Here is a 72,089-nt window from a genome sequence, read left to right as displayed (position 1 = left end):
TTTCACTTAATAATCCAAAAACCGTATACTTAAACTGACATCTCAATTTCTTTTTAAAAGTAAACATACCAATGGTTACCTCTATTTCCTGTTGTGTCGGTCTGGGTACGTCCAAAGCGTAACCAAAACTGGTCTACCACCCCCAGTGTGAGACTCAAGTCAGTCTGACAACACCAGTGGGCAGGTCAAATCTGATTTATCAGACCGGATTACTGAGAGGTCTGATCAGTGCTGGCTCGACCCTTGCACCTCTTCCTGGGTACTATTAAAGGACGTGTGTGAAGAATAAAAATTTAAACGTATGTGCGGAAGACATGCTTCAAAATTAGAGATTTAAGTCATTGCTGCTCAAAAACTTTTAAGGGATGCTGTATACAAAAGTGGCAAAAACTCATTACTGTTTTCCACGCTCACCAACATTGATTAGCGAGCTATCAATATTGACTGCGCAAAACGTCCAAAATTTATCGTATACCTGTTCAATATAATCTTTGCATAGTTGTTAATTATTTTTCTGGATTCAATTTATTCTCCTAGCCAAGACTCTGTTTGAGCGTAAGCACGTTTGATAATCAAAGGGCTGCGATGGGAATTCTGGGTAATACTTAAAAAAACACAAAATTCTTGAGTATAACGTATCACAACTTTTAAAGCATAAAAGTTTGCTGGAAAATCTAATTGGGCAAAATACTCAAAATATAGGCAGTTTTTTGATCCAGAAACGCAAGTTTTTCTCCATAATTTTCCACAGAAATACTAATCACCTTACAAATGCGGACAGCACATAAAAAATAAATCCGACATTCGAATAATTCTTTTGATACTGGGGTTCTATAATACCCCGTTGAAACAGTTTCTGACTCGAGACAAACAATCGATCAATATTCTTTAAGCGCCTCTTCAAAAAGTCAATATTAAATTATTTAATCCATCAAGCAAAATCCCAACAGCATTGATAAAAGAATGTCGCGGGTTGTTGCAGCAATTGATTACATGAAGCTGCGAGAAAAGCTATAAAAAACTCAAACCTTAAAGAATGTTAATATCTAGAATATAACATTTTAAAACCGGTCATTATCGGCTCGAGTCAAATTTTTTCGAAATCGAACATTTCAACGAGCAACCAAGTGAAATAGCAAAAAAATTAATGGGCTAAATAAATGGACAAAGGCGGGAATTTCTGGACATGCAAAACTTTGACATCAGACCTTTTAAAAGATGCTCTGCATTTAGATCTAAGTATAGTACAAAAATTGTCTCAAAAATTTTGAAGCAATCATCAGAGAAAAATCTTTGAACTTAGACAAACATATATCTTGTTGTGGGACAGTTGTTAAAAAAAAATCTTGAAAATTTGGACATCAATGACTATTGGTTTTTTGATATTCTCCAGAACAGACATTCGTTATACGATGGTATCGCCACACAACCCAAAACATTTTTTTAATTGTAACAGAATAGGGTTCCGATTAATCAAACTGTTCTGTTTTTTATCTCAAAAAAGTTTCCCCAAAAAACCATGCGTTTTCTACTGAATGTTGATATCCACCCAAACACTGGCCTTCGTGTTTCATACATACAAAAATCATAGTTTTTAATAAAACCAATGAACAAACACTTGAGTATTTTAATCATATGTCTCTTGAATGCTCCAAATCTGATTAACAAGTTTTGTTAAGAGTTCTTTTTTAAGTTGTAAAGAAAACACAATTGTAATATTAACTGAAAAATGGTTGAAAGAAAGCGGAGGTAATTCAAAAAATTTTGCAATCTGCAGATAATTTTTTCAGACACGCGCTCATTTAAAACAACAGTTGGTCGCGGGAGACGCGTTACTATGTGGATTGCTAATACAGTGGTGTTGAAAAAAATAGACAATAATAATTTATTGTTGACTTTTTTTTCGAGCTTTTATTGGTTGAAATAGTAAGGTCCCAGTGAAATTAGTACTCATTAAAGCACCAAATTATCCAAATCAGGAACTGAAATCTTTTGTTTGACTAATAAACCTCTGATATTCATTGCATTTTCCGTCACAGATGAAGTGCCGTTCTTCGGTGACTATAATTGAATTAATTTTGCAGGGGGTTGAAGCAATGGTTGTAGATGAGTTTTCAAGAACTTCAAGTCTGAATTTGTCTAAAAATGCGAAACGAACTCGTATTGAGAGTCAATTAATAAATTCAATTCAAGATTGTTTGTACAGTAAAAATCAAATACAAGATGTTCATGTATTTCCCCACCAATGCACATAGACCATTTGGTTTCATACTTTATAATAGTTTTTCCAATAAAATCATCTATAAGAGACAATATTTTATTTAAAAAGATTTCGATAGAACTTTAATCCATCTAGATTGTTTTGTTGACTTCTGGATTCCATTTGCTTCTGAATGTTGATATCCACCCTAACACTGGCCTTTGTTTTTCATACCAACAAAAAACATAGTTTTTATTGAAACCAATGGAAAAACTTTTGAGCAATTTAATCATATGTCTCTTGAATGCTCCAAATCTGATTAACAAGTTTTTTTACGAGTTCTTTTTTAAGTTGTAAAGAAAACACAATTGTAATATTAACTGACAAATGGTTGAAAAAAAGCGGAGGTAATTCCAAAAATTATGCGAGCTGCAGATATTATTTTTTTCGGCCACGCGCTCGTTTAAAGTAATAGTTGGTCGCGGGAGACGCGTTACTATGTGAATTCCTAAAACAGTGGTGTCGAAAAGAATAGACAATATTATTTTATTGTTGACATTTTTTGAGCTTTTATTCGTTGATTTTTTAAGGTCCCTGTGAAATCAGTGCTCAACAAAAGCATCATACTATAGAAATCAGAAACTGCAACCGTTTGTTTGACTAATAAATATCTGATATTCATTGCATTTTCCATTACAGACGAGGTGCCGTTCTTCGGTGACTATAATTGAATTAATTTTGCAGGGGGTCAAAGCAATTATTCTATATGAGTGTTCAAGAACTTCAAGTCCGAATTTGTCTAAAAATGCGAAACGAACTCGTATTGAGAGTCAATTAATAAATTCAATTCAAGATTGCTTGTACAGTAAAAATCAAATACAAGATGTTCATGTATTTCCCCACCAATGAACATGGACCATTTGGTTTCATATTTTATGTTTGTTTTTCCAATAAAATCCTTTATAAGAGACAATATTTTATTAAAAAAGATTTCGATAGAATTTTAATCCATCTAGATTGTTTTGTTGACTTCTGGATTCCATTTGCTTCTGAATGTTGATATCCACCCTAACACTGGCCTTTGTTTTTCATACCAACAAAAAACATAGTTTTTATTAAAACCAATGGAAAAACACTTGAGCAATTTAGTCATATGTCTCTTGAATGCTCCAAATCTGATTAACAAATTTTTTTACGAGTTCTTTTTTAAGTTGTAAAGAAAACACAATTGTAATATTAACTGAAAAATGGTTGAAAGAAAGCGGAGGTAATTCCAAAATTTTTGCAATCTGCAGATATTTTTTTCAGACACGCGCTCATTTAAAACAAGAGTTGGTCGCCAGAGACGCGTTATTATGTGGATTGCTAAAACAGTGGTGTCGAAAAAAATAGACAATAATAATTTATTGTTGACTTTTTTTTCGAGCTTTTATTGGTTGAATTAGTAGGGTCCCAGTGAAATTAGTACTCACTAAAGCACCAAATTATCCAATTCAGGAACTGAAATCTTTTGTTTGACTAATAAACCTCTGATATTCAATGCATTTTCCATCACAGATGAAGTGCCGTTCTTCGGTGATTATAAATGAATCAATTTGGACGGGGACAAAAAAAACTATTCTAGATGAAGGTTCAAACACTTTAAGTCTGAATTTGTCCAAAAATGCGAAACAAACTCGTATTGAGAGTCAAATAATTAATTCAATTTGTCATTGTGTATACAGTAAAAATCAAATTCAAGATGTTCTTGTATTTCCCCACCAATGAACATGAACCATTTGGATTCACTTTTTTATTAGATTTCCAATAAAATCAATTATAAGAGACAATGTTTTATTAAAATATTTCGATAGAATTTTAATCCATCTAGACTGTTTTGTTGACTTATCAGTTCAAAAAAACCGGATTCCATTTTACAAATGCACCGATAGAAAGTTATGTAAAACACTGTCAAATTCTTTAGTACCGTTTTGGAGAATTATGCATTGCATTGCCAAAAAAAACCGAATTCGAACAATGCAATAGAGTAAAAGCTTTGGTTAACAAAAAATAACTTTTTTTCAGAAAAAACATAGACTTTCCTACCTTTGGAAACAAAATCTCAAAATCATAAAACATTTATGCTACAAAGGAAATTAGATGATAATAGACTGAAAAGGGCTCAAAATGAGTTCTATAAACAATTTACCGTGATCTTCCTACAAAGAAGGAACAGTGGATTTTTGTCAAAGAAAGGAATTGGACGAGAAAACGATTATGTCGTTATCAAAGAAAATTGAGAAGTTGATCAATTAAGATACTGGAAATTGCCTAAACAAGAGTTTTCAAAAGTTAGAGATGTATAACGGGGTAGAAGTGAATAAAGTTTTCTCTACTAATTTTGTAAACGAGGAAATTAAATTCGCAAAAGGAGTTTTGCGAAGCCAATGATTTATTTGACAGTAACAAAGTTACTGTCCCCGATGTTCTCAAAGCTTGGGTTATTCAAGCTGCAAAAATTTTGATTGAAAGTCGTGTACATTTCGTTTTCAACACATGAGGATTAGAAAACTTTTTCACAGAGAGATTGATTATTGCATTTGTCAGTCCTTTATACAAATAAGGGTGAAACTATAGCAAATTTAATAGGCCTATCTAAACAACTAGAACATCTTGAAAGGAGCAAGATATTTCGAACGAATTCACAATTTGACATTTTTTCAGACACTAATCAACCATAATGTTCCTCAAGGAACTGTTTTTGGGCCTTCCGTTTTCCTGCTCTACGTCAATGGCTTGGTTTTAAAAACAATTCCAAGAAAACTTTAAAATGATTCATTTTGCGGATGGTACTTGTTTTTATATAAAAAACATTGTCGAACTAAATAAACGACCTTTAGTTGTTTTTGAAAAAGTGGATGACAACTTCAATCAAAACAATTTAGCATTAATAGGTTACAAAACCAATTTACTTTTCTTTTCGAGACAAATTGATGATTTCGGCCAATTGTGGAAGCAATTTCAACCGAGAACAGACAAAAAAAGAAACACTGCCGAAATTAATGAATTATGTTTGATTCATTTCTGAGCTTTCAAAATTAAGTGAACGAATTTTCTGTCAAAAATGATTGTGGCCATAAGATCAATTTGAATGTTACGTTATGGAATATCACTTGGTGCACAATTATTGCTGTTCAATTCCCTGGGACGCTCACATTTTCTTTTCAATGCATTTTCGTTTCAGACTCTTAGCAATTTAATAAAACAACGGATAAACCAACAAGAAAATTGAAGAATCAAAAATATGCTACATGAGAAAACAATTGATAGGTCAAGAGATCTTTTAATATAATCTGACATTTTACTAGCAGAATTGCCAATCACTCCAATGAGTGTTTCGCTGTTAAAAAGTGATTTCATATCCAGAAAAGTTTTCTGTACAAACAAGTTCATCCTTGGGGGTAAAAATCGATTAAGAAAATTTGCAGAACAAAACAATTCATCATATTAAACGCAGGTAACACTTTGCAACAAAAAAGCAGGAAAGCAATCTGATTTGGAATATAATCTCAATACAATTTTAAAAAAATTTAAAACAGCATCTGCTTCAGCAATTTAAAATGGTACCATTCGAAAGAAACGTTAACCAGTTCACAATTTTTTTTAAAAAATTTAGCAGAAACCTGAATCCTTATTGTTCCGACCCCACTTGTGGGGGGGGGAGGAACTATATACTCAAATGGTTAATTTTGGCCAACCGATATATTCATCACAGAGAAATGTGAGTGGTATCATTAAAAAGCTGGTCCAGCGTAGAAATCAAAATTAATAAGATTTTGTTGATTTTCGTTTTTTTCGAGGAGTTATCAAGGATTGAAGTTTTGTGTGAACACGGGATATTTGTTCACTTTTAGTGTGAATTGTCTTCAAATTAAGATATTTTCAATAAAAATAGTATTTTACACTTAAATTTCTTGCCAAAAAATGAATCAGTTTCGTGTTCCTTATAGAATAAAGGCGATAAAAAAGACTAGTTCTGGGCTCATGGGGAGCTGCAGTATCAAAAAAGTTCGAAATCTATTTGAGAGCTCTTTTTTATAAAATTTTTCTACTTTTTTTGTTTTTTTTAGGTCACATGGAGACAAGTCACTTTTCATATCGGGGTTCCGTTAAAGAAAAACCTCCTTTACAGTCAAATGAGGCCCAATGAACGAAAAAAATTGTTTTCAAGGAATTGCTCATGATTTTTTTATAACTTCGACTCTGAGTTTTTGTAATTTTAAATGAAATTTTGATTTTTTTTGATTTTTCACTAATTTTTTGTGGGTGGCATGGGTTTTATGGCATGGATTCATTGACTTACAGAGTAACATGTTCTATAATGAGATTTAAACGAGCATATCTAGTGCCTTTAGAGGACGGCTAATGGCTGTTAAGACTTTAAAAATAACTTTTTGAAAACTTTTTCGAACATTAACCAATCATAAACTTAATATCGTTATCGTGAACCGTAAGTCAGTCTCTGTGATGACAGCACCTTCTTATGTTTTACTGTAACCAAATTTGATCTAGCTGGTGGTTTTATCTAACTTTTATTAATATGTCTTCAATGACACAATATTTCAAAACGTTTATAAAATTTTTATTGGATATTTCCCTATTATTGCTTACTTTTGTGATCTTTTTACATTATCCTAAAACTGAAGGCTCCTATTGGCTTGAAAAAGACATTCAATGGATCAGAGATAAATTTTTCAGCAAAAAATTTATTGTTTCAAATGGCTTCGACCTCTTGTTCTTGCACTTCTCTACTGAATTTTTGTTTTTTGCCTGATTTTGTTGTTGTTATCATAGTCATAAGACCTGTTGTGACGTCTTATTGATCGCAAACATCCTCATACGCCTATTGAAGCATATTTGTGCAATTTTTTGACTTCCGTTGAAATTTATTGAATTTAATGGCTTAAAATTTTCGTGAACTGTTAGTCAACCTCAGTATTGACAGAACCCACTTGTTTCTACTGCAAACTTCGTCGGCGGTTTTATCTTCTAACTATTGACTATATGACTTCAAAAACTCAAGAACTCAAAATTTTTGAAGAAAAATTTTGGACATTTTTGTATTATTGGTTACCTATGAACTCTTATCATATTATCCAAATATTATACACATTAGCGAAATTTTACTCTAACCCTATCTGCTTGAAAAAGACATTCATTGGATCACAGATAAAGTTTTCAGAGAAAAGCTAATGTTTAAATGGCTTCAAAATTTTCTTCTCGCACTTTTCTACTGAATTTTGGTTTTCGCATGTTTTTGTTGATGTTTTTATAGTCTTAAGACTTATTGTGATCTCTTATTGATTATCTATGCATGACAAATATGTTTTTTCTACCATCTGATTTTTCTGAGCGTAGTTAATGAGCTTCGTTAAACGCTTTTGAGTTTAATACTTTGGTTAAGACTTTTTTGTGGTCAATATTAGTACCTACATGATGCCTTTTCATTTCTAATGCAATCAAAAGTAATCTGGAGAGTGGTTTTATCTTCTACCTATTAGTTTTAAAACTTCACTGTCAACAGTTTTCACACATTTTTTAAAAAAAATTTTCGTACTTTTTCTTATTTTTGGATCCTTTTGAAATCTTATCACATTATCCTTATACTGACAGTTCCCATTGGTTTAGGGAAGACGTTCAACTGATCATATATAAAGTTTTCAGAGAAGAACTTATGATTTAAATTGCTTCGACACTTTCTTCTGGCACTTTCTACTGAATTTTTGGTTGTTGCCTGTCTTTGTTGTTGTTTTCATCTTCAATAATTTGTTGTAAGGCTCTATTGACCAAATATGAATGGCCAGCAAATTTGTTGTCCCATGGAGGTATAAATTATCGTATTTAGTGGATTCCGTTGAAAGATAATGAAATTAATGGCGTTGATACTACGAGCTCTCTAAAAAATTTCGTGGTTCTAATGTATCTGTTCATATTTGATTTTTTAAAACGATATTGATAAAAAAGAGGGATCACATTGTTGTTAAGAATTAATTTAATGTGGAAAAGTTTTTCGTGAAAAATTGATTTTTTTTAATGCCTTCGATACTTTTCTTGCTCAATTTTATTCTTGAAAGTGCTGTTTTTGCCTGTTTTTGTTCTTTAGGTAGCCGTAAATTGCTGATTGATTTTATAAAATTGTAACTGAGGATTGAATGAAGGATATTTGTTAAAACAGTCCACATATGGGGATAGTGATACCGTTTATGATGTTATGCATTTTAAATATTTCAAAGGATCTTTCCATTTCTTCAGTTTTTGTTGTTCTTTTCGTCAACTTATAACTTACTCTCATCATTGAGAGGTCCCACACAATTCCTTGCATTTTAAAGTTTGAAATACTGATTTTTATGACGTAACTGATTTTTTTTTTGTTTGTTGAACAATATGCGTTTTCATAAAGAGTTATGTGAGTGGTGGTTTTTTAATTTCTTTTTCTCTTCCTGTAGCACAATCGCGTAATAACAGATCCGAATGATTTTCAAATGTGGCCCAATTGAATTACTTCTTATTTCAATTTAATTTTTGCTGAATTAGTATTGATTTTTGGTTTTGTAGTAACTTTTTAGTATTTTATCAATGAATATTCAGTTAAAAGGTAATTTTTTTTAAGACTTTTGAAATTTCTTGGTTTAAAAAATGTTGATTAATTTTGCCTCATTGATCGTTCTCTTTGTTGACTTGTAATATAGTCTCATTAAGAAAACGCTCCGTCCGCTGTATAATTAGGATAAACTAAATTTGAGTAGTTAAGGTTTTATCTGACTGCATTTTGACGTTGTTACTATGTGCTTTTAAATTTAGATATTCAGTTTTTGCCGTGAAGTTTTTGTTTTTACTAATTTTTCTGGTTGTTTTTGTTAACTCGTAGTTTCTTTAAGGTCAGATCTCATTGGCGCTTTAATAAGGCATGGCATTATGTAATTCAATTAGTAGATTAGTAGTGGTTGTGTAACGATTGTTTTAAACTCAAACATCTGTTTCTGTTATTTCTTCATTTGGTTGACAATTAAGTCAAAAATGTAGATGAGCTCGGGTCGGAACATCATGTGCGAACGCACATCAACGAGCCTCCTTGTTTTTGATTTTAAATTGTATACTGGAGAATAATATGTCTATATTGTTCATGATTTGTAAAATTTAACTGACTCTGAGCTTTAACATAGTTTTAATAGTTTGAACTGCTTTGGTAAGTGTTCGGTTTTGAATGGCGCCTTTTTTCTCTTTTCTGTCTCTCAACAGGCACCTCATTTAATGGATGAGGTGAAGTTTTCCCATTTATAGTATTCTGAGCTGTGCCAAAGTATTTTAATTGAGAAATCTAATTCAGCAAAAAGACCGGGAAACTTGTTTTTGTTTTTACTACATAGCTGTCGAGTAAAAGTAACATTTTCTATTATTAACAGAAGAAGAAAAATTTAAAGTCTTTTTAGTTCAAATTTTTAAAAAATCACAGGACAAAACACGCTATCTGCAACAGAACCTTTCGCCTCAAAAATTTTTCAGATTTTTAGGATACGCAAAAGCTTTATCGATAACCAGGTTTGAGGCAATTTGTTCTTGTTAAATCATGGTAGCAGAAACACAGCCACGAACGAATCAAATCGAATATGCTTATTCGGTTGAAAAAGAACAAGAAAGTCCTTCTGTAAGAAACTCAATATAGGAGCTAAAATATAATCAATGTAATCAGCGCAATTTGGGTATATTTTTTGAAATAGAGTAATGAATTTTCTAAATTTTATTGTTTGCTCAATGCCAAGTGGTTGAAGCTTTTAAGATACAAGACAGGCAAACCATTTTGACTCCCATTGAAACTGAAAATTTTATAATCCTTTTCTAACTTCAGTTCCAACACAGTTTTCGTAGTGTTCCAAAAAATCGCTGTGTTAAGGCAACGGGTTCCAATTTGTTGCTGGCAATTTGTTGGCAAGGATAACTCCAAAAAATCTCTTCGAGAAGAGCTGGTGCAGCAAATCACTTGAAGAGGGTAGAGAAACTGAGTCAACTTTTCAGCCACGGAAGTAAAGACAAATTTGAAAATCATTTGAGGTAACATTTTGTAAATTTCATTTTTTATCAGAGAATTTGAACACTTAACTAAGAAGTAACACAAAATTGAACAATTCTTTTTTTGAATAAATTTTTTGTCTGGTGCAAGCCTCAGTGTGCTATTATTGTCAGGTTTGTAAATGAAAAAAATAATTGAACAGAAAATTAATTGGCAAATTCATGAAAGATCTTAAAATGTTATCCGAAAACTTATCCATTAAAGTTATCTGAAAATTTTAACAATTTGACATTCTATGATGAAATTGAAGGAGTATAAAAAGCATTCGGTCGTAACCTACGGTCATTTTAAAATAAGCCACTTTTTTTAAATAAAAGGTGAACAAAAACTTTATTCTTTAAAACTTTCAAATTCCGTTGTTTTTTTTCAAAGTAACAGAAGTTTTTGGAAAATTCCAAAATAATGACAGATGATCATTTAAACAGCAGCCACAAAGATTGCAACAAAAATGCAATAGAAAAGCGATAAATCTCTTCAGATTAGATCTATCGCAATTTTTTCAAATATCATAATTGCGTTGAATTTAACTTGAAGGTGTAACTCAGTCATATAATATTCAAATACAAGACAGCTGCAATTGAGAGAGTTTTTGTTCCTCGAATTATTTTAAAAGGGGTTGTGGCTAGCAATTATGGCACTGATGCTGTTTCACAACATCCATTATTTAGAGCGGTCTATCAATCAGTTAAAATTTCCGTTAAAGTTGTGTAACTCTACTTTTCTGGTACCGTTCACATAATTATGTACTATTCACATAATTTGTATGATTGATTCATTGCATTTAATAACTTGTTTGTTAAATTTTCCTTGAAATTTTCTTGCTATATTGCTGATATTTTTCTGGTGAAATTGCCAATTTTTGCGCCGAATAACTTGACTGCGCAAAATCTTCTATGCAAACCTAACTGTGCTCTTGTTCAAAAAAATTTTTGTATGATTGTCGAAAGGTTTTTTTCTTGATTCAATTTTTTTGCAAACCAAGCTTTCCTTTGGGCGCTTGCGTTTTCGCTGTTTAAAAGACAAAGTTGTGAACCCACCGCAATGACTTAGCAACAATATTTTAGGGTATCGCAATAGTACAAACACCTCTATAAAATAACAAATGAAAAAGTTGAATAAAGTTCTCTTCAATGCCAAATCTTTTGAAACCAACTAAATGTACTACTTTTGCACAATTCTAGTTTATCTGAGATGAAAAATATTTTTTTTTGTGTTTTTTTGGCAGCCAAGTCATCGATATCCCGGTTTTTCACAATTTGTCTTCTCAATTTAGCCAATTTTAGCTTATTTAGGTTTTGTTACTTAGTTATGTTGTTTTATTTGATCTCGGGGTTAAACATAATTCAGTTTTTTTGTTTTCAGTAGTTTTTCGGTATTTAATGGTGCCTCCTGTCAAATATGGGTCTCTCAGCAGAGAACTTTTTCCATGTTTGAGGTAAAATTCTCTCATTGATAAATTGAACTGTGGCAAATTATTTTCCTTATGAAAACAAAATACGTAAATGTTTTGTTTGCAGAAACAAAAGGGCCGGCAAAACCTTTTTCGTCTAACTCATAGCTGTCTGGCATGAGTAAGTTTGATTAGGATTAACAAAAACATGTTCTTAATTCTATTTTGTTTGTAAATTCTAAAAACACAGGACAAAAAACCCTATTCCTGATAGTCATTGACAGAATCTTCAAGCGCTAATATATCCTATAATTATAAGAATACGCAGAAATTAAACCAATGAACAAGCTCGAGGCAATATGTTCTATTAAGTCTTGGTAACCGGAACATAACTACGAACATGAAAACAGAAAGAAAATCACTTTTCCAAGAGTTTCTTTACAGGAGCTATAATATATTCCATCTTATCAATACAATAGGGATACATTCTTCACAAGAAAGAAATTCATACATAAGTTATCTCAACTTCTGTAGTTTTCTCGCTGGCCATTTATTGACGTTGACAAACTAGTAGACACGGCAATCATTTTGATTATCTTTGAAAAGTAATATTTTCAAATTTTAGAGGCTAGAACTGTGTTTTTCATTATATCTGAACATTTTTTACTACCGTATTACACTGGGCGAGTCTGACGTTGAACATCCTCTAAGATGAGAGCTCCTGCTAAAAATTGCTTCACGAGGCTTTGATTGACAATTACAAACGAAAGCCCAAACTTTAATGGACAATTACAAACAGAACAGCCCAAACTTTGATTGACAATTACAAAAACAACAACCATAAACTTTGTCAACTCAAACCAAAGTAAAACAGGATGAATTTAGTTTCGTAGTTCTTGCCATGAAATGTTTTAAAATGTATTAGTTGTTTCAAAAAGAACGCGTAGTATGTGTAATTAAGTCATATTCTATTCAAATATCAAGCCAACTGCAGTTTTTGCTTCTGCAATTGTTTTCAAAGTGTTTGATCTTATATAAATATGGCACTGATGTTGCTGGAAAATGTTTCTCACTTATTATAGTCTTGTAACCAACTAAACTTGCTGTTAAAGTTATAATTATTCCATAATGAAACTTCATTTTTGATTTCTTGGCGTCAATTTTTTCCAGAAATTTCCAAAAGGAAAATGTTGACCTGTTTGGGTGAGGTGGCAAATTTTTTTGATAATAAGAAATCTGTAATTTTTAATATCCAGCTGATATTTAATCACGAGTTTTCTCAACTTCTATAGTTTTCTCACTGGCCAATTCTTGACGTTGTCAAAGTAGTATAAACGGCAATCATTTTGATTACATTTGACAAGTAATTTTTTCATTTTTTAAAATATTTTGGTTTTATAACAGTATTTGTATTTTTCCAAAAGATCTCTACATTGAGGCAACAACCGTATTTTTCATTATTCCTGCATACTTTTTTCTACCGTATAGCACGGGGTGAGTTTGACGGCAAAAACTTGTTTGACGAAGGAAGAGAACTTGAACAAAATTATAAGCCTCGAAAGTGGTGGCCAATTTAAAAATCGGTTATATCGGTCGTTGCAAAAGGCAGTTGATCTCATACATATTGTTTTCAAAGAGTATGAGACTAGGTAAATATGGCACTGATGTTGCTGGAAAAATTCTCTCTCTTGTAATAGTCTCGAAGCCAACTAAATTGGCCCTTAAAGTTCTAAATAATTCATTTTGGAACTGTTCATTTTTGATTTATTGACGTCAGTTTAATCCAGAAGTTTTCAAAGGGAAAGTGTAGAACTGTTTGGGTGGGTTGGCAAAATTTTTTTGATAATAAAAAGGGAGCTTTAATTTTTATTTGATCTGTATGATTGATTCATTGCATTCCGTAACTTGTTCAAACATTTTTGCTGGAATTTCTCTTGCTATGTTTCTTAAGATCTTTCATCGCCTATTTTTGCATCTAAATAGCTTGCTTGATCGTTTATATCAGAGCAAAAACAAAGTTAGACGTTTCAAATTTTAAAGGCGAGTTACAAATTGTTTCTATTGTCATGATTCAGTTTTATTTTCAAAAAATTTTTAGTTTTATTCGAGTAATTTTTAAACGCTTGCAGTTTTGTGAGAATAGCAATACAATCGGACATATGCAGCTGTTTCGGTTGATCATAAAAGAAATTGTTCAGCTTTTTTGCAAGACTGATTTTAGTATGCAAAAGTTTTTCGTTTTATGAAATTTATTAGCTTTTATTTGGCCACTGAAAATTTTTAAGAGAGCAATATGAGCTGGGCAGTAATGGTTTGCTCGGGTTTTTTTAGACTGCGGGAACATCAATTTTTTATTTGGTTTGCAACTTTAAACTTTGTACTTATTTGTACTTTGTACTACGAGTAGTTTTGTGAATATAAACAAAAAATGCTTGTTCAATACAATCTCAGAGTCCCAGATCACAAATCGGTTTTTCACAAAACTCTCAAACAAAGAGTTCAATTAAAAAAACTCGAAAAATTTTTTTTTCAGTTTTTTTTCCAAAAAATCATATGAAAGCCTCATGAGAACGTTTTACCTGTCTAAAAAGATGATTTACAATGTGTTTCTTCAAAATAATTTTGCCAAACATTTTTGTTTCAAGTTTATGCATAAAAACAGCAACAAAATTGCAGGTAAATTACCTGAACGGTCTGCAGGTAAGCGAATTTGAGGGGAAGAGTATGCAGGTAATTTATACCTGCACGTGGCCTTACCTGCTCACTGTTCAGTTAAATTTAGCTATGCATTATTTAATGTGTGACCTGTGCATTTTGACGAGCACAAGCACAGCCCGTGACTTATCTGAGCCCTACGTTTTAATATTTCAAAATTTTCAGATCCACATGAGTTGAATGCCTAAGTTTTGCAGCTGTTATTGGAGCATTGTTATTATAAAAATCCATATAAGGACCCCAGGTAGATACTCAGACCTCAAATATTCCAAAATTTTATATTTTCTGTATTCTTCGGTCAAAATTTCAAGCCTGAGGAAACAAATGAAAGCATCATTCTATAGAAACATCGTAGTAATAAAGATTTATCAAGTAAAAACAATTTTCGTCGTTATTAGCCTAAAATTTTCTCAAAAAAAGCTAGCTGGGAATTCAAAGTTTAGACAAATTTAATATAATAAATACAAAACTTAAAAAAATTAATTCTTTGGAGGCTCGTTCTAACAATTTTTAACTTTATGTTTAATTGTTAATTTTGTACCATGGGCGTATAAAACATAATAACAGTATAATATCCACTCTCGGCTCATAACGTGATATCATTATCGCAGACATTTATCTCTAAATAAAGTCTCTTCACAAAATGGAATACTTCCCAGGTTCAAAAATGATCAATCAAAACCAAACCAGAGTCTTTGCATTTCGAAATTCTTGGGCTAAATCGATCAATTTATTTATGTGGGCGTTCTATGTTTTTAACTCCGGGTAGCAAATTTGTGCTTTTGAGAGCGTTTAGATAAAAAGGGCGGGAAATCCATTGTTTGCTATTGAAGTGAGACGACTTTCAACGTCAGGCAGCAAACGTGTGTCGGGTTTTCTTGAAGCTGTTTCAAATGGATTCCAGAAAAGAGACATCAAATTTTAAAAAACTTTGCCACTACATTTAGTCATTTTTAAAAAGTTCTTGACTTTCTGGGTCATTCAGTTCTCAGCAATCTCTATACAATTTTCTTTAAATTTTCGTTGATTATTAATCCGAGGCAGACAACAATATCATTAGAAAGCTTGTTAAGCGTAGAATATGAAATTTGTAACAAATTTTTCTAAAAATTTGATAATTTTTGCTTAATCATACAAAAAATTTTCTTAAAAATTTTCTCATTGGTTTTACAATTAAAAATAGAATTGCTGAAGGGTATGAGCCAATACGTTTAGCTATACTTTGGGCTAAATTTTTGATAATTATGCAATTTTTTCGTGAAAAGTGGCACCAAGTATGAATTTTTAGCCCACTTTGTTGAAAATGACCGATAGTGCAGACATAAACTCTGCCAATAAAATACTAATTTACTCATTTGAGGGGAGTTATTTTACCTCCGCTTCGTGTTCTGGAACTAATAATTTGGCGGCCTTTCGCTAAATTAAATCAATATTTATCAAAAACATCTTCGATTTTTGATTATTTAAGATTTTGCTTCACTAAAAAAGTATCGGTTACGCAATTGTTTGGATCAATAACGTTTTAACAGCCACACAACGATAGAAAGGTAAGTTTTTGTCTATTCATTTATATTTGATACGAAAAACATTCGCACTGTATTTTTGCTCTGTCATTTTTGGAGCTTTTTGTGCCAATTACAGACAAGTCTGTTTTGATTTAGAGGTTCATTAATGAGAGGTGCGGGTTTTGTTTACATAGGCCCAATAATCAAAGTCCTGTTTTTTCGTAGTAAAGCTCATAGCTTTGATCAGAAAACAGGATTTTTGATTTTTTTTAAATGAATTCTCGAATTTTGCTAGCATCTGTTGTTTTTTTTGGAGCGTTATAACCAAATCTCATCAATCATTCTAAATCACTATCCAAGAAGATCTTAAAAACCATGTAATGCTCTCAATTGATACCTAATGGTTTAATGCTAATATAACTCGTTAATTTACCAAAATTCATCAATTATTTCTGATTTTCTGATATAAGGATTTCTTGTCAATTTTGCTATTCTGTAACATTTGGGTGACGACTTATTTGTTTTAATGGACCAACAGAAATAGCATGAGTTTTTTGTCTTTTTCTAGAATTTCACATTTCAGAACATTTCAGAAATTTTTCAAAAGTTTTTCAATCTCATTTGAAAGACAGTTAAGTCAAAAATTTGGTTGAGCAGGGTCGGAACCTTATGTGCGAGCGCACATTATCGAGCCTCATTGCTAGCATATGGATACAATTAATGAACAACTCGTAGTCATGCAAGCTCCGTCAACTTGTGATAATCGTTTTATTTATATAAAGTTTCCTATCTGTGTATCATTTGGTTTTAAAAAGTTGATCCAATAATGCTGATATAACCCAATATTACTAACAAACGGACATGTTTGTTAGTAATATTGGGACACGTAAATCTTCGATCGGACACGTAAATCTTCGATCTAACTGAGCCTTAATGTTGAGAGCAGAAAACCGATCAGAAATGACAAATTAGCCGAAACATGTAATATTTAAAAAACTTGCGGCTCAAGTTAAGCGCATCTGCTATTCTCTGTCAGTTTATTTTTTGGTATTATGTGACAATGTTAGAGCAATTCATAAGCCTAGCTGCTCATTTTTGACAAAGTAATAAACAAGATTATAAAAGTCAAAACTTAATCGCAAGATCATGGCTGTGCGTACGGCAGTTCAAATTTTCATTCATATTTTACGTTTCTGTACTAATCTAATTTGGCACAAATTATTATACTTACGAAGCCATCTTGTAGTATGATTATACGATTATGAAATTCGTTCGAATGTAATTTTTTTTTAAAATGTCCATTTAGAGAAAACTAGCTGGTGGTAATTCATAACTTTCTGCGGTGCTTAAATCAAAAAATGTGATACGAATATTTGGAGTTTATTAATTAAAATATTAAGCAGAATTACACCTTTGATGCCTATTTGATAATATATGCAATTAATCAAATTTGTTATTGTTTGCTTTTTGAACTAGCAGTGAGAGAGATCTGTTCATTATAATTTGTGTACGTGGTTAAACCTCGAGTCAAATCAGAGTCAAACTTGAAAACATCACTCGCTCATTCTCTATCTTGGCTCCCCGGCTTAGTTTGTTAGTTAACTGTGCTAGTTAGTAGTTTATTATTATTACCATTATAACCAATATTCCGGATGAGAGTAATGGACTTGTGAACTTTTGTCCATGTGTTCACTCAAAATAATTCAACTACCTCTCAGGTATATTAAATTAATTTCAAATTTCTCCTCAAATGCCTCTCCAATTTTTAGATATAGACCACATTTAATCTCTTCAATCAACACAAATAATTTATTAGCACTGCGCTTACTTTTCTTCATTCTAACTTTGTTTGTCAGCTTTGAATACATATAATTCGTAGATGGGTCAGAAAAACTAGCAAGTTGTACATAAACGCCTGCTGCCTCATTTCCATAATTCTCAATTAAACCAGATGAATCAAGTTGCATTCGTAATTACTAATCTGTGGTAAAAGTTAATAATTAGCCCAATAGAGCTCATACCCTGGCCTGCGTGACGAGTAACAGCGGGTCAGTATTAAGTTGCAGTGAGCAATTTTTGGCTAACGCTCATTTCGGACTTTGTTGATTTTATAGAAAACTTTAGTAAAATTACAACTGCGAAGTATTAATTAGCCCTTTTTGCAAATTTTCAATATCTCAGCTCAAATTGAACCCCGTTTCTCTCTTACACTCATTCTCATAGAAGCTCACGATCATTGAATTACGTTTATAAAGTGCCCATCGAGTTTTGGTTTTGTAAACTAAATGATCTAAGCTTATATACGTATCATATGAGTAACGAACTGTAAAGACTGATCAGAACTGAACTGAACTGCACTGAACAGGAGAGAAGAGTTGTGAACAGACTACGCTCCAAGATCGAAGGAGAGATACAAAATAATGTCGACTACAGTACAGTGAGTCATATTATGTTATAAACTGAAACAAAACCTGATGTGTATGCGGCCACTCACACTAAATAAAGTTAAGGTATTTTTACCTTAACGGAGTTAAGGTAAACCGTTGATAAGGTAAGTTAAAAGTTTACCTCATTTTTACCTTAACTCGAGTTAATCTTAAGTTAGGGTTAGTTAAGGTGAGTTAAGGAAAGGCAAATCTACCTCAACAGTTAAGGTGAGTTAGGATGTTTTTTAAGGTAAAATTACCTTAACTTTATTTAGTGTGCTCTTACTTTTCTAGAAGAGAAGGATGTTTATTTAAAGATCATTCAAAATTGTTGCGGAAACATAATTATCTACTGCAAGACGAGCGGTTATCTTGCAAGATTTTGGACGAAAACTTCAAGGTGATATATATCGACTTATTTCAGATTCGTACATGATCTTGCAAGATAACCATTCTATTTTGATTATAAGGTGGTCAAAAATGCCATCAGAGAAATTGGAACAACCCTAATCTATTACCGACGGCTATCTTGCAAGAGTCTTGTAAGATTACGCACCATATTGCAAGATCTTGCAAGATTCTTGCAAGATATTGCAAGATAGCCGTCGGATATACAAGAACCTTGCAAGCTAAGTGTTGATCTTGTAAGATTCTTGCAAGATAAGGGTCGAACTCTGCAAGATTCTTACAAGAACCATTGCAAGAATCTTTATTGCAAAAATGCCGCATGCTTATTTAAAATAAATGATTCTAGCTGGAAGTTTGTAAACTAATAAACTTATTTTTGTTGCGCATTAGCTATTTTTCACAAACTATAGTTTAGTAGAAGGTATATAACAGTTTAAAACTAAACGAGGAAACGAAGAAAGTGAATTACAATTGCGACGTTTTTTTCTTTCGGATGATTTTATGTGTTCACCGTCTATGAGCTAGTGTTAACACACACTAGCGAATACGATCGAATTTATGCATACTATATTTAACATATGAGAATTAATTTCATATGCCATGTTTTTGTTTACAAATCAAGAACATTGCCTATATTTGCAGAGTCGATTGGCTAAAAAGATTTAATTACAAGTTGCGCAGACCACGGCGCAGACCAGTTCTGTTTCAAACGATCAAAATTGAAAAAAAGGACTCTGATCTCTAAATTGCATCTGGCATACCCACCCATGAATGGTTTATCTGGCTCCATTCATGGAATGCTACGTCCATTGACTTCGTGCGATTTTGCAGGAACATTTTTCACATCCTGCACGCAATTAAATATTTTTCTCAGATACAGATTTACTCAGACGGTTGCATTTCGAACATGCTAAATTTATCCAACTGACAGCATCGTGGTGATATGCATAACGGGTAGTCTTAAAATGACCAAATAGGGAAGAAAAAGGAATCGCAAAACTACAACCCCTGGCTTTTATGCTCAATCCAAGTCGACTACGATTTGGGTGGCCCTCTGGGTCAATTACGGGACCCACTCCGGTCGCACAAATGCCCGCGTTGAAGTTTCCATGATTTCATGCAATGATCATATTTGATTTCCTTCTGTCCGTACCTGATTGCTTGATACAATCTTAGTGTGAAACAAAGAAATCATGTATGCTCGTTGTATGATTAACAAGAATTCTTATATGATTCTAGTATGATTACACAGAATCATGTACATCTTTTTTCCTCCAGTTTACGTTTTCACTTTTATCGATAAGGTACCACTTATGTGATTCCCTGTCATCAGTGTGGTCCACCAAAAGACCCTGAAAAGCAAAATTAATTACAAAGTTGGGTGCTGAATGAAAGAATAAGTCTATCTATACGAATAAATTTTTCATATTCTCTGAAGCCAAATCATACCTAAAAAAACTGATTTACTAGAAACAAAAATGAAAAATCTGTTGTTCGTCTAGCTTTTAAACCATTTTCTAAATACCTATAAATGGCGAAATTATTGTTTAAGCGCACCCAAAAAGTTTTACGATATGTTAAATTTAAATACCCCTGGACTACATTATAGGGCAACTTTTGGCATCAGTAAATGTTATATGTACATTATATGACCTTTTATGATTTGTGAGCATTTATTTTCGATTTCTACTGGAAGTAAAAATTAAAAAGTTTTTCGGCTTTCAAATTTTTTTTGTCTAATTCCTGTATGTTTCTAAGAAATCTTTTATGATCTTTGTATGACTACTAAGAAGTCATGCAAATCATATATAATCTAGTATGATTAATAAAAATCATATATGACCTAGTATTAAATCAAAGAAAGTTTTATGATCTGTGAACTGGGTGTGAATATCCCAAGTTCAGTGGCCTATCATACTAAAAGGTTTCAACATCGACTTTTCTTTTTAAAACAGGAAAATTTATCTGTATGTAGCCCATGATCAGAATTGAATAGTGTAACAGAACTTAATTGTGTGCAGCAAAAAAAAAAGTTCCATTTTGAAATTTCATATTGACATAAAAACATGTTGAGCCCTGTAAGATTTTTAAAATCAATACTTTTATATACGTGGCAAAGTTTTCACTGATCTTTCGAAATCTAGATGAAGTAACGTTTCTGGGTATCGAATAAAAAGTACGAGAAAAAGCATTGAGTATAACGCCATTTATAAGAAAGTTGATCAAATCATATCTCAGTTCGTTTTTATTGAGTTTTTGAATTTCACTTTGTTTAAATTACTTATAATCGGAGATCGGTCAGTGAAATTTATTTGTTGAAAAGCAAAATGATCTGCTTTTTTTTAAAACTCAGCTCTTTTTTTCAAATGTTATTTTTGTTTTGCAAATGGGGCATTTTCGTTGCCCAAAACATCGATCAAAATACTTTTTATCGTAGTTTTTAAATGGTGAAGCAGCGTCCATTTGCACCCCTCCCCATTCACTTCCACCCACCCCCTCCCACATGCTATAGCACATTGTTTGGATTTCATACACTTGGATATACAATTATGCACAAACGGCCTTCAAAAGATATTATATGCGTAGTTGAGTAATTATATGCTTATACATTGCCGCCCCCGTTGATGTATGGCTTCAAAATGTAAATAAAAATTACTTCAGATCATATGTCAGTTGTTTGATAGCATCAACCGCTATTCAATACTGTACAATAAGAAAAATCATATTTGGACCAAGTTTAATCCCTGCAAAGTGGGGCTTGTGAGAGTTCAACTGCCAGTGGCCAAGGCCTCTCGTGTCCCGGTGCACAGGTACATGATGCGTGCTCGTGGAAAGGACGGCAGGCGGGGTGGAGTTGGCTCCTTTCTGCAGGACCATTTCCCAGAGCTTCTGGATTCAGGCTAGCTTGCGTTGATTGGTAGCTTTCTGTGTCTTACTATTGGTCTGTTTGAGAATTTGCCATTTCCTGTTTTGATTTTGGCTGCTCTTACCAAATAGACTTTTACTGTTTATGTTTCATGCACAATTCCCAGAGCCCATGACAAGGGAGGACTGTTGTCATCTGTGATGTACACTAAATCTCCGTTTGTCAGGTTCTGCTTTTCGGCCATATTCGCTGACCTGGTCTGCGAATTCTGCTATGATTTTCTGCAAGTATTGGAAGCGCTTTTTTTGGATCTTGCTCGTCTTTTGTTTTTGGGACTGGGGGAACAACCAAAGGCAATTAACCTTTATGAAAGCCGGTTAATATCATTTTAGGGTTTAATGGATTACTGTCTTTCGCATCACCTGAGACAACTGTGATTGGTCTCGAGTTATGTATAGCTTTGGCTTGTCATAGCATTGTATATACTTCATCCAAATAGAGGTTAGCTTTAGTTCCGATTGTTTTGAACAGCAGTAGCTTCATCGATTTTGACAAATTTGAATTGGTATCTCAAGAAGGTCAGGCTGTTGTTTTGGAACAACCAGGAGACAATGTTCGAGACTTTTTCTGTTCGTTGTTTCTTGCTGATGCGTTGAAAAGTCCTCTGCATTTTGTAGTCGTAGACCTTGATTTCCATACTGCGTGATATGGCATCACAATTTTTTTTCGGGTGGCAGATTATTGTCGCTTTCAGGCACTGGTTCTAAATGTCCTGTCGCTATCACCGCTTGAAAAATTCTGTGTAGTGAATGTCGGCATCTGGGTTTCGTGAAAAGTTGTTGTCATTGCCCAAAAAAGGTGTGAAGGATTTTCGAGATGATTCTCCAATGTCGGGCAACTATTCTTGACTGTCTGGATCGAAAATGGCTTCATGTTGGTCAATTTGTAGTCGAACTTGAGGCTCTCCATTTTGACCATATGTTATTGTTGTGTCATAGTGATTAATGCATGTCAATTCGTTTGGAGTGCACATGGCTGGAGGAGCTGCTGGAACATCTTCAATTTCACAAAATTTGGCAGAGGTCTTGATTTTGTTGACAAGAAGGCATATTGCATTCGAACTTGCATTACATTTGTCTGCTTATTCTGGGCTAGCTAGTCTTGAAGCTGTCCAACCTAGCGTAATTTCTGTGAGGCATAAAGAATCTTGTCTCATTTTCCGTCCTTTTCATTACCTGTGTGTATGCAGAAATACCGAATAGTATGTCTACACTTGGCCTGGTTGCCAAAATTGACCATCAGCCAAATGGTAATGGACCAAGTCTGCGGATTCAGTTTCTGAAATTCTCTGATTAAGATTTTCGCTGGCTGTAATTCTCTTCAGCACTATGCAGTTGAGATTAAAATTTTCCCCTGTTTTGGGAATAATTTTAAATTTGAGTGAACCGTTGACTGGCATTGAAGCTTTCTGGTTGACCCCTATGATTCTCTCATTCCCAGTGTTGATTCTATTCCCAGTGTTTTGCAGGCTTTTGCTGTAATTGCATTGATACCGGCTCCTGTGTCTAACAAAGCTCTTAGGTTGTGGATTTGTTCGTTTCTATTAATTATTTGAACGCGAGCAGTTGGTAAGACAGTCATTTGGGAAGGTGTTTGAGTCAAATTACAAGCATGTGTGCCTGGTGTAGCATTGAAATCCTCATGTAGAAATGTATGATGCTTACCCTGACAAGTTTTGCATCTAGACTGTGACGAGTATTGATCGCTTTCGTGATTGAATCTCAAACAATTTTGGCATGTCTTTCTGGCGCCTATGGCAGACTGTTTAGCTTTCGCTGAAAGGTCCTTGATTTTCCAGCAAGCTCATGGAGCATTGCGTTCCAAGCACTGGGTCATAACACGGATGTTTGAAGCCTTGCTTCGATCGGTCATCCCGTCCTTTAACGTGCAGTTGTTTAGGCGGAATGGAATCGTTTAGCATTTCCATCGATCTTAATGTGTTGTGTGGAAAAGTCATCAGGTCATCAAATTTAAGAATTTCAGTGCCTTCATTTTTGAGTTCCCATGCCTTCTGGGATTCGACATCCAATTTTATGAAAAGAAGGTAGTGCCACATGTCGTTATCTATTTGTCGGCCAAGTGAGTGAATGGACTGAGTTACTTCATTGAACGTACTGTGTAGCAGAAGAAATTGGCGCTTTTTCTCCTCTCACAGGCTTTAAGTCAACTGCCCTAGCTTGCAAAATGCGTAGAATTATGCAATTGTTTTTGTATCGCTGCTCCTGTAGATTTCTTGCCGTCTCGTAGTTGATGTCAGTTGATGATAGGTTTTTATTAGTTTTTCAGGGGGACCTGATAAGCATTTTTTAAATAGAAAAGTTGTTGGCTCCTTGACAATTTTGTTCTGAGGTGCACGGCTGTATCGAGTTGATCGATAACGGCTATCCATTCAGTGAATTTGCCGTCGAATTTTGATAGCTGTATCTGTGGTAGCTTTGCAACTCTCAGCTGGTTCTGTGTTGCATCTCCGGAAGACGTAATCATAGTCACGTTTCCGGCTCAACTTTGTCTGTGGTATTTCCCAATAGAGATAGTTTTTTGCGGACCACTGTGTGCTTGTTTTTAATAAGATCGATTTCTGTATCGTACTGCTCCTCCTGAACTGTTTGAAGCATTCAGTAGCTTCGGAGTGTGCCAATCTGAGCACGTCTTCGTTAAATGGCTCGCTAATTCTATCCCTTTCATCAAAGATCTTGTTAAGCTGTCGTGAATCGGCACGCCTCCTTCTGGAACTTGTCTCTGTAAACGCTTCTTGGCTCATTTTGCCCGCGGACCAGAATAATGTACGTTCGCGACAGCTGTTTAATATGCAAGTAAAGAATTGAATTAAATATTCAATTGAATGACTTTTGAATCAAGAGGAATTAACAGCTAAAAACAAAGAAACTGAATTTTATGCGAGAAATTATGCGTGTTATTAGACATTTGAACAAAGTTCAGCCTTAGTGAATAAATCAGTCATTACATGCGTTGTTGAGTAATTATATGTTTATACACTGGTTATATTGCACTGGGGGGCAACAACAGAAAAGATGCTCTGTTCTGGTAATCAAAGTAACGTGAAGAAAGTTTCTTGCCTTCTTATGGAAAGAATAGTTTGAAATTATTCTATAACAGTACATGAAATAGTTATGTAACAAATTCCGTGGTTCACTTTTGCTTAGTGACTCGTAGGACTGGTATTGCAGAATTACTAACGAAATTATGGATATCTAGTTCGTTAATCTCTTTTATCAGCTTTGCTAATCAAACTAGACTGAAGTTAAGCTCTATTTTTTCCGTTTGCTTCTAACCCATTTTCCAACCATTAGTTTGATTTTCTAAAATCCGTTTGTTAAAAAGCAACCAAATTTTTAAATTTAAATTATGGGTATATTCTGTTTTGCCCCCCCCCCCAGCTTAGTGAGCATGTATCTTTACGCCCCCCCCCCCCCCCCGACGCACGTGCTCTCTTCTTACATAGTAATGTGCTATATAACAACATATAATTTGTAACTGGGGGGCGTAAAAACACGGGGGGCAGAAACAGAATAGATCCTAAATTAAACATCCTGTGAACGTTTTATAAATTTCTCCATTGTTGCAACTGTCATGTGTCGTACGAAGATGTCTTTGCTATTGAATAAAGCTCAATCTTATTAAAGAGTATCGCGACATTTCCCTTCTCTGAATTTGAACTGATTGTCAAAAAGCCACCAAGGTTAAATATGGCTTTAAACTTTTATACAACCATATACCGTGCAAACATGGCCCGAAGTTCCTAAATTGCTCATCATACAGCCATTCCCATTATTTCATTAAATGGAGAGGTCGGTATGGGGAGGGGGAGGGGGATGCTAGGAGTCAGTCTGAAAAAATAAATTTTTGTCAGGGATTATCAGTCCATAGCTGCACCTATCTACAGAAGTTCGTTACCGAACTTCTAGTAGTAAACGAGCAGTTCCTGGGATCACCACTGGCATTCTGCCGGGTTCGGAATCTCAAAAGATCATATCGTGTAACCTAGTGTTCAAAATCGCCACCTCGGGGTACAAACAAACTTAGAAACTGTTAGTAGGGAAATAGTTGCATACCAAAAACTTAGCTCCCTGGCATTGTTGGTTGCGTCATTGGCATTTTTTTTGGGGTCATGAGTGCCCAAAGGTTTATTATCGGAGTCCATCAAAACCGACTGAAGTGGTTTGCAAGGTTCCTAAATGTCTTTGGTTATCATATAATAATCATTTCAGACTCGTAGAGCTTCTCAAAAGTTTAAGTTTCTGGTTGTCGTTACTTGGGTTGTTAAACGACAACTTCCGTTTGGGATTGGAAGTTTAATAATTCATCAATCAAAATCCATTAAAATTCGGATCCCCTATCACTCTAAGAATCATAAGGCTACTGCTTGGTCGCTTTTCCTCAAAAGCGCCAAAATGCATATTTGATTACTTGCGCTCAAAAGAAATAACGTTCATTGTTCAATTCTCTTCTAATTATAATGGAAAGAATAGTTTGAAATTATTCTATAACAGTACATTAAATAGTTATGTAACAAATTCCGTGGTTCACTTTTGCTTAGTGACTCGTAGGACTGGTCTTGCAGAATTAATAACGAAATTATGGATATCTAGTTCGACAATCTCTTTTATCAGCTTTGCTAATCAAACTAGACTGAAGCTAAGCTCTACTTTTTTCCGTTTGCTTCTAACCCACTTTCCAACCATTAGTTTGATTTCCTAAAATCCGTTTGTTAAAAAGCAACCAAATTTTTAAATTTAAATTAAGGGTATATTCTGTTTTGCCCCCACCCCCAGCTTAGTGGGCATATATTTTTTCGCCCCCCCCCCGACGCACGTGCTGTTTTCTTACATAGTAACGTGCTATATAACAACATATAATTTGTAACTGTGGGGCGTAAAAACACGGGGGGAAGAAACAGAATAGATCCTAAATTAAACATCCTGTGATCGTTTTATAAATTTCGCCATTGTTGCAACTGTCATGTGTCGTGCGAAGATGTCTTTGCTATTGAATAAAGCTCAATCTTATTAAAGAGTATCGCGACATTTCCATTCTCTGAATTTGAATTGATTTTCAAAAAGCCACCAAGGTTAAAGATGGCTTTAAACGTTTATACAACCATATACCGTGTAAACATGGCCCGAAGTTCCTAAATTGCTCATCATGCAGCCATTCCCATTATTTCATTAAATGGAGAGCTCGGTATGGGGAGGGGGAGGGGGTGCTAGGAGTCAGTCTGAAAAAAACACTTTGTCAGGGATTATCAGTCCATAGCTGCACTTATCTACAGAAGTTCGTTACCGAACTTCTAGTAGTAAACGAGCCGGGTTCGGAATCTCAAAAAATATCATATCGTGTAACCTAGTGTTCAAAATCGCCACCTCGGGTACAAACTGTTAGTAGGGAAATAGTTGCATACCAAAAACTTAGCTCCCTGGCATTATTGGTTGCCAGTCATTTGCGTTTTAAATTTTTCTGGAGTCATGAGTGCCCAAAGGTTAATTATCGGAGTCCATCAAAACCGGCTGAAGTAGTTTGTAAGGTCCCTAAATGTCTTTGGTAATCATATAATAACCATTTTAGACTCATAGAGCTTCTCAAAATTTTAAGTTTCTTGTTGTCGTTACTCGGGTTGTTAAACGCCAACTTCCGTTTGGGATTGGAAGTTTAATAATTCATCAATCGAAATCCATTAAAATTCGAATCCCCTATCCCTCTGAGAATCATAAGGCTACTGCTTGGTCGTTTTTCCTCAAAAGCGCCAAAATGCATTTTTGATTACTTGCGCACAAAAGAAATAACGTTCATTGTTCAATTCTCTTCTAATTATAATGGAAAGAATAGTTTGAAATTATTCTATAACAGTACATTAAATAGTTATGTAACAAATTCCGTGGTTCACTTTTGCTTAGTGACTCGTAGGACTGGTCTTGCAGAATTAATAACGAAATTATGGATATCTAGTTCGACAATCTCTTTTATCAGCTTTGCTAATCAAACTAGACTGAAGCTAAGCTCTACTTTTTTCCGTTTGCTTCTAACCCACTTTCCAACCATTAGTTTGATTTCCTAAAATCCGTTTGTTAAAAAGCAACCAAATTTTTAAATTTAAATTAAGGGTATATTCTGTTTTGCCCCCGCCCCCAGCTTAGTGGGCATATATTTTTTCGCCCCCCCCCCCCCCGACGCACGTGCTGTTTTCTTACATAGTAACGTGCTATATAACAACATATAATTTGTAACTGGGGGGCGTAAAAACACGGGGGGCAGAAACAGAATAGATCCTAAATTAAACATCCTGTGATCGTTTTATAAATTTCGCCATTGTTGCAACTGTCATGTGTCGTACGAAGATGTCTTTGCTATTGAATAAAGCTCAATCTTATTAAAGAGTATCGCGACATTTCCATTCTCTGAATTTGAATTGATTTTCAAAAAGCCACCAAGGTTAAAGATGGCTTTAAACTTTTATACAACCATATACCGTGTAAACATGGCCCGAAGTTCCTAAATTGCTCATCATGCAGCCATTCCCATTATTTCATTAAATGGAGAGCTCGGTATGGGGAGGGGGAGGGGGTGCTAGGAGTCAGTCTGAAAAAAAACACTTTGTCAGGGATTATCAGTCCATAGCTGCACTTATCTACAGAAGTTCGTTACCGAACTTCTAGTAGTAAACGAGCCGGGTTCGGAATCTCAAAAAATATCATATCGTGTAACCTGGTGTTCAAAATCGCCACCTCGGGTACAAACTGTTAGTAGGGAAATAGTTGCATACCAAAAACTTAGCTCCCTGGCATTATTGGTTGCCAGTCATTTGCGTTTTAAATTTTTCTGGAGTCATGAGTGCCCAAAGGTTAATTATCGGAGTCCATCAAAACCGGCTGAAGTAGTTTGTAAGGTCCCTAAATGTCTTTGGTAATCATATAATAACCATTTTAGACTCATAGAGCTTCTCAAAATTTTAAGTTTCTTGTTGTCGTTACTCGGGTTGTTAAACGCCAACTTCCGTTTGGGATTGGAAGTTTAATAATTCATCAATCGAAATCCATTAAAATTCGAATCCCCTATCCCTCTAAGAATCATAAGGCTACTGCTTGGTCGTTTTTCCTCAAAAGCGCCAAAATGCATATTTGATTACTTGCGCTCAAAAGAAATAACGTTCATTGTTCTATTCTCTTGTTATTATAACTAGGTTTTTTTAGATTGCTTCTTTTTTAGACTCATTTTGCTGACTCGTCTGGACTCGTCCGTATGTTTCCTTTCTTTGAGAAATTTTATCAGTTTGAGATATTCGGTTCCAGCTTTTTGAAGAGATGATTTTATTTTCATTGAAATGCGTGAGGACCTGTTGGTTGTGGTGAACGAAGGCTGTGCTTTATTTTTTTAATATACTAAACTTAATTTTTGAAACAAATTTATTTTCAAATGGGAAATTTCGAAATTTTGGATTGAAATTCGTCGTGGTGAGTGGAGCATTCATTTATACATCGGCAAATTCAAACAGTAATCATTGTCTGAAAATATGTTTTTGGATTTTTGACCAGTTGATTTAATATGAAAAAGGAAGTGAAAAGATAGTGAATTTGAAGCTGTAATCTGTACGCTTTATTCGTTGTCATCCGGTATTTTTGGTTGATTGCTTTTGCTTAGGAATTCAGCTGAATGGATTTTTAGAAAAAATTTTGGGGCATCATTTTTTTTACTCGTCGTTGGTGCAAGTTAAGTTTACGTGACTCTGCTTGACGTCATTGATAACTTCTGGCGTTGCGGTTTGAGATATTAAGTCAAAATTTTGAAGTTGCATGTGCCAAAATATTTTGTGGGGGGGGGGGGCTATAATGTGAAAGGCCCAAATTACCTCAGCTTTTGCTCATTTGTTGATCTGATGGGAAGTTGTACCTAACCATTTCAGAGATGTTTAATTTGTTGTTTCAGTACTTAAGCTTTCCCTGCTTTTTTATTGCTGCATTACTTTTTTCTTCAACAAAAATCAGAGTTATATAAGCGGAGCGAGTTTTAGTACGTCTTACGCGCCCAATTTTTCTCTCCCAAAAAATGTTTCAATAGTTTGCGGCCTTAAAAGTGAAAAACTGTTCCCTAAAATGGCTAAACTACTCCAGGGATTCTCTATATACATATGAAGCCTTTTAATAGGAAATAAAGTCACCAAAATAGACCCCCATTACTTATACGCTACGTGTGCTTTTAAAAAACTAATGGGGTCCGTGGAAATATTCGTCCTTGAGTTTTTTCATATCTCAAATTAAGTGATTTTTTTTGTGGGGGTTTATTGAAACAGCTGTATATCGGCCAATTGTTTGATACCATAAACTTTACAGAGTCGGCTTTGCCGATCATACTATCAAAAACAGACGAACTATTTTTCGAAGATCAAACGAGTCAAACTTGATAATGTATGGTGCCAAAAGCTAAAGATCTGAGCTACAAACGACGCCTTTAGCGTCAGAAATTAAATATATTTAATTAGTATTAATTGTATTTATCGGTGTTATCGGCTGTAGAATACATAGAGGCGCCTTGCTCTCGAACTAATGCGTGTGCAAAGTTGTTCAAAACCGCCAAGCAAATCCGCTATTATGTTTTTATTGCTAACAAAAATTTTATTTGAGTAAGAGACATTTCTAATGAACATACGACTCATTAGCTGTATAAGCGACCCATAAGATCTCTTTTGGTCCAGATTCAGATTATGCTCTGTAAGCTGTGTTAGTTTGTTGAGTGCATGGCCGGATTTTACGTTGACCAGATCCGTATATGCCATATATGGATAATACTTGGCTATCGGTTTTTTAAGAAATTGCAATTCAGCTAACAAAGCCAATTTCTAAAATTTTATACAGAGTTCGAGCAAAATCTAGCAACATAAGAAAACAATTGATTTTATGCAGAAAATATTAGTTGCTTTTCTCTGCAGAGATTGACAAGAAGTATTAGTGAGTCATTTTCGAAATCCTCTGTTTCGACGCCGTTGATCCTAATTGAGAGGCAGATAATTTACTACTTCTAAAATTGTTTGCCTTTTCATTGTTTATAGAAAGCCCAGACTGGACCCACAGACAAATGGCACTGAATCGTGGATTTTCAATTCTGCATTTTTACTCTGCCTAGTATCATGATCACGTCCGTGCCTCATCAGATTGTGTACGCGCCTCATCAGATTTTTGCACAGCAGCTTGTCTGCAATATTCAAAAATTGTTTTTTTAGCAAATTGTAATTTTTGCGGGTTTATAAATGTCTTCACTGATATTTTGCACGTTTCTTTCTTGTAACGTGACAATAAAGTGTATTCCTCAAGGATATGCAATATTATGATTTCATATTATGAAATTACGTTTTTGTTTTTTAAGAAATGTTTAAGGGCTCCTTTTGAAATGATTTTTGATTTGCCGTTTTATTCACGCAGTGGAGCAACCAACAAAATAATTGATTTACCAGAACAATAATGTTGCAAATTTCATTATTAGTTCGAATGAATGTGCGAAATTCGCTGTGTTTTTGGAGTAAAATTTAGCGTGCACAATGTGATGTTGAACTGGAAAGAAGTAGTTAGTTACAGCCATCACTATCTAATATACTGCATAATTGTATATATTACTGCAGTAAGCCGACAAGCAAAATTTTAGCTCTGGCTGCTCAAGAAGTATTGCTATGTATTTAGCCTGCGAGTTCAGCTGAGATTTTTGTTATTTGCGGCTTTCGCTCTGATGCTGGGCTTGAATTGCCAGCCAGTGGATTCTATCCTCGCAGAGATGGAAAAAGTGCTTCTTTTACAAATGCACTGCTTGTTATAGTGCTAATTTATAGGGCTTGCTACCTGGAATAGCTTGATTAGTTGATTCACTATGTCGAGACATATACTAAGGAAAAAGTACGGTAGGATTGCATCAGATAGCACTAAAAATTTTGGCTTTGGTATATATAGCACTAGTACATATCACCCCAGTTTTGAGAAAGTTCAGTTTTTTTCTGTGATTAGAATTTCTTCTATGGTTGATACAGATGTCTTTCTCTTCTTGTATCGCTGTGTTACATCCGTGTTTTGTGTTTTGTGACACAGCTGCCAAGGCAATAATTAAACAATTTTTAGGTACCAATTCGCGGCAAATATATGCCTTACCAAAAGGCCATTTTAGACAAACAAATAAAAGCAACAATCGTTTTGGCATTTCTAATAATAAACAAATATCTGAGTTATAAATGGAAGATCGTAGTCCGAAGTCTGAAAGATAACTATTGATAAGAACGGAAGCAACAAAACATTCATCCCTCCGGAGAAAAAGAGGAAAAGAAAATAGTGGTAACAGCTAACGAAAGGCTGAAAGTCTGAGTTTTAAGGTGTATTTTTTTGCTGATGGGCGCACCAGATTTTAGAGTAAAAATGAGACGTTGACTTGCAGTTTAATATGTTACAGCTATCATTATCTAATATAGCGCATAATTTTATGTGTGACTGCAGTAAGCAAACAAGCAAAATATTACCTCTGTCTGCTCAAGCATTATAGCTATGTATTTAGCCTCAGAGCTCAGATGAGTTTGTTATTTGTGGCTATTGCTCTGCTGCTGGACTTAAATTGCCAGCCAGTAGATTATACCCTCGCAGAGATGAAAAAAGTGCTTCTTTTACAAATTCACTGCTTCTTGTGCTGATTTATACGGTTTGCCAGCTGGCATTGATTGATTAGTTGATTCACTATTTTGACATTTACTAAAGCAAAAGTACGGTAGGATTGCATCAGATAGCACTAAAAAATTTGAATTTGTTATTGTATATAGTGGCACTACTACATTTCACTGCGGTTTTGAGATATTTTAAAGTTTTTTTTCTATGTGTGATTATGATTTCTTCTTTGGTTGATACAGATCTTCTCTTCTTGTATTGGCATGTTTCATCCGGTTTTTTTGTTTTGTTGATACAGCTGCCAAGGCGAAAATGCAATAATCTTCCTTCATCAATCGTTGGCAAAAATCTGGCTCACCAATAGGCCGTTTTAGACGAACAGGTAAAATCAACGATCGCGTTGGCCTTTTCAATAATGAACAAATATCTGCGTTATAAATGGAAGATCGGAGTCCGAAATCAGAAAAATAACTATTGATAAGACCGAATGCATTGAAAAACTCATCCCTCTGGAGAGAAAGAAGAAAAGAAAATAGTGGTAACAGTTCAACGAAAGAAAGAATCGCAGTTTTATGGTGTGAGTTTTTTTCTGCTCGGATTGAAAATTAGCCTGCGTAATGAGATGTTGAATTGGAATTAAATAGTTGATGACAGTCATCACTATCTAATATAACGCATAACTGTATGAGGGAGTGCAGTAAGCGAACAAGCAAAATATTAGCTCTGGCTGCTCAAGCAATGTAGCTATGTTTTTAGCCTCTGAGCTCAGATGAGTTTGTTATTTGTGGCTATTGCTCTGCTGCTGGACTTAATTTGCCAGCCAGTAGATTATACCCTCGCAGAGATGAAAAAAGTGCTTATTTTACAATTTCACTGCTTCTTGTAGTGCTGATTTATACGGTTTGCCAGCTGGCATTGATTGATTAGTTGATTCACTCTTTTGACATTTACTAAAGCAAAAGTACGGTAGGATTGCATCAGATAGCACTAAAAAAATTGAATTTGTTATTGTATTTAGTGGCACTACTACATTTCACTGCGGTTTTGAGATATTTTAAAGTTTTTTTTCTATGTGTGATTATGATTTCTTCTCTGGTTGATACAGATCTTCTCTTCTTGTATCGGCGTGTTTCATCCGGTTTTTTGTTTTGTTGATACAGCTGCCAAGGCGAAATTTCAATAATTTTCAGGTAGCATTCGGTGCAAAAATCTGGCTCGCCAACAGGCCATTTTAGACAACCAGGTAAAATCAACGATCGTTTTGGCCTTTTCAATAATAAACAAATATCTGCGTTATAAATGGAAGATCGGAGTCCGAAATCAGAAAAATAACTATTGATAAGACCGAATGCATTAAAAAACTCATCCCTCTGGAGAGAAAGAAGAAAAGAAAATAGTGGTAACAGTTAACGAAAGAAAGAATCACAGTTTTATGGTGTGAGTTTTTTGCTGCTCGGATTGAAAATTAGCCTGCGTAATGAGATGTTGAATTGGAATTAATTAGTTAATTACAGTTACCACTATCTAATATAGCGCATAAATGCATGTGTGAGTGCAGTAAGCGGACAAGCAAAATATTAACTCTGACTGCTCAAGCAAAATCATTATGTATTTAACCGCCGCGCTCAGATTAGCTTGTTGTTATTTGCGGCTATTGCTCTACTGCTGAGCTAGAGTTCTCAGCCAGTGATTTTTTTCGCAGAGATGGAAGAAGTGTTCTTTCATAATTTCACTGTTTTTTTATACTGCTAGCCAGCTGGCATAGCTTGATTGTTTGTTTCATTATGTGGAAATAGAGTAAGGCAAAAGTACAGTTGGATTGCATCAGATAGCACTAAAAATTTTGACTTTGGTTTTGCATATAATAGCGATTCTACAATTTATTTCTTTTGTCCTCTCTGAATCGTAATTTTCAAGAACTGATGAGAACCGTACTGATGGCTAGTTTTTTTCAGCAGAAATCTGTTTTATATTATTTTTGCGAAAGTTTGATGGCGCTACTTCAAATTGACAAGAAGAGCCATCAGATAGCAAGAAAGAACTTTTGAAACTGAAAAAATTAGAATTTGTCAAAACTAAAAGTTGGTCAAAATTGAAAAATTTTGGGACCTTAAATTTGTACTAACCCCGTTTTTTAAAAGGAAAACCTGAGCAAGCCGAGTTTATAGCACACGGTTAGGGTAACCTCTAAGCCATCCTTGGACCCAACGAACGTTATGGCATCATACCCACAATTGTGGCTATTAGTACTTGACATTTTTCGATTCGCGCTTATGTCGAAAAAACCAGATATGATATTGCAGAATTTTGACATTTGCTATGTAAACATTGACTTAAGTCACTTGACTTGATTAACCAATCATGAACAAGTAACAATGATGTTATAAACAATATTTACCCTATTGTTTACTTTAACCCGATTGTTTGAATCATATTGTATTGAGAATCCTTAGAAACTGTTACAAAGAGCAGTGTGCTCTCAGATTTGACTATAATTTAATTCTTTGTTAACTTTAGTCTTATAAGCTAAGCCTTGCTAGATCTAAGATCTTGCGAGTTTTACGTTGGTTGAGCTTTTACGACAAGAAGTTAGCAAAATACTAGCATTTGGCTAACGCCTTACTGATTTCAGCACGAGATTGAACATATTTTTTCACTAAGGATATTCTTAACTTCAATTTAAATTAAACTTACAGTCTATTAATACGTCTGCGCGCCTAATTGTTTCTACAAGATTATTAGGCAATCGGGTTCAGTGAAGAACCAGGCCGGCCTCAAGCTCGATAACCAGGCTGTGATAATTTGTATCCGCTGAGATTTTTGAGCAGCCACAACAATGTTGTTGTCTAATCTTTTGAGCAATCATAGAAACAGGAATTTGGATGGTGAAGAAATTGGTTTGATAATTGATTTCAGTGGTTGAGAGAAATAGAGTCGCTCTTTGAAGAGCAGACTTTGGAAGAGCGTGGAATTCTACGAGAGCATGTGGCTTTTTCTTATTTTTTCATAGTTTTGTTTTTTTTTCAGTCTCTTCTCATTTATAGCCTCGAATAAATAAATTTGATTTTTTTTTCAAATGTTTTGATTTTTTAAAACTTTTATATCGATTCTTCTTTTTAGAATATTTGCAAATGCATTTCAATGCCCATTTTTCATTTTAAAAAGGCTCCTTCAATGATAGTTCCCGGAAATATAATTCAAGATTCGTCTTTTTAATATTTCTTTCTTACTATCCAAGAAATGGATTTAGTTGCTGCTTTGTAATTTTCTTTAAGATTATTCAACTTGTTCAAAGAGTTACCGAATGAAACGAGATAAGCTGGTGAAGCCTGGAGATGGTTCATAAACTTTATGAGCATCTACCAAGTGCAGTGCTTTATAAATTTTTGTTATTTTCCAAATGAAATGCAATAAGAGTAGCATTCTGAAGTTTTCGTTTACAATGTGTTAGATTTTCTCTAGTTTTTGTCCAATCATTTTTTGACAGAACGATCATGAACTCAGTTTAATCACAGTTTTTATACGTTATCTTTATTTAAGCACTTTTTGCGTGAACTTTATGAAGCCTATGTATTGTGATTGCCAATTTTCATATGTAAATTTTTGTAAGATTTTAAAGTTTTTCTTCTTTGAGAGTTTAATTTTTATTGAGTGCTTTCCTTAAAATAGTGTTTTTTTGTTAGGCAATCGATACTGAATTTTTGCAGCATGTTTAAGTAATCTTGCTAGTGGTTTTGTTTTTTTTTGCTACTAAACAAGGTTTTTACGCTATAGGATTATTGTTTTCTGTCTTTACCTTGAAGCTCTGAAAATTTTAACAAATGGGTGCGCTCTCAACGTTTTTTCGTGTTCCATTTTGAGTTCATGTTTCTCTCTGTTTAAGTTTTTTGGGTTTCTTTAGCTGGAAAATTTGAACTTTTCTAGCTTTTTGAATAATTTTTTCATATTTTGAAGCCTTTAACAGATTGTTTGATCTGAGTTTTGTAATTTTTGTGCTTTTTTAAAGTTTTGCCTTCTTGGTCTGCTTAACTCCTAATAATCGTAGAAATAGTAGAAATCTTTATTTGGTAGATGTCGGGTGATATTCAGTAGCTTTGGCTTTGGACTTAAAGGTTTCCTGTAGACCCTAGATCCAAAAATAATCAACACAAAAATTTTTAATAAGGGCCGCGAAATGAAGTGGCGCAGAGCTCTTAATAGAGACATGATGCCTTTTTTTCTTCATGAAAGTTTTTCTCAAATTTTCTCGTTTCCAGAGATAGGAGAACCAAAACTAACAGCTATCAAAGTTCCCCATCTTTTCCCCACTGTAATGCATTTTCCTGTCTAATTGCTCACGGGTTGTCTTCGTACAAATATTTTAAAATTTACTGTCGAAGGAAAAGTTTTTCTCCTCTCTCTCTCTCTCTCTCTCTCTCTCTCTCTCTCTCTCTCTCTCTCTCTCTCTCTCTCTCTCTCTCTCTCTCTCTCTCCATAGATTAGAGATTCATTTCTACCATAATGATAATTGATAGCGCCATAGACTAGAGGTGGGAAAAGTATTTTTTCTCATTGAGAGTTTATTTGAAAAATACCCTTAGGGCAAAAAAATGGGGATCACTTGATTGGCATAGAAGATATATGCAGAAACCTAACAATTATCGGAAGCTCTTTCCCCAGTACGTGTTATCTTGCCTATAAATTAAATAAATTTTAGGACTTCATTCTCAGGACTTCCACAGCATACCAAAGCAGTTAAAAACTTGGATATAGAAAAACTTTCAAATTTTTGACGCTCACCATGATATTTAGAAAAGAAAATGTAATTCTTAAAAGACTACTATTTTAACTAATTTTAACAGATAAAAAGTTTAACGTGAATTTGGTTGGTTGTAGATTGTTTTCGTGTATTTCTGGTGATTTGTTATTATTGTTTCTTAAACTAAAACTACAACAATTTGCTTTTTCTAAACTTTCGATGGAAATCTGCGGGTTATAAGTTTTTCAAAAAATTGTTAACGTATCCATCTGATGGGTAACTGAGCTTCTGGTACCTCAGAAGTTGCCCGTGCTCTTTTCTCAGGACTAAAATGTCTTAAAATGCATAAAAAATACCGCGGAAGATCTTTCCAGCTCTCTGTTCAGGGTATATCCAGCTATGTTTTTTGTATTATTTTTCATCGTGTTTTTATTTGAAAGTTTTCTTTGTTTTTCTTTGGATATCAGAGAGGTGGCGGTCAGGCAAGCCGATAGGCAAGCAAGCGGAATTTTGAAAATGAGGTCAGGTAAGCCGAAAAATTTTGGGATAGCCGAATTTTAAGTTGGTCCTGGCGGGCCGGTGGGTGCGGCTAGCGGCCTCTCCGCGATAACCGGCCCGCGGTTTCCAGATTACATCCCACAGCGGATGAGAGGCATGGTGGTGGACAGCGGTCCGCTGAGGCCCGTACTAAAAATTGACATATTTTTGTTTCTTTGGTGCATTGGAATACATCATGCACTCTAATACTATGCGCAGTGTGGCTTGTAATGGTTAACAATGTATTATTTTTGATAGATTGCATAACTATTACATAACTTTCGGCTTGCTTTTATATCGGCTTAATTTACCTTCACCTTTCAGAGAAGATTTAAAGGTTTTGTATGTGTAAATTTTGGTAAACAGCTGTTGATAGTTGTTGCATTAAATAAATCATTTTTATTTAAGAATGGTGAATACAGTTCTTTCCGGTTTTTTTCGTCCATCCTTTTTTCGTTTTTAAGACTTTACTTTGGCGGCGTTAATCAGATATCGACCTGATGATCACCTGTGTGATTTGCAAGTTTTTGAATTGTATTTCAGGACTTTTCCTGCTTCGTTTTTTAAATTTTGAATTAAGTATTTTTTTGCATTGAGCTGGTTGAGTTATTAATCACATATACTAGTTGGTACGTCTTCGGCAGTGCTCGAGTTCATTTGGCTCTAAATGCAGTATTTTGCATATCTTGGAATCTAAATTTTACATTTAATGTTAGTGATAGCAGGCTTCAGTGATTAGATTTGGTCAAATATTATGAAAGTAGTTATGAGTAGTTAAGAGTGAATGAAAAGTTTGAAACAAGTTCGTTTTTGGGTTCAAGACTCTTTTTAGAGTTTAGTCTCTCTGAGTTTCAAGTCTCTCTTAGTTTTGTAATTTTTGTACTTTTTTAAAGTTTTGCCTTCTTGGTCTGCTTAATTCCTAATAATCGTAGAAATAGTAGAAATCTTTATTTGGTAGATGTCGGGTGATATTCAGTAGCTTTGGCTTTGGACTTAAAGGTTTCCTGTAGACCCTAGATCCAAAAATAATCAACACAAAAATTTTTAATAAGGGCCGCGAAATGAAGTGGCGCAGAGCTCTTAATAGAGACATGATGCCTTTTTTTCTTCATGAAAGTTTTTCTCAAATTTTCTCGTTTCCAGAGATAGGAGAACCAAAACTTACAGCTATCAAATTTCCCCATCTTTTCCCCACCGTAATGCATTTTCCTGTCAAATTGCTCACGGGTTGTCTTCGTACAAATATTTTAAAATTTACCGTCGAAGGAAAAGTTTTTCTCTTCTCTCTCTCTTCTCTCTCTCTCTCTCTCTCTCTCCATAGATTAGAGATTCATTTCTACCATAATGATAATTGATAGCGCCATAGACTAGAGGTGGGAAAAGTATTTTTTCTCATTGAGAGTTTATTTGAAAAATACCCTTAGGGCAAAAAAATGGGGATCACTTGATTGGCATAGAAGATATATGCAGAAACCTAACAATTATCGGAAGCTCTTTCCCCAGTACGTGTTATCTTGCCTATAAATTAAATAAATTTTAGGACTTCATTCTCAGGACTTCCACAGCATACCAAAGCAGTTAAAAACTTGGATATAGAAAAACTTTCAAATTTTTGACGCTCACCATGATATTTAGAAAAGAAAATGTAATTCTTAAAAGACTACTATTTTAACTAATTTTAACAGATAAAAAAATTTAACGTGAATTTGGTTGGTTGTAGATTGTTTTCGTGTAATTCTGGTGATATGTTATTATTGTTTCTTAAACTAAAACTACAACAATTTGCTTTTTTTAAACTTTCGATGGAAATCTGCGGGTTATAAGTTTTTCAAAAAATTTTTAACGTATCCATCTGATGGGTAACTGAGCTTCTGGTACCTCAGAAGTTGCCCGTGCTCTTTTCTCAGGACTAAAATGTCTTAAAATGCATAAAAAATACCGCGGAAGAACTTTCCAGCTCTCTGTTCCGGGTATATCCAGCTATGTTTTTTGTATTATTTTTCATCCTGTTTTTATTTGAAAATTTTCTTTGTTTTTCTTTGGTTTTTAGAGAGGTGGCAGTCAGGCAAGCCGAGAGGCAAGCAAGCGGAATTTTGAAAATGAGGTCAGGTAAGCCGAAAAATTTTGGGATAGCCGAATTTTAATTTGGTCCTGGCGGGCCGGTGGGTGCGCGTAGCGGCCTCTCCGCGATAACCGTCCAGCGGTTTCCAGATTACATCCCACAGCGGATGAGAGGCATGGTGGTGGACAGCGGTCCGCTGAGGCCCGTACTAAAAATTGACATATTTTTGTTTCTTTGGTGCATTGGAATACATCATGCACTCTAATACTATGCGCAGTGTGGCTTGTAATGGTTAACAATGTATTATTTTTGATAGATTGCATAACTATTACATAACTTTCGGCTTGCTTTTATATCGGCTTAATTTACCTTCACCTTTCAGAGAAGATTTAAAGGTTTTGTATGTGTAAATTTTGGTAAACAGCTGTTGATAGTTGTTGCATTAAATAAATCATTTTTATTTAAGAATGGTGAATACAGTTCTTTCCGGTTTTTTTCGTCCATCCTTTTTTCGTTTTTAAGACTTTACTTTGGCGGCGTTAATCAGATATCGACCTGATGATCACCTGTGTGATTTGCAAGTTTTTGAATTGTATTTCAGGACTTTTCCTGCTTCGTTTTTTAAATTTTGAATTAAGTATTTTTTTGCATTGAGCTGGTTGAGTTATTAATCACATATACTAGTTGGTACGTCTTCGGCAGTGCTCGAGTTCATTTGGCTCTAAATGCAGTATTTTGCATATCTTGGAATCTAAATTTCACATTTAATGTTAGTGATAGCAGGCTTCAGTGATTAGATTTGGTCAAATATTATGAAAGTAGTTATGAGTAGTTAAGAGTGAATGAAAAGTTTGAAACAAGTTCGCTTTTGGGTTCAAGACTCTCTTTAGTTCTCTCCTTTCTTTCCGCTCAAACGTTCGTTTAACAGTTGATTAAACAAACAGGAGTGAAAGATTAAACGCCTTTTGTATGACATGGGTAAACTATACAACACGAGCACATACATTGTTGATAAGCAGCCAGCCCCCGAAGCCATTTATGTTTGAACCCCTCTCAATGCAAACTCAACTAGGAGTCGAGAAGGTTGTTCTCTTTCTCTCTCACTCTCTTCTCTCTCTCTCTCTCTCTCTCTGCTCTTATTCTGTTCTAAATGCGACAAGTAGTAAAGTTCTCTTCCAAACTATTATTTACTTACGTTGGCTATTCTTATCCAAAGTAGTGAAATTAACCTTTTTTGTTGTGAAATTCGATCATGCCAAAGCACTCACAGTGCCTATTTTATGATAACGAAGTAAATATCTCGCACACATATCTCTAAACTTCACTTCCTGTGTGTACCAATATAGCCAGCAGTTGAGATAACTTGTCAATACATCTTAACTAAGAGTTATGTAACCAAACCAGAGCAGTGATTGGAAATTAAGTTTCACTTGGTGTTTGTCACTGGATTACATAGGCTTTCCAATCTTAGTCAAATTGAGAGAACTTGGCTCCAAAACCAGCGAATAAATCTCACCTTGTTGCCATTACAAAATAGCACCGCATTGATCAGCAAACATTGAGGACCTACACGCGTGCAATTACATCACGACATCACTTCATTTTGCATAGTACTCTATACAGTTTCTTATCAACTGCCGCAATCGGTCCACTGGCCACAATTTCTAACTCTAAGTTTGGATTGAACGTTGGCCACTCTCAGTGATAAAACTTGCCAAGCTAGAAGCTGGTTATAGTTTACCAGGTTACGGCAATGAATTGTTCATAGTTAGATTAGATATTGCTAATAGTTGGATAGTGGACCCAGTGGTTATTCAAGTGGGAGTGTCTATTGGTGTCCCCATTTACTGGTCACCGGTTGCTTTATTGGGATAACCGGAAGTAGGTGTGGTGTGCCCACGTGTTTGTGAGTGAGTGAGTGGGAGAGACCATGGGTGATTTCAGCTCTGAGAGGGTGTGGAAGTTGGAGTTCCTCAAGTACTTCCAAAGATTCCTGGGAGACACATGGTTCCTCTGCAAGTGCAGTGAGAAAGATCCCGTGCCGGAGAGGTGGCGACGATTTAGAGATTCGGCCAAAGTCAGATTCTGCTGCGAAGTAAATTACCTTCCAAACCTATTTTTTCTAACCCCCCCCCCTCAATGTTTGGACCCTCCATAATTGATATTTTTACACCTTTATAATGGCGTGCAAGAGTTTTTAGGGATAATGCTACTTCTTATTAGGCTCTGCTTTTATATGATTTTGTAGAAGAATTCGTTGTGCAATTTAATGATGGATATGACTTTACACTTTTATCATATCCATGTCATAACGCAGCTCTTAAAAGAAGTCTCGAAGATTTTTTCTTCGCAAAGATTTTCAATTTGCTGCTGGGTGTGAAACGCAGAACTATGGTTAGATTTCATGTGGTGACTTCAAGTTTTCACGATTTCTCATGAAACAATAAAAAGCTCATTTATGTATATAAAATTCACTGATAATGATAAACATAACTTTTCAGTTCACTTGTTGATTTATTTACACTCTTTAAAACTAAAAGATTATACTACCTGGAACTAAAGTTAAAAATGCCATCACAGGAAGTTCAGCGTTTTTTTGTTCAGCCATTTTTGTCCGATTGATATATTCACCGTAAAGGCTTGTGAGTGGTGGCATTAAAAAGACAGTCAAGCGCCGCAGATCAAATTAGAAAGATTTCTTTTTGAATACCGTTTTTCCGAGGAGTTATCGAGGTTTAAAGTTTCGTGAACATTCCGCTGATTTCCGTTGTTTTTGTTCATTTCCAGTCATTTTTTGGTAAAATTTTTTGCCAATTTTGAAAATATCTTACAACTGTTAACGGAAAAGTTATTGGTGCTACATTAAAAGATAGAATAGAGTTGTTGAACTGTATGGTCCGTTTCTTGTGGTTAAAAAAATGTGCAAAATTTTGAAAACTCTTTTTTTTTTTCGAAAAAATTGGGACCAAATATGCTGCTTTAGCCCACTTTCCAAATTTGACGGAAAAACACCTGAGCTAAGATTGGAGCTGTTTTTACTTGCGCGTCCTGTCAGGGAGTGTTAGGTCGATATTTATCAAGAATTCATTATTTTTTTTGATATATTCAGATTTTCGTTTGCAAATCTATGTATTACGCTGATCTTTGGAGTAATTGGGTGTTTCTAATAGACAACCATTAATAGAAAGGCCAGTTTTTGATCTCATCAAGGATGATTAAAATCATTAGAAATCGGATTATTCGGGGAGCTGTCTTTTTATCAAGGTCTTTTTGCACATTTTTGTTTTTTATGCCAATTAGAGACATATCAATTTTCATGAGGAGGTTGGAGGTTCAATTAAAAAGAGATGCCATTGAAGTTCAATTGGTGGCCCCGACACTATGTTTGCGTAAACTTTAAATGGATTCCTAATTTTCGCCTGCATTTGTTGTTCTTTTTGTAATCTCATAGCTTAGTCTCATAGATCAATATAACAGTTAATTCACTAAAGAGCGATTAGTTCAGCTATGTAATATTTTCATTCGGAACTAATGGCTCTTATGACTTTCAGTATATTGGTTTGTAAAAAGTATGAATGATTTTTTAAAATTTTATAACTTAAGATAATCAATTCTTCCAAAGTTTGTTTCTGGCAAAATGTGGCTGAGTTTCATTAGTGAAATGTCTTATCGTCTTTGATGTGAAACCTGCTTAGCAATTTGGTATTTTAACTCATCATTTTTTACTTTAATTCCAGCAGTTTTTATGATTTTTTTGGTTTTGGAATTGTACCTATGTTGATATTTCTTTCTGGTCTGTTATCGCGATTATATCCAGAAAGTTTAAGCATCTATATTGTTTTTGGCAAATGGCTTACGGTTTTATAGGCTTCGACAGTTTTTCGCATATTTTGTTTGATTTTTTTAAATTTTTGCCTCCATTTGATGTTCTTTTGTATTCTTGTGACTTATTTTGAATAAGGATAAGTCTCAATCGCCGGCTATGGAGGTTTAGGTGAACTTATTTTTACCTACAGGTGATAGCTAATGGTTTTTTGATGGCCAATGGCAAAGATTTGGTTCCCAGACATATGGATGCATTTTTTTGCTTTGCCCTTCTTATCCTTGTTTTTGTAAATTTTAACTTAGTGCCATCACTTTCTTGTGAAGCAAACAATAATTTCCCATGGTTTTGTGTTTCGACCAATCGTTTATTACTCTGACAAAATAATTTTTCGGTAAAAAGGTTGTGTTTATTATACAATGTTTTCTTTATTTTTGTTGTCTTTTTAAACACCCGCTTTTAAAGACAGGCCTTATTGATTTTCAGATGGTATACAAGTGAACACTTTTTAATGGCTTGAGCGCTGTATTTTTGTGAATTATTTGTAATTTTATGTTCTTGCCTGTATTTGTTTTTTTGTTTTGTATTGTTTTGACTTAATCTCAATAATGACAGGTCGCATTGGATTCCTAAGGAATCATATGTGAGTCTGCATAGTCATTTTTGACTTGTAGGAAGATGGTTGTCATGACATTTGAAGTTTTTGCTAAAAAAATAACTTGATTTTTGAATTGTGCTCCTTTTAGTATTATTTTTGTCAACTTGTTACATAGACCCATTAAGGACTCTTCCCGCCTGCTTTGCAGTGAAGTAAAAGTAGATTTTTTGTTTCGTTTTATCTGATTGCATTTGTCTAATGCGGCATTTTTTAATCATTCAATGGTCTCAATTAATAACATTTTTTTTTACTCAGACACCAATTCATTTCCAACAGTATTTGCATTGTCGAAAATTTCCTCCCTTCTTCAATGGGCAGACATTTTTTAGAGTAATTTTGAGAATCCAGTTGGAATTAATATTTTCCATTGTTCCAATGTGTTTGAATCTGAGTTTTTTAACTTATCAAATCGAAACTGCGTTTCTACAAATCAATCGATCCCCAAATTAATTTTGAGGGAGGTGTCTGACTCCTCAAATAGTTTTTTTTAATGAGGCTATTTTTGAATAAGCAGTAAAGTCGTGTCTAACAAAATGGTGTTTGAAGCCTAACAATGGCTCTAATAATTCAGAAAAATTTTTAGGGAACGGCTTCTGATAATTATTTTAATAATCGTAACCCGCATGCATTTTGTTAACCCTTTTGAAACGTTATTTATCTACAATTTGTTTCTATTTTTGCTATACAAATGCAGTAGTCCCTGTTGTTTAGCCTTAATTTTTAACTACAGAACGAAATCTGCCCTAGCAGTTGGCGAATTTGCTCGTGAGTCTTATTATGATATAAGATAGTGTAGAAAATTGACGCGAACGTTTAGTTCAATTAGCTATAGTATCTCATCTTGCCATGTTGTCATAAACACTGTTGGCTGAACTAAAGTAGTAAAGTTCTGAACTTTATATATAACTTCTGTTTTTGTTTTCAAATTCAAGGATAAAGTGTAACAATTTTTATAACAATTTTGAATGCGGTTTTTAAAACTGAAAAGTTGTTTTTGTAACCACGAAATATCAGCAATGTTTTGAGGATGTAAAGTGCAGAAATAAGACAGACAAATAATTCAAAATGTACCTGAATGGGGTCGAAACATTGTATGCGAACGCATACTAGTGAACATACTTCTCTTCACTGCCTTCCAAATTGCTAGTTACGATAGGATAACTTGAGCTAATTTACTGCTGCGTGAACAAAAGTACACTATTAATTTTCAGCAGATGTTTAACAAGTTGTCATTTACAGCATTTTTTCACATTTTTTAAGTGCAATTTTTAACAAAAATCGATCGCCGATGCCTTGACTTTGCAATGTTTTGTTATAATACAGATATCTTTCCAGAACTTGAAAAACGACGTTTTGATGAAGGCCGAAAATGAATGTTTTGTTATAATAAACTTTTTAATATTAAGAATATAAATTGGCTCATAGGTCATTTTTGTTTCATTTTCAATTCCACTATTACTATTTTTAATGCTATTTCTAAGCTTGGATGTATTATTAACACGTTGTATGCTTTTTTATAGGTCGGGAATTATTATTCTTGTTATTGAAGATTTTTTGTATATCTCTTCTTCTAAACTTTTTCTAAACCTTTTATTTATCTATAGAATTTTTCCTTTTGTTATATCAACTCAAACTGTATCAGTCGTTATTTTTGTGAGTATCAGTCGCGATGAGTGCTGAAGTTGTAATTAATTTTGAAAGACCGTATGAGAGAAAAATTGTTTTGAAAACTGTTCATCGAGTTTTTTGCACGACTGCCCCACCAGTTCAGGATTATAATTGGCCAGTATTTGAATAAACAATAAGCGGCATCAATGAGGTATAACTTCACTGGCAATATTGTACTTCGTTTGGATTTTTTGAAATGCTCATTTGTTTTCAAGAAACTAGTACGAAAATTTGCGGACTTCATGAATTTCCTGCAAAGTACGTGCCTTATACGATACCTTTTACAAAATTCAAAGTGATGCCTAATTATAAAAAAGAAAATTTTTGTGGCATAGTTTTTGGCAATATGTTCCTATTTCAAGGGGTCGCTGCTGTTTTGTAAGGAAAGGTTTTGGATGTTGAAGAAGCGACCGATTCTATTGCATTTCTTGTTTGCTTGCTCTCTCGAAATATACAAACCTATAAAAATTTAGTTTAATATATATTTCAAGAGGTGAACGACTTTTAAAAATCACCATTTGCATCATTGAATAATTATTTCTGTAAACAGAAAACCCTGCCTGTTGTGTCAACTGCCTAAAACAGCTTCATACTTATTTATTTTTCCGACCCCATTATAGTGGAGGAGGGAACTATATACTCAAACTTTTTTTATTCCGTCATTTTTGGCCGATCAATATATTCATCGTAGAGAGAGTTGTGAGTGGTATCATGAAAAAGGCCGTTCGCCGTAGAATATACTGTAAAAGTTTTTTTTGGGTGTCAGGACAATTTACCCAATTCCATTTTACCCAATGCCATTATACCCAATGCCATTTTACCCAACCTGCCATTTTACCCAATGCCATTTTACCCAATGCCAACTTACCCAATTTACCTCCTTGCTAAATTAACCAGAACGACTATTTAGCCGACTATAATATAAATGGCCCGTGGGACTTGATATGAAACTATCACAACCGAACATGGGATTAGCCAATTATATAATTAAATGGCCCGTGGGACTTGATATGAAAATATCACAACCGAACATGGGATTATATTGTCCACAAATATTTTAAATCATCCTTCTAATAGCGACTGCTAATTTGTTATCGGATAATTGAACGAAAAGATCAAAGAGCATTGGGTAAGTTGGTATTGGGTAAAATGGCATTGGGTAAAATGGCATTGGGTAAAATGGCAGGTTGGGTAAAATGGCGTCGGGTAAAATGGCATTGGGTAAAATGGAATTGGGTAAATTGTCACGTAACCTTTTTTTTTTGATATTCGTTTTTCCCGAGGTTTAAAGTTTGTGAATAGTACTGATTTGCGTTGTTTATGCTCACATTTTCCGTAATTTTAGGCCAAATTATCTGTAATTTTCTGTTAACAATACTGTTAGATAATTTACCTCGAAAGATAGGGGAGGGTTGCTGATTGGTCTGATCCGAGTTATATTGCTAATTTTTTTTTTGAATTTCAGACTTTTTCAACAAAAATGGTGACAAATTTGTTTTTTTTTAGTTCACTTTGTTTAAGTTTGCCAGAAGTAGAGACCTGGAGACTGCTAACAAAATCTTTTTGAACTTTGCCCTTTCTGCTGTCGTTTTTCGAATTGTTACGGAGTCCCATTAAGGACAGGTCATTACCGAGCCTCAATGTTGATCTCCCAAAAATGATTTATGTATTTGAAATTTTCAGCCAATTACTTTCAAATTTGCTGCATTTGAAAACTCTGAAAGCATACTTGCTTTAAAATAATTTTGAAAATCCAATTGCAATTAATACTTTTCATTGTGAAAACTGTGTTTGAATCTGAGTTTTTTAATTTATCCAATCGAAGCTGCGGTTCTACAAATCTATCGATCGCCAAATTAATTTTGAATGTTTTTCTGGAAAAGTGTCTTGACTCCTTCTCAAATTTTTATTTAATGAGGCTATTGTTTTGAATAAGCAGTAAAAATTTTGATCAAGCTGAGTTTTAACCGTTCTTTTCGGGTAATGAAGTAATTTGAGGATGAATACGATACTCTGCTTTTTTCCCCTCCATTGTGTCATTTTATTTCATATGCACTAGTCTATAGTTTGATCTCAATAAGGTTGGTCTCAAAAAGGCAGCAATATCCAAGTTGTGGTTTTGGCACGCATTAAATAGATCGATAGATCGCGGGTATGCACTGTCATTTTAATTTGCATCTTTCCCATTCTAGCCCATTAGTTAGTGTTTGAAATCCTACAGGTCACAAGGTTATCAAGCATGAAACTGATAAATTAATCGGTAATTGGGGGCACGCGGCGGTAATTGCGACCTGTCATGTATGTTTTAGTCGTGTAGCAATGGCTGGACCTCAATGAAGGGTCGCATAGTGTTCTGGTTCTATCTGGACTACAGGACTAGAGTGGGCTACTGTCTATTCAAGCTATACGGACAGAAGTGCAAAAAGTGCAACAAGGACTGTGTCTTCGAGCCCCCCATGTGGTACCCCGAGGAAATCAACAAGGTTCAAATTTCGTACAGTTTTTCATTTTATTTTGAGAACATCCAAAGGGAAAGAAAAATCTCAAATCCCCGATGACCTGAAGTGGCAAACTCACTGATAGCTGTTTGTGCTTTAAAAGATTGAAAAAACCAATGTTGAAACCATTTACAGGCTGCTACTTGTCTAAAAAAAAGTTTGGGACCTTTTGAAAATAAGCATCACGTAAACAAAATTTAAGTTTTCTCAAAATTTTTGGTCAGTGTTTTTGAGCTGACCGGCAAAAAAAATTGCTATCGTGATCCACTAATTTTATCTGGACCTGAATTTGGAAAATTTAATGAACGTTGCCCACCGTTTTGTGAATTTATTCATATTTTTAAAACTGCTTAGGTAATTTTTAGTCAACGTCTTTAGGTATTCCGGTTTCAAGAAATGGAAAAACAAAATAAAATTGAAACCTTTGATCCAACTTGAGATTAGACTATTTGAAAATGTCTTTTTAACAGTTAATTGATTTTTTGAGTTTTTGAACAGTGTACTGCTCTGCTTTCGCCTTTAGAAAAAATTGATTATGATGAATTCATTAGGGGTTAGTTTATACTTTGAGACTAAGTTCCTGTTAGCATATTAACCATAGTTACTAGCTCATTTTCGCAAAAACTCTCACTATTTTGTGATCTTATTAGTTCTTTCAATAGAGGAATATTCGCTGACAACCCTTTGAAAGCAGTTAATCTTTGCTCTTAAGAATTCTTTCGTTCGAAAAATTTTTGAATTGAGCAGAATTTAAAAGCAAATAGTTTCTTTTGCTGATCGAGCTGTTGCTTCGATTTAATTCACTTCAGCGTTGTCGTTAAATTATAAAAAAAAAATTACTGCCAATTTTAATAGAATATCTCTCAGAACTGTGCTTACTTGAAAAAAAAATGTTAGAACAAATCTCTCTCATCCAAAATTAATTACTATAATGTCGTGTACGCACGCAAACTGGATAACACAAAGTATGCCAACTTTAATTGAAAACGATTAAGTTCCTCAAGAATCGGATTTATAAGCTCAGGTTTCTGTGGCTTTTGGTTCAATTGAGTTAATTTTAAAAAGATTGTTTGTCAAAGAAAAAGACGTCACGCGCAAAAATGTGCGTAGCACATAATGTTCCAGCATACGTCTTAAGTTTGTCAAAAACTTTCCAATTCTTATATGAAAAGACCGTTCGACTGTCAATTTTGGGAGCTCAATTTGAAGAAATTTTTCCGTAGCAACCTTGAGTAGTTTTGTTTTTAATTTTGTGAAAATGAATATTTCAGAAACCTCATGTAAATGCAATTTTACCAGATGAAAAACCAATTGCGTTTTCTATTTTTTTTTTGCAATGAACATTGAATGGACTTCTAGCAGAATTCCATTAAATCGGATATGAGATTAATTGAACTGCTAGTAAATATGGTTCAATTAGACATCGCAAGCAGCAAACAAAAATTAAGCTTCTACACGCTAAAATTTTCTCGTGGGGGATTACATGATTTCTCTTGTGAGCATTGAATTACACAATTTTTCGTGTGATAGTCGCAAGTCGTGTGTTTTCACGCGAGAAAAATTACCTCGTGTGTTAATTTTTCACACGATTTTTTGTGTAATATGAAAACATGGGTTAAAAGCCGAAAAAGATAAATTCAACAGTTCTGAACCCCAAGTTTCTCATTGCCGGCCAATATGGTTACAAGAAACCTCGTGTGGAAGATTTATAGTTGGTGCAATATCCCTCAAACTTCAACAATTATCCCGGAAAAAATGGCCAACGGCTAATTTTTTAGCTAAGATCTATATTGAATTGCCACTATTGATTTCGTCATCTTTTAACCCCTTTTCAAGTCATTGTTTTAGAGACAACACAATAAACCGCAAAAAATGGGGTAAAGTGGGACACCTAAAAGATCCTCTCGCAAAAACTGTTTATATCCTTATGTTTTAGCCGTAGCTCGTCCAGCAAGCTGGTTACTAGCGTTCAATGGCGTTTGAGCCTTATATTAATTATATACGCTGACTGGGGCCACGAACTGAAAGTTTACTTGATAAAGAGAAATCACTCCGTTCTGTTTCTTAACCGCAAAAGCACGGAAAAAGGTCTTCTAGCTGTTTGACTTCCGTTTTTTAACTGACAGTACACAGACGTACAGACGAATTGAGCAAAATCTGTTTTGACGAGTTCTTTTTGGAATTGTTACGGAAAACCTACTGGAACAGTTTGAACTAAATCCAGAATGAAACTTTATAAAGTCAAAGCAATGGAAAAAGAAAAACATTTGCTGTTCGTTCTTTCCCAAAGTAGTTATGTTCTCTTGTTATGTTTTTGAGTGAGTCTCAAAGGACCAATCTAATCATCGTAAAAACTAAGACGCAGGTATATAAGCTATAGCTCGAACTTTTGAATATTTACCAGTAAAATAAGTAATTTAACAGTTTTCTTTTTTTCTCAAAGATATAGATTTTCCGCAGTTCCGTTGTCAAGTACCCCATATCTGTAAAACCCTGCAAAGTGCCAATAGCGTCGTTTTAAAAGAAATACAGGATGTGGGTTTAGAGTAGGTGGCCACAGAAATTGGCAAAATTTTGATTGTCTCAAAATATTGGTTAATGAAATTTTTTTTGTACATCAGGAATGTCACAGTTGTTCATTTGGATTCAGTTTTAGGCAAAAAAACCCCACAAAAGACAACTTTAGGGTACTATTTTTTCAATTAATACTTCACGAGTTGAAAGGAAAAAAAGAAGAAACTAAAAAACTTTCTATTCTTTTCCCATTTATAAATTTCATGTTCTCATTTGTTCGAGTCTTTTGCTTAATTGTTTTCGATTTACTGTAGTTCTTTAATTATAATTATTTATTCCCCCCACTCAATTTTTTTTACTTGTTTTCATTTTCCTGTTTTCTCTCCAATTTTTTAAATGGCTCCCTCGTCTCAATATACGATGAATTTTGTAGTTTTTTATAAAAATCAAAAATAGCCTCTAAGGGCTGCAAAGTAATGTTATCGTTTTTTTACTATGATGCGTACACAAAAAGTCAAAAAGTGAAAATTTTACTAAAGAAAAAAACCGGTCTCGCATATGTATTCCGCCATTTTTTAAGTAAGTGTTGGAACAACTCCAAGACCAAAAAGTGCACCTGTTGCTTTTTGAACTCCCGGAGCATCCGAATTTGTATTTTTTCCAATGATAGCGATGATGTTTGCCAAAATTTGAGGCTATGAAAGCTACTCTTTGATCCATTTTATACTATTGAACCGGGGATATTATCACCGATATCTCAAATTAAAAATCAATTTTTATCGAATATTTTCTAAGAATGCCGTTCTGCCAGTTTTAGGGCGATAGTTGCCTGCTTCCAGACTTCTATCAGAGCGACCTGATGAAACTGGTTAGCTCTCAACTCTCACATTTTGGTCGTTTGATATACCTAGATGATATTAAAATGTGATGATGTTATACACCCTTGCATCCGTAGTTTTGGCATTCAAAAACTAAATTAAGAAATGCTTCTCCCCAACAATGGTTGAATATTGGCTGGTCCGGGGCCCTCCCAGCACTATGTCTTCATAAAGCAATCTGTATTGTTCAAATCTTGCAATGAAAAGATTTTTACGCAAATATCAGCTGGGAAAAATAAAAAACAAAAGACCACTAGAACACAAACAACTAATGGCCAAATTAGATGAGTCAAACTAACATCCTCCCTTCTTCAACAACAGATCCCATTGAAGCATCAACAATTTCACGCCACCTAAGAGTCCTAGAGCCTCAAATGCAGAGGATGGAACTCCTTAGGAGAGCGAAGCTGATTTTGTCCTTTGATATGATATGATGTCAGCATAGCTGTCCGGTTTTCTCGCAGAGAGCTTCGATGCTTGTTGTTTCAGCGCTTTTGAAGCTGGTGGGCCAGCTCCACCAGTGCATGCGAAGACAAAAAGACATAATATTCCTTTCTCTGGATCCAATTCTTTTTGTTGATATTTGTTCCTTTTAATAGATTCATGATACTTGTAGGCTTCGCTAATGCTCTCAGGGCAACTTTTTGCTTGCGGGTTGAAAATTTTCACATCAAAGTAAGTTATGTTGAATCTCGATTCCCAAAGTAAGTTGGCTTTGATATCTAATCTTGCGTCATTATCAGTTGTCGTTGATTTAAGAGCAAAGGTGTCTCCTTGCAACGGCTGAATATGAGGTTCAATCCCGACATCATGAGATATTACTTAACGAATTTGCAAAGGACTAGCGTTGTTCATTATGTCCCATGTTTTTCTCTTTTCGGACAGTGGAGATCATTTGCCACAGTGAAGTTATCATTGCATGCACATAATGAAGGCATCTTTACTGGGTTCTAACCATAACAAATGGCAATGCCATCAGGAAACTAGCTTTTCGTTAAGTTTTCAATGGCATAGCGTTCAATCAACTTGATGCTTCTTTTTCACTAGCTAAGTCAGGTGTGTGAATGTCGTTGTTGTTCAATTTGCTTTTATTTATTGTTTTTTTTCGATTCGATTTGATATCAAGCTCGTTCTCTTTTTTTTCATGTACGATTTGATGTTGCATTAATTTGGGTTCGGTAAGAGATCGGGATTAGGGATTTGAAAGTTCAACTGATCGTTCGCATTCTTTTAAACGTCCCTCAGGTTTGACGATGTTCAGGCACCCTCCTTTATCGGCAACCAGAAGATATTCCGGTATTTTTGATTGTAGGCGGGTTTCTTCATTGGATTAGGCAATAACTTATCGTTGATTGATTTGTCACATTCTTTTAACACGTCTTCAATATTAGTTGTTGTACGAGCTGAGAAAGTTAATTTATGTTGAACCGATAAAGTGAACGATTTATAAATAAATTGAGATGAAACATTAGCATGAAGCGCCAACTTTTTTGACATCGATTTCTGTTCTTTTAGTGATCTCTCTACAAATTTATTTTCTACATTGGCAGAAGCTATTCCACTGCCAATTGCTCTACAGTCGTCAACTAATTTCACCTAATTAATCGTGAACAAAAATCTACTGTGCTTTTTCAAAAGATGTTCTTTGGTAATAACATGGCACTTGATGAGATGATAACGGAAAGTAAGACCATGTTTTTTTATTGGTCAGAAGTTTTTGCTGTTTTTCAAGAGAGCCGACAGCGTTACCATCGTCGGCATACCACTTTTGAACTGTGAAGGAATCGTTAAGATGTTCAATTAAGGGGATAATGGCAACTCCATGCGTCGACATTGCAAGGGGGGTCACCTTGGGTTGTAGCTTCCTGAGAGAGTATTATTTTCTGGTTAAGAAAGAAATTGAATGGTTCACGATAAGAAATAAATCTGAAACGATAGAGGCAAGGGCATGTTTCCGCGATATTTCTGAAAGCAAGATCACGGTTGAGACTGTTGAAAGCGTCAATGAGCATGATCGCCTCCGAATCTGTAGTATTAAAAGCAGCTCTCACTGAATGAATGGCATGTTCAGTTCCTCACTTTTGACCCCTTACATAGTTGTTTTTCAGCACCTAATATCTTATGGTCTAATTCAACACACTTGACAATAGTTCTTCCAATAATCCGCCTTAGAACTTCCCCTATTCCTATCTCTTCTCCAAATCCCTAATAGCTTTGGTATTAGAGAATTGGTTGAACTTTGGCATTAATAGAACTACTTGAAATTTGTCGACAATACTGTTGCTTTTCAACAGCCAATGGTAATCAAATTGCCTTGCTTTGATGTAGGCTATTTGATCATACGTTGTAGCCTGCTGGAGTTCATTGAAATCTCAGTGCAATAGCTCTGGCCTGTCTTATAATCCAGTGAACCAAAACTTGATGCACCTTGATAAGACATGCATGATCATGACTTCTCTCACTAAACTTGAAACATCTTACTAAGCACTTAAAACAATAATTATGGGATAATAATAATCTTGGTAAGATATTATCAAGGCAAAACAGGAAAATTTCCTAACAGCACTTTCAAAAATCTTTAAAATTTGATGTTTTTACTTTTTGTTCCCTCTACTTTTGTCATTAAAAACCTGAAACTTTCGGCTTTCAATATCGATAGAAAATGAGGGTCAGGTGGATAGGTAGTAGCAGTTTTGGACCTCTTGTCCTTAAAAACCTGGAAATTTACATTTGGAGAGCAAAAAAGATGCCAAGGGTCGCTTAAACGGACCAACTAAAGAATTTTTTGTTTGTTTGATTCGGATTCATTTTACATGGCGAGACTTGCACATTAACTGTGATGAATGTGTGTTGTTAGGTGATAGTGAACGTGTATAACCGGATTGGAGAGGTGTACTACAACTTCACCAAGACCACTCTTCTGGTAGATAGGAGAGACGGCAGACCCAGACTGCAGCATAACAGGGAACTCTGTCAGGCCTGCCAGACGGGCGAGTGCTGGAACGGACCCGGTGACATCATAAACGCCGAGGTACTCCTGCTTCATTTATGAATTCCTTCACCCCATGCAGGGTAATATATGCAGACCTGTATCTCATACAAGGCTCAGGTATGATTTCTTCGGTTTCATAGCCGGATAATTTTAAGAGATCGAGCATGGACAGTATGAGATTATGTATGATACTTGCATGAAATTTAAGAGACTTCAACCCGAGCAACTTCAAGCGCCTTTTTATTTTGAAACTTTTAAGTTAGGCCAATAGTCTTATAACCCGAAAGAGTCCTGTGCCTATTGTGTAGCTCGGTTGTATGGCTATTCTTCATTCATTTAAACGATTAACCGTACCTCAATAGCAGATCAGAGCATGGAACCTAAGTCATCATAAATCATATTGTTTATCCTTGTATGATTTCAAGGAAGTCTAATATGATGCTATTGTGGTTGTCAATAAGTCAGAACTCTTCCATTTCTGAATTTTTATCTCAATTTTTACCACTGAGGAATCCGAAAGAATCCTTGCCTGCCATTTAATGATCGTAAGTTTTGCCGTACTACTACAAGCTAAAGTCTAATTATATAACTAAAACTTCAGTATCTTGTCAGTCACGTTGCACCAATATTTTTGGCAGTTTTTCCACAAAACTTTCCATTTTTGTCCAGAAAAACCTTATTTTGCCTAAAATTGCTTTTAAAAGTTGATGATGAAGATGATGAAGATCTAATTTAGATGCAAAACTTTCTTTGCAATGAGCAGCATGTGGGAGTATATATACTTTGAAAATACCCACTTGCAAGTATCCGTTATTTGTCTTCCAAATTGTCCCCGCTCTGATAATATTATCAATTGCATTCCGCAAATAACAGCAGGAGTTCAAAAATTCCTGACAAGTTTTCAATGAGAGCTATCACTGCAATCGTAACATCTATGTTTGAGAGCCCAATTTATTAGTTTTTGCAAAGTTATGACTGAATACATTGCAGAATCGTCAGTATGTGCCAGCTCGCATGAAAAGTGTCTTTCCTTGTTAGGTTACAACCATTTATAATTATTAAAGTTGCACCTTTATAATAATATAAGTGAACTTTAGTCGGTAGTCCCAACTGTTGTTGCGCTATTGAACGCATTAGCGTGTCAGAGACGGGCTACATATCCGTTTTTATTTTCACCCAATACGAGAAGGGTTTCTTTTTTTAATGTAGGGTCACCACATGTCTAGTCGAGCAGCCATCCAAGGAACTTCTGACATAGCGTCGCCTAGCACAACCAGCGAGGCTCCTGAGGACGAAAACTCGACGAGTGCTGTGGCCATCATTGCGTCTGCAGCTGAAACATCTTCAGACATGACTTCCCAGAAAGATGACTCACTCTCCAGCTCCAACATACTTAGTCCTGAGAGTCTAAAACACCACTTGGACTCTACCAACTCTTCCAGCTCGGATGCTAACGCTACTACTCTAACAACTCAGGATCATGACAGCGAATCAGGCCCCAAACACTTTATGGTCAGCTCCATTCAAGACTTCGCCAACTCCTCTGTCGAAGTGTCAAATCGAATGATTGCGGAATCCGATGACAACAGCGTCGACTCGTTTGCACAGCTCGAGATTAAACCCAACATTCCCAAAGACTTGTCAATTCCTACCGCGACAACAGGGTTCAATTTTTTCCCTCAAGCTCCTCCTCAACATCCCCACATGATGCCCCCTCCCAATCTTGGGTTCTTGATGTCCCCTCCTGCGCAAAACATGGTGTATCCCCCTACGCACACACAGGCCATGAGCCCGCCCAGTATAATTAAGAACAACCCACTTATCTACAACTACCCTCATATGCGCCCACTCCCGGGCTCGAAACCAGTCAGCACCCCCATCGATCTATCGCCCACTTGGGCGCACTTCAATTTGTACCATGCCTTAAATCGAATGTATATATCATAAATAGTACTACAAAATATTCTGCTTTAAGTGCTTGAACAAATGATAGCTTTTGATATTCTTTGAAAGTGAACTTCTTTGTTTACAACAACCGCTCTTTTCTCCACCTATTTTGTCATACATGTTATAGTTTTCTACCAACTATGCAAATTATCTGTATTAATATTGTACTCATTATTTTGTTATGTGCCTACTACAATGAAATACTGCTTTCTAGGTAGACAAAATTGAAAAAATCTTTGTTGAACTTTTTTCTCTCGTCGTTTTTGATTGATGAAATCTTTTCACAACCCGCTAGTCCTGGTTGTCTTGAGCCATACAGTCTAAGTCAAGGAACGTAGTTATCGACACAAACTTGCAATATTGCTTCCTGAGCGTAGCAGTCTCAAAGTCAAGACGCCATGTTTGTTTCCTGCGTCTAACTTTACTACCTTTCGTAGGTTTCGGAATAAAGCCGAAAGGGCAAAGAGCCGACATGGGAATCAACTGAAAATTGCATAGATGGGCCGAATGATGCCTGGCTGTTGAAGATTGCTCGTATTTTAACTTGTGCAATGGATAAAGTGACAATTAAGTAGTAATTGCAATGTTTTCGTAGCTTACTTGGATCATGCTGAATGTGATTAAAAATGAAGAGACCATATTTTTGCTCCTACCCATTTTATTAAGGGAGGTCGGAAAACACAGTTTTTTTGTTTGCCTGTTTGGCTAACCATATAGTTTCCCCAGAAAAGGTATGAGGATTATTAAATAGCCTATCAAACATAGAAAAATTCCTATTTGCTGGATTATTTAGACTTTATTGATTTTTATTTAAGACGTTACTACCTTAAGAATTTTCCAAATTGGTTTATTTTATATTAGTTTAAACATTAGTTTGTTGAAAAATTATAATCATGGGTTAAATCAGATACTTTTGGACATTTTTGGATTCAATTGGAGTGATTTTTTGATGGCAAATTACAGTTATCGAAACCTGTAACAAGACATCAATTAAATATTACTTACAATTATACAATCCTGGACTCACAACGAGCTAGATTCAAGGTCACTTACTGCAAGCCGTTCGTAAAAAGTAAATTGGTTAGCTGGGATGATTCAATTTTTCCGATATTACTCAAACGTCAGGAACTGGAAAAAGATTTTAGAAAAAAGTACATTAGCAGTTTGTTACTCACATGTTTGAGCTTGAATCTGGCTCGTTGTGATTCGGTGATGGTATAACTGTAAATGATATATAATTAATGTCTTGCAACAGTTTTCGCTTACTGTAAATGGCCATCAAAAAATTAATTCAATTTGCACGCACAACTGGGTAGTTTTTTATTGGTTTTTTTCCCGAGTTGTCCTGAATCTAATTTTACATGTTTCTTCGATTATTTTTGCCTTTTGTGTGTGTGTGTGTGTGTGTGTGTGTGTGTGTGTTTTGCAACACTTTTAATTATTTCCATCTGTCCTTTTAATAATTCGTGTTATATTTTGCTCATTGTGTTCAATCAATTTGTATAAGGTTGGCGGGAAGATATTCTTAAAAAATATATCGCAGCAACCGAAACTAACAAAAAAAACAAAATAGTTTAGAAATTGTGCACCAGCTGAATTTCTTCTTCTTTTTGAACATTTTTGCTTTTAAACTCTTTGTTTTAAATTTCTTTGCTTGGAGTTTGCTGATGTCACTTGGGCACCTGTGGAATCTTAAGAGCTAATGCAGAATTTTCTTTCAAAAGATGTTTATAAAAATTGACACATCTGCAATCAATTTAACTGTCCATTTTGTAGGATGGCTGATTTATACCTTTATTCCTACAAATTTACTGCTGTTCAACAAGAGAAGGTTCAAAGGACCTTGTTGATCATTGTACCACTTATTTTAGTAATATATTGGCAGCTCTGTAAAAGTGGAAAACTGTCTGCAAAACCTCAAATAATTTAGTTTGTTTTGAGTTGCAGTTTAACAGAATTCTGATTAGGTTACACGACAATTTTTCGAGACGGTTTTTTCCTGATAGTCTAGAACGACCAGAAATAAGTACAATAACAATAATACTATTAATAATAATAATAATAATAATAATAATAATAATAATAATAATAATAATAATAATAATAATAATAATAATAATAATAATAATAATAATAATAATATTGATAATAATAATAATAATAATAATAATAATAACAAGAATGATGATGATAATATTAATAAAAATTGTGGTGGAGAGATAGAAGAGTATGAAACCAAGTTATTAGACCTACTATTATAAACTCGCTTAAACTATATCTATTAGTATTATCATTCCTCGTGGAATGCATCAGTCCTAAACTCAGGCAGTAAACTTATCTGCAATGAACGTAGTTCTTTTGTTGTAATGTTATGTTAACTTTAAATCCTTACGGACAGGTATTGTCTGTCACGTAAGAGGTGTTACTCGAGAGCGAGATAAAGAAAATGTTTTTTTGCCAATGTTAACCTGAAATTCAGTTCGGAACAGATTCTTATTCAACTGCTCTTTTGACCGCCACAATTTGCATACAACATGGCGCAGTCAGCAATTTCAAGATCTTCAATAGGTGTAGCCCTATTCTGGGCAAAAGGCGCAAAACTCACAACAACGTGGGAAAAATGGTGTACAACCAAAAAATTAGCCATTACGGCAAAAGAAAACGTACAAGTAGACCGAAAGTTGCGACCTAGACCAACAGCGGCAGAACTGGACTACCCTCAGGAACCGATTTATGAACCAGCACTTCCAGACGAAACAACGGCGGAAAAACACCAGAGAGAACAAAGGAACATAAAAAGAAAAGTTGACTGGAATAACACATGCCAATCAGTAAAGGACTAAGGTCTAATGATAGACAATTTCAGATAAGACGAAATAGACAATAAAGTAAAAAGTTTAATGTACCTCTCGTTAGGAACAGAAGGTACAAACATACTTCACCAACAAAATCCACACACAGAGTTAGGGGAAATGCACCACAACTCACTAGTCATGCAATTACAAGAAACATTGAAAGAAATCAGAAATGAAATATTCGACAAATTCCATTTCTTCCTATGCACACAGAACCCAGGAGAATCACTCGAACAATTCCACTCACGTATTGAACAAAAAGCAGCACTATGCAACTGGGAAGACTTGGAAGACAGCTTAGTAAGAAGCATTTTTATGCAAGGAATGGCAAACCCCAGATCCAAATAGATCTACTATCAGAAGACAGAGATCCATCAGAAACACTGAACTATGCACTCATGAGAGAAAGATGACAAGAAAACAAACAACGCATAAGTAACACACATGCACCAATTCCACAAGGATCAGGAATAAACCTAATCCAACGTACACGACAACAATCAATAATAGGCATTTTACTGACACCACCAAACAACAACAAAACTCCAGACTGCTGGAAATGTGGATATAAGTTCATCAAAGGACACTTAGATAGCTGCCCAGCCAAAAACACAATTTGCAATATTTGCAAGAAAATAGGACATTACGCAAAAGTATGGAGAACGGAAATTCCTCCAAGACGATCAGAAACACAAACACAGAGTACACAAAGAAGCAGCCCAAACCACAACTACACCAGAACATAACAACAAAACACTTCGCAACAACATGTAAACGCGAAACGGGTAAAAATATACAATAATCAAACCCAGATAACGAAACAATTCACGAAGAAGAGGAAAATGAAACACAAACCATCAACCCAGAAAGTACGTGTTACATCCGAGCAATGGTGGAGGATTGGAGCTCAGTAAATATCATACAATCACCAAACTTCACCACTGTAAATAAAACAGATTTGAATAAAAACCAACAAGGAGAATTTTGGATAAAGATTCTAAGCAACAGCGACGAAATCAATTGGCTAGTGGACACAGGCAGCCCTAAATCCTTCATATCTCGACAAACAGCAAAAAACCTAATACAAAAACTAGGAAACAAAATCATCAAAACAGAAGCAAACATTGGAGAATTCAGATGCTTTAACAACAACAAAATCCAATTGGACTATACAATCCAACTGGATCTGGAAACCGGCATTACAAAAGCACAAAAAAGCTAGATACTGGTCGTCCCAGAACACAGTCAATCTACTAGGGCGGGACACTTTGTCAAAACTGGGGATCCGCCTAGCATACACTAACCCAGGTGAGAAAATACAAAGTATACATTCAGTACAAAGTTACATTGCAAAATGGGTATTCCAAAAATACCCACACCTATGCACTAGAATCGGGAAGTCTAAAAACCACGTAGCCAGAACCACATTCCACCAAACATTCCAACCAACACAACACAAAGGAAGAAGAGTACCACTCCACCTAATAGATAAATTAAAAGATAAACAAATAAAAAAATTAGACAAATGCTTGTACGAATAATTCATAAGTCCCGTTGTAATCACAGTAAAACACGACAAATCAATCAAAATAGAACTGGAAACAAAAGAATTAAACAACGCCATGCACAAAAATATTTACCAAATGCAGAGTATAGATCACCTAATGGACACAATCGCTTGCGAAATTAGCGAATTAAAACGAAAAGAAGGCACAATGATTTTCTCAAAAATAGATTTAAAATACGCATACAGCCAAGTACCACTCCATACGGATACGTAAAAACATTGCAACTTCAACATATTAGGAGGTAACGCGACAGGAATATACAGGTTTATAAATGGTTTCTATGGATTAACAGATATTCCGGCAACATTCCAAAAAATAATGGATTTCACACTAACATCAATTCGGCACATGCATTTTTAGACGATATAATGATCATAACAAACAGATCACTCACGAACCATGAAACAGAACCGAACAAATTTTTTGATAGACTGGACAAAAAAACCTAGCAATAAGCCTACATAAATGCGAGTTCGCGGTTACAAAAAAACATTGGTGTGATACAAAATCAATCCAGACGGAATCATACCCACAACAAGCAAAACAGATGCAATTATAAAAATGGAGCCACCAAAAACATTAGAACAGCTCAGATCATTAATGGGTAGCATACATCACTTACAAAATGTACGCTGTGACGCAAGCAAAGAGCGCCTAGAAGCATGCCTAGAACAAAAATATATAAATGATTGGCACCCCATTGCGTACGCAAGTATATTACTAAACACAAACGAACAAAAATACAGCACAATTGAATTAGAACTACTATCCATAGTTTGATCACTGGAACATTTCAAATATCATTTATATGGCTCAAGATTTACACTCCAAACGGACCACCAAGCCCTCCTGTCAGCCCTAAAAGACAATAGAGGAAATAAAACATAACAAACTAGATTAACACGATGGGTTGACAGACTATTATCAATTAATTTTTCAGTAGAACACATCCCAGCGAAAGTATGGGGGTAGCAGATTATTTTAGTAGACATCCTACATCAAAAGCAATACCAACATCAAAAGATGATGAGACTTTTGTAATCAACCTAATCGACTCCTTTAAATTTCTGCTAAAGAAAGCAGACAAAATTTCATCCAATAGGAATGCAGAAAGCGGTTTAGAACAAAATGACGTCATGAACGCAAAAGACCGAAAACAAACAAAGCAACACGCCTTTAGCCATTTGTTACATACGATACCAGTTGCAATATCCCATTCGGATTTTTCAAACATTGTTATTGTATGCACAACAAACAGACCCAATAGAAACACAAACGAACAAACCATTAGAAAAAGATCCCGAGGTCCGAACAAAAACAAGATGTCATCCAAACACAATTCAGGTAGCTCACCAGATATTACCCAGAAGAACAAAAACAACACAGGCACTCCCCCAGTTGGCATTTCTATCGGAACACAAACCAAAAATAGCTCAAACATCGGACGGGGATTAAAACTCCTTAACCCCCTTATATTTAAAAACCCATTTGACGACATAACGTTAGAAAATTCCCCAAATTACTTGTTAAAGCTACATAGAGTCCTGGGAGAAGCATTCATAGCAGAGGCGATCAAAAAAAAGATTCCACCAGCAACAAGATACGCAGACTCATAGATCTGCAAGATTGGACCGCAATCAAAAACTTTTTTTGTAAATACTGGTACAGCCTACGCCGAGAGTTATCCATCAATCCTAATGGATGCATATTGTATGATGGCAAACTGTACATACCCACCCAGCTAAGAAAAACAATAATAGACTTAGTTCACAAGACACACCCTGGACAGGCAGGAATGATTTACTTGGCCCAATTAATTTGGTACCCTCAAATACATCGGGATATAGTGGCACTCGCCCAAAATTGCAGACAAAGAACCAGATAGGTTCATTTTGATTCCTTGTAGGATTATGACATTATTCGCAAGTCCAATCAGTGAAAAGTATTTTTGAAAAAACTCACAGCGTTAAAAAAAGGCTCAAATGAATATTTTGTAGCAATAAAATAGCAACAAACATAATATATAAAAAACACGGAAGGACAGCAGAAAATATTTTCGCAGTCAAGTTTTTATCCTCCAAAACCCCCTGCAAACAGAATTTCATCGAAATGAACAAAAATGAAATTTTTTGCTGTTTTCACTCCGGCATCTTTACGTGCCAATTGTTTATCATTGAGCTGATTAATCCTCATAAGCGGTTAGACAGGATAAAAAAAATGCTTAATTGGCTTAATTGTTCGGATAAATAGCAACGCAAATCGTGAGAGAAAATAACAAGAGGTTTTTTTATTCATTTGCATTTTTTCCCGCAGTATGATGTAATGTAGGTTAGAAAAAATTTTGACACTTCTTCACAATTCAAAATAAAGTTCAGAAACTGATTCTCTTACTTTTCTTCTAACCCCTGAAACGGTCACAATTTTTTGGAGGGAATCTTTGTGCCGTGAGTATATCGTTTTCTATACTTACTTAGAGAGTATAAAAAAATTGATTTTTCTTTTCTTTGAGAAAAAAAAAGACAAAAAATCAACAATATAAAGTTTTTAAATATTAACGAAAATTGTGAATTTCTAATTATAAGATTGGAAATTGTTATAAAATAAATACTAAATTGGGCACATTATATAGTTTACATAGTATGACGCAACAAAATCGCGTTTAAAAATTTTCTTCAAAAACAATTACAATTTATACAATCACAAGTTTTTGAAATTTTCAAAAAAAATGTGACCAGAAATTCAATTTTTAAATCTTTATGAATGCAAAATGCTTTGGCAGGCTGTGATAGCCTTCTACATTGATTCGGTGCAACAATTAGGAAATATATCAACCACTGGGTGATAAATTCTGAAGCAAATTTAATTTCTCATTTGAATTTTTTAGACCAATACGGTGGCACGCAATGTGTTTAGTTCTAAATTTGTTTTGTTGAGTCAACATTCTAATGAACAAATTGAATTGTGTCCCTCCCCCACTCAGCCGTTGGGTTTTGAGATGTTTGTAGGAAAATCGATTTCTTACAAAATCGATTTCCTAGCTTTAAATTCGTATTTCTTACAATTTTTTTAATTTGAATTAAATTTTAAATATTATTTTTGACTTTGGACTTAGAATTAATTTTTAGAAAGAGATAAAATGTAAAATTGACCTTATTGGGGCATAAAATATTTGTATGAGTTGCTGAGATAATAATATGGTGCAAATAATATGCGCCCACTAAGTTGGGGCGGGTGGAACAAACGGAAAAGATCCAACAAATGAGTCTAACTAACCCACGGGGTGCGGTAAAGATACGAATTTCCTGTCCGATATTTTAAAAAACGGGTAACTTTTTTCAAATTATTTTTCACATCAGACGAATAATTGGGTTTTGAGCAATTTGTAATCAATTTAGGGGGAAATTGCAGTAGTCTAGTACGATTGTCTTTACTAATACAAATAGTCATACATGACCTTTTATCTCAAAATTAAGTGGTGCTTAATCAGGTGCGAAAATGGTACATTGAAGGAAGAGGAAACTCTTGTTCTAGAGATTATTGTTAGACTGAATTTACGGTTTACTGATTTTTATGGAATTTTATGTGATGAAGGTATAAAAAACACAACAATACGTACAAAAGATAACCCAATTGTACTGAAAACCACCGAAAAATTTTATCTTTCACTGGATATATCTTACACAATGATATTCGTAATGTGTTGACATGTGTTGCGAAATGTATGTAGGAAATGCGTCGAAAGTTCATCACCTTAAGATTTATCAGCGGTATCAGCGCTTTTTTCATATAATTTTCAAAAAATTTCACGGCGCGGTAGGTAATATATGTAATATTTCCTCGGTAACAAATGTGCTCTCGCCCTAAATTTTTATTTATGTTTTTATTTCCTAGTCATAAAACTTCACACGATAAAGGACCCTCTGATTTATGTGCATTTACCTCTCTAATTTATGTGAAGATCAGACACCAATAGATCAGCACATGTGCCTATTTATTCTGCTTCCGAACTTGCACATCCCCATTTCCTGTGTTAACATTATTTACGCGGACACGTAGTGAATAAAACAAAAAAGCACTTAAATTCCTGTTTGGTAAGTTGTAACACGGCATAACTTGCATAGGTTGTGTAAGTTTGCTGGGTAGTACCACGAATTAGGCCAATTTTTAATTGCTCAACCATATTCACCACATCGTTGAGATAAAAGCAGCCCATCGAAATCATTAGTCCTATGATGATATGATAGAAATGGTGGAAGTTATTAATAAACAGTTAGTTCACATTTCCAATTGAAAATTGGCACTTTTATCAAAAGTGGCGAATGCGGTGAAAAAAATTAGTCAACAACCTCATTGCTTTTTTAAACGATTTCACATCAACAGATTTTAAAAAACTCATGGGAGGAATTAGTTTTACCGTTGCAGTAATTTTTGCAGGTTTTTAAGGTAATAGGTCTCAAATAACATAATTCTATAGATTTAATTTATTTGTGCACAAACTGTCCCAGATTTGTTACAGGGCCTAAGAAATTTATCTCCTAGGGTAAAATTGATTGATTCCAGCTTTTGTGACCCTGTCACCAGCAAGCAATTAAAATGCTAATTTGAATGCAAAGTTGAATATTTTTGTGATTTCATTTTGCCCCCATTTTATATGGTCTGTTTTCTCACCGGAGAGAGTAGCAGGATTCTCCTTGTGCTGCTGCTGGTGGTGGGGGGGGGGGGGGGGGGAATTTCACACAAGGGGTCGTGTTTGTGGTATAAACACTTACGCAAATTTAAATCTGCCCGTTCCCATTTGTCACTTTGCTGGTGAATGAAGGGAGGGTTTAAATGTTGATGTACAAACAAAAAAGGAAGTTATAATATGGTTTATACAGAGCAACAGTAAACCCTTCATCGTTTCCTCTAACTAAAGATGAAGTTAAAGCCTACCCTCATCATTGTAAGGCAGCAACAAACACCTCACTCATTTATATTCCCAAATTTCACAGTTATATTTTCATTTGAAGACTTAAAGTCATCTTCTATTCATTATGGCTATTAGCATCATTCCAAGCTCAAATAATCCAATCTCACAAAATCTCTACTGTTCTGCTTTTTTAATTAGAATGGCAAAAATCGCGTGAACAACAGATCTCTCTCGCTCTGTTTTCAAAATTGTTTGACTTCATTAGCTAATTAGCGAGCATCTTCAGGAAACCTGAAAATTTCTGCTTTTTAATTTGCAACAGTTCATCTGTTAACATTGTGTGATGTACAAAGAGAATGAAAAATGTGACAGTCCGTTTAACTTATCGCTCTCATAATCTAAAAGTAGCTTCCCTAATTTATGTTGATTTGAGCACTTTTCCGCATTTAATCTACATCTATCTTCATTAGTGGTCGACTAAATTCGACAACTTTATCTTTATTCAAAAATTGATTTACTTTCTGTGTATTGCAAACTCATAGTCTTCACTTCTTACGCTGATTTGTTGCTCCTTTGTTATTAGTCACTCTAGCTAAATTTAAATTTTATATGGTTAAAAAGTTAGTCAAATTTTAACTTTTTCCAAAATTTTACCACGCGATTTAGAAACTAAATAAAAGTGCGAAAAAATTGCAATGGAATCATCCACAATTGATATTTTCACTGAGTCGGGAGATTGCTTTGAGCTTAATAAACCAAATTTATCCGAAGTACTGTCTTACCTTTTCCAGTGGACTATTTCGGCAGTCGGCATAATGGGGAACCTTGCAGTCGTGATCATCTTTACCAGAAAGCCCACGAAAGCCCACGGAGAATACATAATCATTGTGATATCTGTTATCGACTTTCTAATGAGCGTGTTTTCGATTTTGTTCACTGTGTTATTGGTGATCTGGAAACCCAATGTGCGAGAGGTGGGTTGTTTTGTGCCGCTCTGCATAGTGGGCAATATTGCCTATGACGTCACCAACACATTTTCCTCTCTCATGATGTGTCTGATGAGCGTGAGTCGATACTATGCAGTGTGTTGTGCCCACGAGTATAAGACGAAGATGAGTGTGGAGAGACAGGCGATCTACTGCTCCGCAATCCTAATTATCTCAATCCCCTCGTGTACATTGCAGGTGGTTGGGTGCGTTGTGTCTGCTGAAGTTTCCACCCGCACCAAACTGGCCTGGGTGGTGCAGCGGACATTATTAGTACTCCTCACATTCGTATGCTTGACCCTTTGCTATACCAAAGTGATCAGAAATCTGCACCAGCGCAAAGTCAACTCAACAAAGGTAAAGTACACAGGTTGCATTGCAGCATTTGGTGGTGTGAAACACAGTCGTTGGTAATTCATGAGTGAATCTTAGTTGTCGAATTGAAAGTTGCATCAACTCTAACGTGCTCTATGCTCACGCGTGCATCTCTCCATTTCGCAATTTAAGAATGGAGACAAGCATAGAAGTTGAACCTCATTAGGAAAAAAGGTGGTAGAACGTGAAGTTACAAAATATATCAAAGGTTGGTAGGTAGTATAATCCAAAATAATAGCTTGCAGTTTTGAATTATATACCTACATGCAATGTACGTCACAGCATCATTTTCATTGTAGAGAAAGTAAAATGCGAAAACTATTGTTGCTACTACTTTTTCACTTACATGACAATTTACCCAATTCCATTTACCCAATGCCATTTTACCAAACGCCATTTTACCCAATGCAATTTTAACCAATGCAAACTTAGCCAATGTTCTTTGACCTGTTTGTTCAATTATACGAATGCGAAATAGCAGTTGCTATTACAAGGATGTTTTAAAATACTTATGCGGACAAGATAATTGCATGCTCGGTTGTGATAGCTTCATATCAAGTCCCACGGGCCGCCATTTTATTATATAGTCGGAAAAATAGTGGTTTTGGTAATTTTAACAGTAGGGCAAATTAAAGTTGGCATTGGGTAAAATGGCATTGGATAAAATGGCCGGTTGGATATACTGGCATTGCGTATAATGGCAATGGGTAAAATGAAAATCTGTAAATTGATCAGATACCCCTTCTTTGTATGGTACAGTGTAAAATAAAAAAGTATACACACAAAACTAAATAAGCTAATTCTCTCAAACATTTCAAAATTTTCTTTTTGTTCGTGCAAAAATTCGGCCATTCCACAAACTCTCGATGACATGCTTGATGCTGTAGAAAACTTCTCTCTAGCTGTAAAATTGTTCGTGGTAATTTTTTTTGAAGCAGTTTTGCAACTTAAAAAGTAACAAGTTTAGTTTTTTGATCAATGAGATAAATTTCCCAAAACAATGGTATCAATCAACAGCAAAAACGGTCGAACCAGTTGTTTTTTTTAAAAATTAAAAAAAGCCAAATTTGTAGGCCATATAAAATTGGGAGTAACTGAAGAACGGAATGTGCTTGAGTCAATGTTAAATTGAAAGCAAAACCTACTTGAACAAAAACACTTTTGAGCCCAAAAAGTACATGTTGAACTGGAAGATAGTTTTTTCGAAGAACTGTTTACACTTGGCAAAAATTAAAAATCTACAAAAAAGTTTTTATGAGATAATAGTTAAACAAGTCTTCTGTTTGCTGCCTTTTGTTCAAGTTCTCTTGATTCATCAGAATTGTAAAATGATCTTTCCATATATTTAGCGGATTATATGCCAAAACCGACAAGAAATACTTTTTTGGAAAGACCTTTAGAACACAAAAGTGTCAAGAATTGCTTGGTGTGCCAAAAATGAAAGCAGTGAACGGAAGAAATTTTGCAAGAATTATAATTGAAATTTTAAATATTGTCTGAAATAGAGGGATCAGAACTTTATCCGAAAGTATTCTTAATTTTTTTCTGTTATCAGAAGTTTTTGATATCTATAAAACCCGGAATTGACAAACTCGGCACTTTATGGACAAAATCTTTATATTGAGTTTGGTTATTGAGCCTCCGAAGAGAACACTTATGAGACAACTTTCTAGTTTCTAGAAAAAGATAACAAAAGTAAGGTCGAAACACTTAAATTGGATCACATTGGTTCTATTGCTCCAATTTCTGCAAAAAACTAGAAACCTAAGTCCAGCTCAAAAACCTATTTATAAAAATCTTTGAGTTAAAATGCTTCATTCTGAGTTTTAAGGTAGCTGTGGGAACTTTCTATGATAAGCGTTTTTATCATCCAGGAAGATAGAAGAGAAAACCCAACTGAGCTCTCATTTTTTCCTATTTCATCTAAAATCTTTTCAAGAGCTTTCATGAAAACTGGAAAACCTAATAATCATTTCTTGGCCTAAACTGGGATCAAATGGAGCAGACTGTCTGTACCCAATTTTATCCGCGTACAGAAAAACGATTTTTAACAAACCAGTACCATAACTAGTTATGTAGCAGCATCTTTTAAAAGTGCGATATATCAGAGTTGTTTTGTTCTGTGGACATAGAATTGATACACTGATTTAATTATTTTATATGTTTTTAGAACCTTTCAAAACTCTCAAAAAACTTCTCAAATGTCGATTGTTTCGCAGAAACAGGATGTGACCCCTCTTGGTTAAGGAGTTGAACACTGGTGCCCAAACTTTTTTGTAGTATCTGCTGCCCAGAAAATCGTAAAGCACCGAAAAACAAGAAAATTTTGTTTAGCTCCTCTGGTTAAATTTTTTCGAAAAATTTTGAAAGAAAATTCTATTTTTAGTTAAATGTCCCTCCTTTTTTGACTCTGTAGTGACCTTCTCCATTTGTTTTTAAATTGTGCTCTCTATCTTGGACTGCAAGAAAGAAAACGTCGAACAACTTGCCTTGTGATCTTGGACGGTAAAAAGAGCATTTTCAAAAGCATTGATATTTTGCACCCTATTATTTGATTATTAGCTCTGGTTTGTGCGGTAGAGAGCGGGTTATGTTGCAATAAAGTGCTTAAAAGACCTTGTGATGCAGATTTTAGAATGCCTAGGACCAATTATTTCGAGTGGACTATACCGCTTGTCTGTGTTCAGAATTTGTCTGCGTCATAAGCGAGGGCTAATGATAGCCTCGACCTAAGTCTGATTCGATGTGCAGAAGAAGTTCTCTAGCGCAAAAGAAACAAGCAATTTCTGAACATAAACCAATGAAGAAAACAATGTTTCCGGTAGTTTTCACTTCAAAAAATGTTTATTCTATGCGATGTTTGCTCAGTAATTTTGTAGATATATTTCATAACTCTGTGCTCTTTCCCAAATCTGCTCCACGTGTGTAATTAGATCGAACACATTTCAATTTTGGGTTACAGAAATAATCCATTTGCAAAATGTTGGACAGTTGTATGAACGTATATATCTCGCAAAAAGTCCCAAACAATATGATGCCGTTACTATTCAGCACCCACTTAGTGGGAGGAGTAACTATATCAATTTTGACTGATGGATATTTTATTCAACAGAGCTGTGAGTGGTATCTTTAAAAAGAGTGTCGAGCGTGGTATAAAGTTGCACTTGGTTTTTCTTCGCTTTCTGCTTTTTTAGCGGAGATATCCAGTTTCAAAGTATTAATTAACCTTGTTTGATTTACACTATTTTTGCCCCCTTTTTGAAACTTCTTGCTCTTATTTTGTCATAATTAGTACCATAAACTAAAATAAACTCAATGACAATAGTGTATTTATTTTTTAAGATTATACAGTGAGGTTAAATCTTTTTATTTGATATTTTTTCAAAAATGTTGTCCAATTTTCCCCGTAATTTTTCCTTTTTCAGAAAAATCGGCACCAGATCCGTTATTTTCTCAGCTAAAATTTTCAAAAAAAAGTGATCGAAAACCTGATCACACAAAGTTGATAAACTAAACAAAGGCTTAGCTGCGTTTAATATTATCTAGACGTCTAGCGAAACAGATTATAACAGCAGTCTTCACAGTCTTATTACCGCATTAATTCGGTTTAACGCTGTTAAGTCAACATTGAGCGTCATTTTTAACCTATTTTTTTAAAAAATTATTTCAATTTTTTCAGATCAATTTTGTGTAAACAGTAGACACAAAGCGATAATTTGGTTGCCATTGACCTCATCGTAGCTCGATAAACTATGAGAATTTGAATTATGTTGGCTGCTTTTTTGAGATTTGTTCACATTTTACGAAATTTGGTGTCAATTAAAAATCAAATATGAGTATAGACCTTAATCAAACTAATAGAAAAAACTAGACCAAAAATTTCATATTTTTGAAGCACAAGAATTGTTCAACTCATTCTGAAGTGAAGCAAGCAATTTTTGTTGGAATAATTTTTCAGATTTGGAGATATTATGTCTAAAATTGAATTTCTAAATTTCTGCTGAATTTTCTCCTAAATTGCTATACGTGTTGTAAGGGAGCATTTAATGCTATTGTTGAAATCGATCATCGGATGTCTGTTCATTTTTATGATCTTGACTACTTTTTTTTCTGAAGAAATTGTTCCTGAACTTTTGAGTTTTAACCAAGTTTTTGTCTGTGTGACGTCACATTATTTATGATCCAAAACGACAGTTCCTTTGACGGTTCTATGGAGAGTACTTTTGACTAACAGAACCTATTCAATAACTCCAGTTAATTGTTTTTGACTTTTGTGGCTTTGACCTTATGTTTATTCAAAATATCTGAGTTTCGCTGCACTTGTTGTTTCTCTTTTAAAATTTTATGTAGTGTAATTGCCAATAAATGTAAATGTTTCTAACGATGCCTATGTAAGTTTCTAATTTTTGGCAAAAACTAATGTTTTTGTGTTTAGACACTTTGACGTTCTCTTTGCCGACTTGTAGTTGCATGTCAAAAAACACAAACCTGACTTCTTTTCCGAACAAACAGAATTGAATTCGGTTATTTTTTGGAAGTTGCCTCAGACTTTTTGTTTGAGTTTCATTTTTTGGTTAATAAAATAGTGAATTCTTAGTTGTGCAATAATTGCTGGTTTTGTTTTCTCATGGGATAGTTTAAATTTTAAAAAATAACAGACCTTGTTTGCCCGCTAAAAATTGCAATCTTCAATTCAGTTATGGTTCTCATTTGGCAAATTCTATTTAACAAGTGAGCTTTTGCTTTCGAACATTTATTTTT

The 72,089-nt window shown here is 34.7% G+C and overlaps 2 protein-coding genes across 4 annotated transcripts in view; both read left to right on the top strand.

Moving 5' to 3' along the window:
- The first annotated feature begins 17,364 nt into the window (after positions 1–17,364).
- LOC142358673 (uncharacterized) lies at positions 17,365–56,879 on the top strand. 3 transcript variants are annotated; one of them, XM_075410172.1, is made up of 6 exons: positions 17,366–17,635; positions 18,283–18,354; positions 41,602–41,752; positions 48,116–48,289; positions 54,554–54,727; positions 55,898–56,879. In XM_075410172.1, the coding sequence occupies exons 2-6, from the start codon at positions 18,338–18,340 to the stop codon at positions 56,633–56,635; spliced, it is 1,254 nt and encodes a 417-aa protein (XP_075266287.1). In that variant the 5' UTR covers positions 17,366–17,635; positions 18,283–18,337; the 3' UTR covers positions 56,636–56,879. The 3 variants fall into 3 exon arrangements, with proteins under 3 accessions (XP_075266285.1, XP_075266287.1, XP_075266286.1); XM_075410170.1 differs by lacking the exon at positions 18,283–18,354 and having other exon boundaries at positions 17,365–17,635; XM_075410171.1 differs by having other exon boundaries at positions 17,366–18,354.
- A 7,833-nt stretch (positions 56,880–64,712) lies between these two features.
- The window catches only part of LOC142334904 (uncharacterized), a 53,808-nt gene continuing 46,431 nt past the window's right edge, over positions 64,713–72,089 (top strand). The window contains exons 1-2 of the mRNA XM_075383233.1: positions 64,713–64,750; positions 66,006–67,310. Coding sequence (XP_075239348.1) covers positions 66,663–67,310 — 648 coding nt within the window. The 5' untranslated portion in view covers positions 64,713–64,750; positions 66,006–66,662. The remainder of the gene's footprint in view (positions 64,751–66,005; positions 67,311–72,089) is intronic.

Source organism: Convolutriloba macropyga, chromosome 2, assembly GCF_964194025.1.
Source record: "Convolutriloba macropyga chromosome 2, txConMacr16.3, whole genome shotgun sequence".
NCBI lineage: Eukaryota > Metazoa > Xenacoelomorpha > Acoela > Convolutidae > Convolutriloba > Convolutriloba macropyga.
This window is presented reverse-complemented; position numbering and strand designations above follow the sequence as displayed.

What these genes read in the sequence shown, in the direction of transcription:
- LOC142358673 (XM_075410170.1), top strand. Translation starts at nt 17,601, where the DNA reads ATGTGTTCACTCAAAATAATTCAACTACCTCTCAG. An exon ending in AAGTCAGATTCTGCTGCGAA is followed by an intron (nt 41,753 to 48,115) that starts GTAAATTACCTT and finishes TGTATGTTTTAG; the next exon opens with TCGTGTAGCAATGGCTGGAC. An exon ending in GTGACATCATAAACGCCGAG is followed by an intron (nt 54,728 to 55,897) that starts GTACTCCTGCTT and finishes TTTTTAATGTAG; the next exon opens with GGTCACCACATGTCTAGTCG.